The 67,981-nt window shown below is 70.8% G+C and overlaps 1 protein-coding gene across 4 annotated transcripts; it reads right to left on the bottom strand.

Annotated features, from left to right (window-relative positions):
- Positions 1–40,121: 40,121 nt before the first annotated feature.
- Positions 40,122–61,060, bottom strand: BRD1 (bromodomain containing 1). 4 transcript variants are annotated; one of them, XM_037513367.2, is made up of 13 exons: positions 61,033–61,060; positions 57,644–59,027; positions 54,314–54,470; positions 52,905–53,036; positions 52,647–52,775; positions 52,138–52,450; positions 50,751–51,011; positions 46,048–46,515; positions 42,579–42,708; positions 42,365–42,492; positions 41,675–41,784; positions 41,306–41,460; positions 40,122–40,710 (listed from the first exon to the last, which is right to left on the bottom strand). In XM_037513367.2, exons 2-13 carry the CDS (start codon positions 59,011–59,013, stop codon positions 40,527–40,529), a joined length of 3,537 nt encoding a protein of 1,178 aa, XP_037369264.1. In that variant the 5' UTR covers positions 59,014–59,027; positions 61,033–61,060; the 3' UTR covers positions 40,122–40,526. The 4 variants fall into 4 exon arrangements, with proteins under 4 accessions (XP_037369264.1, XP_037369263.1, XP_037369265.1 ...); XM_037513366.2 differs by lacking the exon at positions 61,033–61,060 and adding an exon at positions 59,997–60,170; XM_037513368.2 differs by lacking the exon at positions 61,033–61,060 and adding an exon at positions 59,997–60,169 and having other exon boundaries at positions 46,048–46,152.
- Positions 61,061–67,981: the final 6,921 nt, after the last annotated feature.

Here is a 67,981-nt window from a genome sequence, read left to right as displayed (position 1 = left end):
CCACGTTGTTTATGTGGCTGGGCGGAAGTCTGCTGTCTGGCTTATTTTTTATTTGTCCCTAGTGCTCCTTTATGCTTTTCTTGCCCATCAATCGCCCTTTGTTATTATCCCATTAACCACCTTTATTACACTTCAGCGGGGCTTAAGTGTCTTTCCTGTTCTGGAGGCTCAACGCCTGAAACACGAGGCCACGCCTAGTACCAGGACGGCCGCTTTGGCCACTCGCTGTGGACGTGCCCGGGCCCAGCAGGACCCGCTTTCCGGCTGTGCTTTCTGGTCATTATCAGCAAATATTTCATAAGCCTGGAAGCTCGCGGCCGCGCCGTGACTGCGACCGGCTAATTCATTCCGTGCTAAACCCCACACCCCGTTCGGATCATCTTCCTTTGTTGTGGAGAACTGACAGTTTCCAGTGAACGGCTCTGGGGGTGAATTCCTTCCGCCCCGGCTCCCCGCAAACCCCTCCACCTGCGCCGCGAGGGCCGGGGCGGGCGGTGCTCTCGGCGCCTCCTTCCCTGACAAGCTGCGTCTGGCCTTGCTGGATCCCCGGGTGTCAGGACCTGTCCCTCCGGGAGAGGGGCCTTCACTTTAACTCACCTTAGGGATTGGTGCCTTCCTGAACCTGTCAACCGAAGCCCCGCATTATTTGGGGACCATCTCAGAATAACATCTCTTCAAATGTTGCTCCCATCCCAGTTTCTCTCTTCTGGCCCCCCCAGTCACGCAGACGCCAGCCCCCCAGTCACGCAGACACTAGGCCCCCCAGTCACGCAGACGCCAGCCCCCCAGTCACGCAGACACTAGGCCCCCCAGTCACGCAGACGCCAGCCCCCCAGTCACGCAGACACTAGGCCCCCCAGTCACGCAGACGCCAGCCCCCCAGTCACGCAGACACTAGGCCCCCCCAGTCACGCAGACGCCAGCCCCCCAGTCACGCAGACACTAGGCCCCCCCAGTCACGCAGACGCCAGCCCCCCAGTCACGCAGACACTAGGCCCCCCAGTCACGCAGACGCCAGCCCCCCAGTCACGCAGACACTAGGCCCCCCCAGTCACGCAGACGCCAGCCCCCCAGTTACGCAGACACTAGGCCCCCCCAGTCACGCAGACGCCAGCCCCCCAGTCACGCAGACACTAGGCCCCCCCAGTCACGCAGACGCCAGCCCCCCAGTCACGAAGACACTAGGCCCCCCAGTCATGCAGACGCCAGCCCCCCAGTCGCGAAGACCCCAGCCCCCTCCCTGGCTCGCTCCCGGGCTCCCGCCACAGCCCCCCACAGGCCGCCGTGCCTCAGGGCCCTTCTGGAAGGCGCTGCACTTCTGGGCCCAAAATGTTCATTTGAGCGTTTTAAATAAATAAGCATCACGAGGGCTTCTGTGTGTCGGCGCCTTGTCCTTGAACTAATCCCCCAGACGCCTGCGAGGGCTGTGCCACGCTCACGGCCCGAGCAGCGACCACGTCTGAGGCCCTGGGCTTGAGGCACACACGGGGCCGCCGGTGCCTGGGAGAGGCGCTGGGAGGGGACAGCGGAGCGAGGCGCTGGTCGGGGCGCAGAGTGGGCCGGGGGCGCGGCGGGGGGCGGGGCCGGGGGGCCGCAGGTGCACAGCAGGACGCGGGTCCCCGCGGCTCCAGCTCACTTGGTACTTGACGTCCCACCTGTGCTTCTGCTTCCGCCAGTTCGTGTTTTTCTCACGGAGACGTCTTGGTCTTCTGGCGGGAGGCGGCGGCAGCAGCACCGCGGCCCCAGGCCAGGGCCCCGACGAGCCCAGCGCCCCCGACTCCTCACATCCCACAGGTACGTCCCGCTCCGTGTGCCCGCGCGGCTGACGGAAAGTGAGATTTCATGTGGCTCTGGAGCGACGCGGGCTCCGCGCTGCTGGCGGGCTGGGCAGCTGCAGGCCCGCCACGGTCAGCGCAGCCCGGGAGCAGAAAGGCTGGCGGGGCCTGGCAGGGGAGGCCTGAGAGGGGCGGCTTCATCTGGGGCGCCAGGGCCTGGGGGGATGGCCCACGGCGAGGAGGACTCGGGGTGAAGGAGAGGTGCCCGTGGGGGTGGTGCCCCAGCAGGCAGGGCTGGGGGAAGCCGCGGGCTGGGGCTCCTGTTGCCGCCAGGGGGTCCGCGGGTTTCTCCACGGCTTTGGCACGCGGGGCGACGAGAAGACCAGGCGGGTCTCGGGCAGCAGGAGGCCGGCAGCAGCGAGGCGCGGGGCCAGCCTGGAGCGGGGGCTGCCGAGGTGCAGACAGAGCAGGCGCCACCGACGCACAAGGGGGGTCCTGGGGTCCTGGGGCCCTGGTCCCCGGGCAGAGAGCTGGCCCCTCACAGCAGCTCCGGCTCTGGGTCTCCGCGGGACGGGGAGCGGGTGGGCGGAAGGCGGGTGTGCGGGGGGCGCAGGGAGAGAGAAGACGCCACGGACCCGCCGGCAGGCTCCGTGTAGAGCTGTCCACACAGCGCTGGCCCCTCGCTGGCTGGGCTGAGAGCCGCCCCTCTGCCACCCGGGACAGCAGCCGAGGCCGGGCTGTGGCCACCACGAGGAGCAGAAGTGTCGCTGCACCGCAGTGTCCCCCTGCCCGGGCACGGTCGCTCCCCTGTCCCTGGCCGGCCCGCTAGAGTTCCAGCACAGGAGCCACAGGGACAGGGACTCCGCGCCCAGACACCACTGGCCTGCAGCCTCCTCCTGGGCACCAGCACAGGGGTGGCAGGAGCCGGCTGGGGCCGCCAAGCCCCGGAGCACAGGGCGGAGCCTGAAGCCCGCGAGGAGGGCGGAGGGAGGAGCCTCGGAGACCCTCGTGGGGCAGCGGTCAGCTGGGGGCGGGAGGGCCAGCGCTGCCCACCCCTCGCTGCGTGCCGTCCAGGGCAGGCGCAGGGCGCCCTGCGCTCGGCTCCCCGAGGGCCCCTCCACTCGTCCTGCCAGAAGGCGCCCGACGCCGCGCAGCTTTTTAAATTCCGCCGCTAATGGCCGGCTCGTGTGAGGCAGACCTGATATTTGCCTTGTTCCAGCAACCTGGGTTACCGTGACGCGCGGCTCTGATAATCACGCGTGACCTTTGTGAGGTTTTACATAATCAATTAGCTTGTGCGCAAATAACTTTTATTTTACATTCCCATCCTCTCGCTTTGCTCTTCTCTCGCCTTCGCGAATGATCGGAAAATCTCTGGCGTTACGCTGGGCGCTGGCGGCGGGCGCCCCGGGAGCGCGCACCTGCCGGCGGGGTGGGGTGAGGGGCAGGCGTGAGCTGCGGAGGCAGCAGGTGGGCCCCGAGCCTGCGCAGCAGGTGTTGGGCGTGTAAAGAAATTCAAACGGAAAATGCGGTGGCGAGCAGAGTGGCCGCGGCCGCAGGTGAGGGCGGCAGCCCTGGGGGCGGCGAGCGGAGCAGAGGGGAGGGCAGGGGGGGGAAGGTGACGCTGCGAATCCAGGAGTCGAACTGGACATTCACCCCCCGCGTTCGAGAGCTCGCCTTGGTGGTTCTGTGGCAGAGCAGGAAGCTGGGGCGCCTGGCTGACGGGCGGAGGCGTGTCCAGCGGGAGAACAGGCCTGAGTGCCCAGCACCGGGAGCCGCTGCGCTGGCCGCCCTCACGGCCTGGCGTGCCCCATAACCCGCATCCGCTTAAAATAACCTACGACGGTGAGGCCAGTGGACCCTGGGGTGAAGGGAAGCCTCCTCCCGCCGGAGCCCGGCGTCCCGGTGCTCAGTCCAGGGAGGCCGGTGTCAGAGACTCCGGAAGGGTGGACGCACCTGCCCCCCACCCCCACCCCCACCCCCACCAGCGGGACACGGAAGTGCCGCCTTGGGGCAGGGCCACCGAGTCAAGGAAGCTCCAAGCTCCGGCGCCAGAAATGGGCCACGTTGCCCACGCCCGCCCCCAGTTCTCCCCATTCTGGGCTGCACCCCGCGGCTTCCCTTCCCCGGGGAACCCGGGCTGAAGCCAGCCTGCCGCAGGGACAGGGCCGGGCCGTGCAGGGTGCAGGGACCACGGCTCCCCAGAGCCCTCTGCGCTAGGGTGGGCGCCTCGCTGCACCTGCCAGGCCCCATCGCGGGAAGGACGCCGCAGGCCGCGGCGAGCCCAGGCGGTTCCGTCCACATCCGTGTGGGCTCGTGCGCTGGCGGTTCAGCGGTGGGGCTGTTCCGGCTGGTTCTGCCACGAGCCTCTTGGTTCCGGCAGGGGCTGGTGGAGGAGGCTGGGAAACACTGCTCCACCCTCTCGGATGCAGCGACGGCCCCTCCAAGTTGCCATGAGCGACCTATCGTAACGGACATGACGTTTGGCAGAACAAGGACTGCACAGAACCCAGGACCGCTGCGCGGGCCGTGAACCCCTGCGAGCCGGCCTGGGGGTCTCAGACCCGACCGACCACTTTGGGCCGATGGCCAGAGCTCCGGCGCCTGCGGGACAGCGCCCGGCCGCCCCCGCCCCTGTAACGGGGCTTCCCGGAGGAGTCTCCTGGCGGCGCGGCCCCAGCCCTGCAGCGCAGAGGGGGAGGCGCTGAGTCGGGCCGTGGCCCAGCCCCGCGCAGCCAAGCTCCAAGCGGGAAGAGCTCACGGAGAAACACCCGCCACCGGGAAATCTATAATGTGATTCATAGCTGGCCATTTTTTTCCCTATTTGGCCCTATAAACGCGACAGAAAATACTCGCTGTGAGAGCAACTCGGAGGTCGAGATGAACTCGGAGAAACGGTCCCCGGGGAGAATTAATCGTCCCGCGCGAGCCCCGGCTCCCCGAGTCGCACTGATCATGTAACAGGCACAACAAATAAAGCCGCCTCCAGCGCGGGGGCACCGGCCTCGCTGCAAGCCCCGCAGAGAGGGCTATGGGGCCTGGCCTGCAGGGGTGACGGCGGTCCCCAGCGGTCAGCGGTCCCCAGAGGTCAGCAGGCGCCGTCCTGCACACCCAGGAGGCCCCACCCATGAGGACTCAGCTCGGGCTCTGCCAGCTCCTGCCGACCCCGCCAGCTGAGGGGTGTCGCTGTGCTCCTGACGGGCTTGTCCTCGCCACATGGCGACACTGACGGTGACAGCAGCGTGGGGTTCAGACCCAGAGCACCTGGCGCCAACACCCCCAACCACCCTCAGGCTGAAGTGCCACGGAGTCGCCGAGGAAACGTTTTGTTCCGTCGGTCTGAAGGCCGGCGGGCACGAAGGGCTCCCTGGAGGTGGGGCTGACCGGCACGGGCCGCAGGGCTGGGAGAGGCGCCGCCCGCCCCATCCTCTGTCCTCTGTCCGCCGGCCTGCGGGCAGGTGCGTGGAGGAGTGCTTCCGGGGGGCCCTTGTGACGGGACAGAGAGAACGGGCTCCCTCTACCCGAAACCCCGCCCTGCCTCTTGTGCACGGAGGGATCAAGTCCACAGAGCCCAGCAGCGCGGGCAGGGGCACCCCCAATTTCTGGTTACAGTAATTACTGTCTGAGCCTCAAAGACTAGAAATCGTTTTTCATCTCATGCATGAGGAGTTTCCATCTGATTGATGACAGCCGGGTCGCTGCCGGCCCACGAGCTGCACTAATTTGCAAGCTAAAACAATATTAGCAAATCGCTAATGGCCCGTGAACTGCGGCAGAGCCTGCGACGGGGGCTCAGCTCCCCCACGGCTACCTGCGTCCCCACCGCAGCACCAGAGCAGGGGACCTGCCCCATGGAGCGCCCCAGCCCTCTGAGCTGGCCACAGGGCTCCCGGGAGGCTCACTGGGGTCCGAACAGCCCCAGGCCCAGCGCAGCCTCTGCCACTCGCAGCCCACAGACCCCCTGGCTCTTCTTCAAGGGGGGCTCTTGGAAGGGGGCACAGCCCTGCAGCTTCAACAGCCCCAAGGGGGGGCTGGGGGCTCTAGCTCCTTCTAGTGATTGTTGTGTCCACACCGGTGCCTCCCATGGAGGAAAAAGCCTCGAGTGCAGGCGGTGGGCTCAGCAATCACCCCACCCCTGCGGCCTGGACCTCAGGAGCTGGACACAGTCCTGCTTAGGCCCTCACTGCACCCCGAGCATCCTTAGGGGCCATCCTGCTGCTGACAGGCCATCCCTGTGAGTCTGTCCAGGAGCAGCAGCCCTGGGCCCCGCCCTCCCACCTGGCCCGGCCCACCTGGTCCCGCCCCACCCAGCTGTCCCTTGTCCCCCACTTTGTGGATCCCTGAAGACACTGACTGGTGCTTGTCGCATTGCTGGCAGCAACGGGTCGTCTCTGCGCACTTTCCAGGACACGCTGGTCACCCCGTGGCCCCGCCTGTTGCCTGGGGAAGCATGCCCCTGGCGGGGGCTCCCTGGGCTGCGGGGACGTGGTGCACACGAGGCGTCCCCGCTGACCAGCCTGACCCCGCCAGCCCCGGGCGCCTGTCAGGTCGGGGCCCACGAGGACATCCAAGGGCCTGCCCGAGTCCAGCACGCCCTCAGGGCCCTGCGCGTGCAAAGGCCAGTGTCCAGGAGGGCCGGCAGACCCATGGACCCACAGCGCTTGGGCCGCGGCTGGGGGGCGCGGGAGGAGGACAGGCGCCCCAGGCCAGGAGCCGCGCAGCCTGTTGGGGTGCCCGCGCCAGTCAAGGCCTGGCACTGCCCGCGGGGGTGGCCGTGGATGCCAGCCAAGGGTCCCACATGGTGCACAGACCTCTCCTGCCGCCTGCTGCTCCCCTCAGCAGTGTCCTTCGTCAGTCTGCCTGCTCTGCTCCCCGCTCTGGCTCTGGTGGATTCTCTCACCCTCCCACGCTTCTGACTGTACCCGGTGCTTGTATAAATAAATAAATCTTTAAAAAAAAAAAAGAAAAAAGAAAAATATATAATTACCATCACCAAATTACCTTATTAGAGGAGAATCATTTTATAATCAGCATACATATGCCAAAAATATTTCATGAAATGCAATACTGACTCATGATCTTTAACTCAGTAAATAGCAATAGAATAAAACTTTCTTAAGCCACTAAAGCATGTCTCCAGCAAGGGGCAGCAAACAGGATCCCTCGGCTAGGACGCTGGCACCGCCCGGGCATCAGACACAAAAATTAATTCTGGCTGGATTCACTGTGAGAGGCAGATCTTAAAATTCTGGGGAGGGAATAGCATAAAATCACTGCCTGTTGGAAAACAATTGCTTAAAGCAAACACACACGCAGATATAAGACGCTCACCATAAAATTAGACATTGATTAATTTAATCATATAAAATGCGAACATCTGCTCGTCAAAAGGTGCCATAAAGCTGTGGGGAAGCCACGACGGGAGCTTGCTGGTGGCACAGCCTGCAGAGTGCCGTGTGGAGGTGCACGGAGCAGAAGAACGGAGCCGAAACACGGCGGCGTGCAGACCTTCGCCTTCCAGGCTTTCCCTTCACCGTGCTCTGACCCCCCCTCCCCGGAGGGTTTCACGCGTGCGGCGTGGAGTGGACAAGCGTTTCCTCGTAAATTAAAACCCCAGGGTTCATGTGAGCTTCACTATGAGGGATCCCGCTATGAGCTCCCTGGGGCTCCCCACTGTGCCTCCCAGGGGTGGGGTCCCCGCGTCACAAAGTGTTCTCCCCGCAGGGCCAGTGAGAGGGAGGGAGCCATGTCCCAGGTCCTGGTAAGAGAGGGGGTGTCTCCCTATCTGGGTGTCCCTGGGGCAGCGACCACCACCCCGAAGCAGGCCTGCGGCCAGAGGATGGGCAAGCCCGCTGCCCAGCCAAGGGGCAGAGTAGCTTCTCCAGGAAAATGTGGATCCCCAAGTGTGGACCCAGCAAGGAGAAAGTGCAGTCTGCCTGAGTGGGGGGCGCCTGCACCCCAGTGTGTGTGTCACAGGCTTGGTGTCACAGTGGCTGGTGAGGGGTGCGGGAGGCGGGGAGAGCAGCGGCCAAGGAGCTCCCAGGAAAGGCGTTGCCGCTCACAGCACCTTCCCCTTGGGGGGCCCTCCTGGGCGCCGCAGAGACCGCATGGCATGCGCAGCGAGGCCACCGGTGAGGACAGGACACAGGATGGCGTTGGGCCCATCGGCCCGGCGGCCAAGCCCCGTGGCCCCAGAAACGAGAGCGTTCCAGGAACCGGCTCTGCCTGGAGGTGCCCGGGGCCAGCTGAGACCCTGGCCTCCGCCGGGTCCCGGAGACTGGGCTGCTCCCCGGCGCAGCCGCGCCCTACCCCACCCCAGACGTCCTCGTCCACCGCCTGCTTCAGCACGGGAGGGTGCAGCCCCAGGCGTGGCCACGGCGCGGACCCGGACCTGGGAGAAGCCCCTGCAGCCCCTCTGGTCCAGGAAGCGGGCGGCCCCGGGGGGCAGGGGGGGCGCCAGTTGGCTTTTCTGGCGCCAGGCCCTGGGCCGGGGGGCAGCTCTGCTCTGCTGGCCTGCCCCTCTCCGGCCTGTCCCGGGCCTGCGGCTCCTCAGAGTCCTCTGCGCTGCCCCTTCCAGGAAACGGGCCCGGCTGGGCTGATGGGTGCCAGCGAGTCCATGTGGCGGGAGCGTCCGTCATTTCAGGCCCATGCATCTTTCCTGCGGCCCCCACCCCCAGTTGTCCGCTCCCGCCCTGCCCGGCAAGGCCACCACGAGATGCAGATGGAAACAGCGGCAGGCAGGACCCAGGCTGCCCCTCAGGCCTCCCGCTGCTGTGGGGCCAGGCTAGCCCCGCGACTGGCCTGGGCGGGTGGAGCTCAGAGGGGGCCCGGCCACATAGGTGGGGAGGCCGCTCTGCTCTCAAGGCCGAGGGCCCTTCCGCCTCGGGAGGAGCTGACCACTGCCAGCGTCCAGCCGCCTGGCCAGGGCCCCCCTCCCAGCAGGGTGTGCCCGGTGACCGCAGCATGCACAGGGCCCCGTGTGCTGGCCTGGGCCAGTCCCAGCGGCTGCTGCCCGTGGACAAGTCGCCGCCTCACTGAGGAGTGACCAGACTCGAGGCCGGGTCTTGGACGCGGGGGCTGGCCGCCTGCCCCCTGGGGTCAGGCCTGGGGAGGCCAGGGAGCAAAGCCCGGCCTGTCCCCGGTCAGCTCCCGCCAGGCCGGGCCGGGCCTCAGGAGGACAGCAGGCTTGCCAGGGCGCTTCCCTCCTGCCTGCAAGCCCAGCTCTGCCCTCGCACCTCGGAGCCAGGCCAGACCCGACCCTCGGTCCCCACCCGGCCAAGCACCCCGACACACCCCTGGCCCCTGAGAGGCGGGCAGCGGGGCCTGCTGGGCTCTCCTCTCCTAAAGGCAGTTTTTAGACAGGCCCCCCCCCACCACGCATGCAAGCCACCCCCACACCATCGCGCCGCCGAGGGCCCGTCCAGGGCCTCTGCCAGGACTAGCTCCTTCCCTGCAGCTGGCCCAGCCCGGGCAGGCCCTCGGGATGCCCCCTTCCAGGAGCGGCAACCGACTGGCCAGCAGACGGGCCCCCTGGACGGGAGCTGGCGCCCCTCTGAGGGTCCTGGCCTAAGTCCCGTTTCCGGTGGCTGGGACTCCCCTGGCGGCGGGACGGCCGGTCCCTCCTCGTCCTCACCCGTCCGGGGCCCCGACCCACTGGCCTCCCAGGTGTCCTCTTTGTGACCTTGGGTTTCCTCACCCGTGAAATGCTCAAACAGCTCTTAGCACGCGTTGGTTTTGTGGCCGTAAGTCGCAGCGCACGGGGAGGCTTTTGTAAGCAGCAACGGGGGGCTTGGGGTGGACGCTCCGCAGGGCCGGGGGCCGCGTCAGCCGCCGAGGGAGGTGAGACGGCCGCGCGGAGTCAGACCTGGGATTTACGGCTCAGCTTTAAAAAAGCTTCTTTTACACACACAGTAAAAATGCAAATTAAGTTATAAATGAGTCAGAAGAAAGATCCTGTCTGCTCAGCCTGGCTGCTGCACCCCAGCCGGCCCGGGCCCCAGGAAAGGCGGGCCTGGGTCGGCCGCCCGGACGCCTGTGCCTGGTGGCCACAATTAAGATGGGGTCGGATTTGTACTTCACTTTAATTACTAATAGATTAATCCAAGTCTAAAAGCCAGTGTAATTAGCATTTTGTTGATTGATTTGTAGCAAAGAAGTGACCTGATTGCGCTGTCAGCAATCGGTTTGCAGCTAATTGGCTTGCTTTCACGGGAACACGGGGCGTCGGAAAGCACGGTCCAGGGGTCGCCCCCGCCCGGGCTGCCCACCGCCCGCCGCCCAAGCGGATTACCCGGAGAGGGAGGTGACCTCGGGGCGGGCGCGTGGCCGCAGCCGCTGATCCGTTGTTGACAAAGACGGAGCCTAGACGGTAATTAAGGACTCACCAAGGCCTGCCGCTGGAAAAGGCGAAATATTCAGAGCCTGCAATTAAATCCTTGGCAGTGACAATGCCTAATTAAGTGTGATCCCTCCTACTCGAGATCAAAACAAAACAAAACAATCCCCAGAGAAGCAAGAACCAGAGGCGCTGGTATTTTTAGCAAAGGTCGGGCTGACGGGCGCACATCTGCTGGGCTGTGAGTCCCCCGGGGCGGCGGCACTGCCACCCACCGGCCCCCCACGCGCTCCGTGGGGGCTGACCCGGTGCCCTCTCCTCAGGCCGGGCCTGGCGCCCTGAGGTGGCCCAGCGGGCCGGCCGGTGCTCGCTGCTGCTCCACGCCAGGGCTGGGCCCAGGAGGAGAAGCAGCGACCTCCGCCCTCGGCGCTGCTCCCCGCATGAAGGAGGGGTGAGGGCCGCCTCGCCCAGCTGCCTGCTCACATGCCCCCAGGGGCCAGTCCGCGGCCACAGGCTGGACCTGGCTGGGGGCTCCCGCTGGACCACGTGGGGCTGGGGGCGTGTGAGGGCTGGAGGGTGTCCCCGCCCTGGGGGCCAGCGGTGTGGGAGCGGAGCCTGCAGTCGCCCTGCTGTCCAGTCCCCTCTCCCTGGGTGGGGCCCCGGCCCCCCAAGGGCCCAGCACACACGTGTGAGCTGGGTCTGCCGGCTGGGGGTGCAGCGGGGGTAGAGCACCAGGTGGGAAGAGGAAACAGGGGTGGCGGCGCTGGGCTGGGGGGCCCCGGAGAGCGGGAGCCAGCACAGGGGCGCCCCCAGGGCCTGGCATCTTTGTTGAAGCAGTGATTTGAGGAGAATTAATTTATTATCGCTCCTTTATCACGCATCTCATTCACCTCCGACGCCCGCTGGTTTGCTACTGCCCGGACCCAAGGCTGGAAGCGGACGCCGGCCACCTGCGTCTCGAGGGCAGTGCGGCACACGGAGGAGCCTCCTGACCGCGAGGCCGCCGCCGGCCAGAGCCAGTGCCTGGGAGGCCCCGGGTGGCGCCTGGGACAGGCCGCTGCGGACACCCGGGGACAAGGCACGGGGAGCCCGGCCAGGGGGGCCTCGGGGCGGAGCTGCGGTCGGTGGACCGGCGGCCCTGGGGACACACCTCGCAGGAAGGGCCCCGTGGCCCCCGCAGCCCCTCCGGAGGAAGCGCCCCCCGCCAGAGCCCGACCGTGGCGGGGCAGCGAGTGAAAACCCTCAGGGAGATGCCAGGGCATCGAGCCCGGCGCACACACGAGGCCGGCCCGACGTTTACGTGGTGTTAGCCCCAGCGCCACGCCAGCTCGGCCTCCGCAGAGGCGGTCGCGCTGGAGAAGAGCAGGGCTGCTCACACCAGGGCCCGCGCGGGGGGGCTGGCCTCGGGTCCCCAGGGCCTGCGCCCGGCCTCCCCGCCTGCAAGCAAAGGCCTTCGGGGGGGCTCCCCAGACAACAGCGCACCCCCTCGCCCAGCACGTCCGTCCGCGCGGGCTTCTCCCTGGGTCCCATGGGGCTCTGGCCAAGCCCGGAGTCCTGGACGCCCCCACACAGGACCCAGGTGTGTCCTGTGTCCCTGACCCCCGGCAGCCTTGCAGGCCGCAGGCCCGGAGCCACAGCTGCAGCCAGGCCAGACTCAGCCCTCCAGTCCTCGCTAGAACTGGGGAGGCCTCGCCCGCCACGCAGAGACCACCTCAGGGGGGCACCGCCGAGGCCGGGATGGCGTGGGGGGCGGGGGGACATCCTGCCTCTCAAAGGACGCTGAGGCTGCCCCCAGGGACCTGCCTGCTGGCCGCGTGTGGACCGGACAGTGCCCCTCCCCACCCCTCCGGCGGGGACGCCCCAGCCCGCGGCCCTGCACGCTCCCGAGGGGCCAGTGAGGAGGGGCGTCAGCCCACCAGCCCTTCCCCTCGCGACCCCCACTTCCCAAGAAGGGGTCACCCCAGCCTCCCGGCGAGATCAGCTAACTCACTGCTCGATTGCAAGAGAAATTAAACGGTTTCTGAACATTAATAAGGACTCGCGAGACACAGCGCGGCCGCGGGGCCCTGATGAGAACAGGCTCCTTCTGGGGCGCGGCGCCGGGCGGAGGAGGCGGGGGGCTTCATCTGCTGAATTAAAATGAATATTGATTGCACCGCTGATAATTAATGACAGCGATTTTTGATTAAAAATGAGTTCATTTAGCAAACAAGTGGGGTGTGCAGCGCCTCGCCTCTAAAAATAGAGCCGCGGGGAGAAGACCCACCCGCCAGGCGGCCGGAGTCTCCAGCCACTGACCGGGAGGGGCGGGTGTGGGCATCCGAGCGGGGGGGGGGGGGCCTGCCAGCTGAGGCACCCCAGCAGGCCCCTGCCGCCTCGCTTCCCGCCCCACCAGCAGCTGCGCCCCGGCCCCCCTCCTGCAGGAGAAGTCCAGAGCCGCGTGCAGGCGCCCTCCCTGGGAGCACGGGGGTCTCCGCAGCCCCTGCGCAGGCAGGCCCGACAGACAGACCGCGGGCAGCCTGGGCGGGGCAGAGGGCAGGTGGGGGCGCAGTGGGCGGGCGCTTGTCCCGGGCTCAGGAAGCGCCAGCCTCTGGCCTCTCCCGGTGCCGGCAGTGCCTGCGCCCACTGAGGGGCCAGCGCCCACAGGCCTCTCCTCAGAGGCAGGGGAGAGTCAGCAGCCCCGCAGCCCGTCGCCAGCCGAGGGGCGGGAGTGGACAGCCGAGGGCTCGGGGCCTCCGCACCGGCCGCCTCCTCCAGGCCTGGCCCGTACACACCGGAGCCGCCGAGCGGGGACCCTGGGAAGGCAGCAGGTCCGGGGTGGCCTGCGCAGCCGGGGGTGACCCCCACTCCACCGCACGTGGGCAGAGCCCAGCCCTGCCCAGCACCAGCCTCTGGGTGCCCCGCCCTCCCGCGGCCCAGGCCCTCCCGCGGGCCCCTGGGCTCCCAGGCCCCCTCCGGGCCTCCGGGCTCCCAGCACTCCCGTCTGTGAGCTCGGGCAGGAGACGCAGGCTTCGTGCCGGCGCGCGGGGTCGGGCCCGGGGCCTTTTCCAAAAAGCTCCCGTCACACCTTCCTGCCTGCGGTGGGCGGACGGGCAGCCGCCGAGCGGAGGGCGGCGCTCCCAGCCTCTCCCTCTCTGCCGGGATTCCGGAAAAGCGAAGGAAGCCCCCCAAGGGCGCGCCGTGGCCCTGGTGCGGGGCTGGGGCGCACCCCTCCCCCAGTGGACCCCACCGCCTTTGCCAAAATAAGGGGACCAGGAGGGGCCAGGGAGGGGAGGGGCAGCGCGGGGAGGGGAGGGACACTGTTCGGCACCCCTGGGCCCAGGGCCCGCTCCCCACCCTTGACTGGGGCTGGGGCAGGACACGGGATGGCAGCTGCGCCCCTCGGACCCTCACAGGCAGAGGAAGCCCCCCGCGAGCTCCCTGCGCCCCCACCCTCTGCTCCCTGCGGGGAGAGGCTGCTCGTGGGCCTCATCCTGACCCGTGTTTTATTAATAAATAACTGAACGCAGGACGCCGGCGGCAGCGCCGGGCCCAACACTAAGGGCAATAAAATAAAAGATATTGCGCGGTGCATTATTCATGGGCGCCCCCTCGGCGGCCGTCTGACAAGGCCATGAATTAACCTCACGTCAGATCTTTGTTCTTCCGTTTTCAAGGTCTCTGATGGCGTCTCGGCCGCGCTTGAGCGTCTGTCACTGAGGCGTCCCGGCCTCCCCGCCGGCTGCAGCGCGCAGGGTGGGGTCCAGCACCCACTGCCCGCCCTGCCGCCTCGGGGAGGGGTAGAGGGCTGCAGGGCTCGGCCGGACTCTGTGGGCAGCCCCAGCGGACCTGCCTCTTCACTGAGAGTGACGAGCTGCCCGCGTTGCTGGCCCGTGTCTGCTGCGCCTGGGCCCGGGCGTCCTGGCCGCTGCCTGGGTGCGTGGAGCCCACAGACCTGCGGAGACCCGCGGGGTCCTGGCCAGGGAGCCCACCTTTCCCTAGGCCAACAGAATGGAGCCGGCAGGCCAGTCCGTGCTGCCTGCTCGCCCGGGGCCTCGCCGGGGGCCTCTCCCGGCATCGCTGCGGCACCACTGATGACTTGGGGTCTCCAAAGGAGAGCCACGTGGTGTACCCCCAGCCCGCGCTCCCGGAATCATCCAGGGGGCCCGCGGGATGCCAGGCGCCAGCAGTGGGCGCAGGGAACCTGGGCCCAGGGGGAGAGCGGAGGCCCTGGGCTGCCTGCAGGCCGCAGACGCGTCCACTTAGCGCGGCCTGATTAAGGTCTGGGCGAATCATGGAGACGCGGGTTGTGATTGCGGGAGCGGGGCCATTTCAGATGTGATTGCAGCTGATAAATTAGCTAAATAGGTGCGGTGATGAGCTCCTGGCTCGGAGGGACCCTCCTGACCCCGAGGATCTATCCAGAGTCTCTCCGAGAACTGGTGTGGGGACGGAGAGGTCGGGAGACCCCACTCGCCGGGTCACTCGTCCTCACGGCGTGGGCAGCCGGCGCGGCCCGGCACCTGCTGAGCGGGGCCCCTCTGGGAGCCCAGAGTGACCACAGGTGAGCGCAGGCCCCACCGCCCGCTCACTCCACACACGTGTACCAGGGCAACCCCCGCCGGGCGCCAGTGGTCACAGGGGGCCAGCCGGCCCCCAGAGCCCCTTCCTGAAGGAGAGGGCTGTGGACGCAGAGGGACAAGCCCCGTCTCAGGCAGAAGTGACCCAGGAAGTCCTCCCTCCTGCTCTCTCGTCTGTCCCTGGCGCTCCCGTTGGTCCTTTTTGGAGCCCTGGGGGAGGAACCGGCACAGCAGTGGGGGCTCCTGTGGGTGTGGGGTAGGGGGCGCTGGGGGTGCCCATCGCAGGGCTGTAGGGTTGGTGCAGCCTCCCCCAGAGGAGACAGCCTCTGGCACCCCAGGTCTCCTCTCTCCTGCACGGGTCAGCTGGGGTGGAGGCCCCCAGGCCCCGGCCCCGGGCCCCACCCTGTTAATCAGGGCTACGCGCCAAGCACTTTGCACCAGAGACTCGGTGATTGCCTGACCGGCCTGGCCAGCCCAAATGTTTGGGAATCCGGGATAAATAAAAAAGAAATAGCTTGCAAAGTGATCCCCAGCGCCCCGTTTCTGGGCGGCACTGAGCCGGCTCTTCTTTGCATGATTTAGCAAAAGGGAATCCGCACTGATATGTGGACAGCAGCGCAAGCGGCTCCTGGAAACCGCAGCAGGCACAGCCGCGGTCCCGGCCCCCCCCAGCCAGCGGGAGACAGCAGCTGCTCCGGCCTGGCCCTCCCCAGGCGCCTCCTGGTGGGGCCGTTTCTTGGGCATTTTTATAGCCCCGGGGCGTGAGGCCTGGCGTTTCAGGTGCTGTCTCGAAGAGAAGAGAGGCGTCCGCAGAGCAGGACACAGCCTTGGCCGCAGGCCGGGGGGCCGCAGGCAGCTGGGGACCCCCAGGAGGGCGTCTAGCATGGGCCTCGGAGCAGGAGGCTGAGCAGGAGCTGGCAGGGAGGGGCTTGAGGGAGAACAAAGGAGACGAAGTGGCCGCCCGACTGTAAAGTAAAGGGAGCCTCCAGGGTGTGGGCAGAGCTGAGGGCCCTGGGGCTGCCACGCCGGCCCCTTAGAGCACCCCCAGGAAGCGGCTGGAAGCTGCACTCAGGGGCCAGCGCCAAAGCGGGAAGCCAGCACAGGCACCGCCCCGCAGCAGGCAGGCCTAGCAGAGGGCACCGTCCCCAGCACCCCCAAGCCCCCCCTCAGCCGGTTCCCGCGCTCTCGGGGAGCCACAGGCAGCGGTGGGGCTGCGGGGCCAAAAGCCTTGGGAGGACACGGCTGCACCCTCTCTGAGGGGCTGGTCTCACCCCAGATGCGCTGGCAGCCGCCGGCGCTCGGGCAGGAGCTCAGGAAGAGGCCCTGGGCCCGAGGCAGAAAGGACCAGGAGCCCCGCGGCAGGAGCAGACAGGTGTGCGGCGCGAGCGTGGGCGCTCACCAGCCCCTGCATGGAGACGCACACCTGCCAGCTGGACGTGCAGACATGTGCACACGCCGCACATGTGTGCCCTGCGCGAGCGCTGTGCTATGTGTGTGCCCTGCATGTGCGCTGTGCTGCCTGTGCTGTGCTGCGTGTGTGCTGCGTGTGTGCACTGTGCTATGTGTGTGCTATGCTGCGTGTGTGCTGCATGTGCTATGCTGCGTGTGCACTGTGTGTGTGCTGCATGTGTGCAACGTGTGCACCGTGTGTGCACTGTGCTGCGTGTGCACTGTGTGTGAGCTGCGTGTCGCGCTGTGTGTCTGGAGCAACGTGCGCTGGGCACGAAAGCACGAGTGGCGTTCGAGGCTGGAGGCCCGGGAGGCGCCGTGTGGGTGAGCGGCGGGCGAGGGGCCGCCTGTCCCCCCCCCACCCCCGGGAGCTGCGTCTCGCCAGGGCAGAGGACACCCCTGGAGTCAGGCCCATACCTGCTGCCTGGACAGAGGCCCCGCCCCACGGCGGGCATGTCCGCCAAGCCCCGCCCGCCGGGCTGCAAGTGCCGGCCTGCAAATTAATTTGCAATTAAAAACTTTATCTAGGGGCCTCCCCGGTGGCGCAGCGGTTGAGCGCTGGGCTGGGAAGCTGCCCGCAGCCTCTGCAGCGCTGGTTCGATCCCCGGCCACAGGGCGAGGGTCCCACACGGCGCGCAGACCTCTCCTGCCGCCCGCTGCCCCCCTCAGCAGTGTCCTTCGGTCCTTCTGCCTGCTCTGCTCCCCGCTCTGGCTCTGGTGGATCCCCTCACCCTCCCGCGCCTCTGACTGTGCCCAGTGCTTGTATAAATAAACAAATAAATAAATCTTAAAAAAAAACAAAAACTTTATCTATAAACACACTCTGTGCTCGCCCTGTCGAAACGCGGACTCCTGCTCGTGCCGCCCGCCAGGACAGGGGCCGGCCCCGGAGCCGCGCGAGCGGCTAGGACGGGTTCAAAAACAATTTGCTGAATATTAATGAACCGAAAATGTCATTTCTGGTCCAATTACTAGAAGTAATTAGTTTTTTAAATTATGGAGGAAGTGGAATTTTAATAAGGTCAATTTTACAATTACAGTTTAAAAAATACTAATCTCATTGTCATCACATTTTGTATAATAAATGACACCAACTTGCTAACATCTGTTGATTTTAATGTAAATAAAGCAAAAATACCACAGTGGTGAGTTCTCGGGGGACAGGGGCGAGCAAGCCCATGGCCAGAGGAAGCGGGGCGCGGGGCGGGACTCGGGGTCCACCGCGGACCGTCCTGCCGGGCCCGTGGAGGCGCCCGCACCCTCGCCACGGGCGCCTCGAGCCCACTCACTGGCTGCGCGATGGCCCCCCAGAATCCAGGGCTGCAAAGTAGGAAGCTGCCCCCAGCGCCCCCCTTGCTGAGGCTGGAGACCCACACCCTCCCGGGCCCCCCGCCGCGCCCTCCACCCGTCCTCAGGGGTCCTGCTCACAGGCAGTTTCCATGCTGACCAGGCAGTGCCCGAGCCCTGTCCCTGCCCAGCCGCAGCTCCCGCATGAGGGCCGCTCCCTGTGCCACCGCTCGCCCACCTGAGGCTGCTGAGGCCCCACGCCCACCTGCCCTGCCCTCTGCGGCCCTCAGGGCTGTGGGCGCCGGGGGCAGGGACATCAGCGTGGCCTCCTCTCGCCAGGCAGGAGCCGAGGTCACCCGGCCGGACGCAGGCAAGTGAGGCAAGAAGGCGCGCGGCTCAGCCCCCTCCCTGGTGACCTTCACCCTCCTCAGTGCCCACAGAGCGGACGCTGCGTTCAGTCCTTGAATGAACAGAGGGTGGCGAGGCCTGGGGGCGGCGGGCCGGGCGGCGGGGGTCAGCCACTGTCTGGCCACACCGCGGAGGGCGAGGGTCCGGGCAGAGTCCCGCTCTCGAGAGAGGCCTCCGGGAGGCCCTGCCTGGCCCCAGGCCGCACAGCCCGCCCGCAGGCTCCGGCACAGGAACAGCTGTGTCGTTAAAATGGTTTGTGGGTGTTTGTTAGATCCTGGGAAGGTCTTGTTGAATTTTAATTACCCAGATTAAGGTCTATTGACATAATTATTGGATATATAAAAGTTTTATTTAATGTGGGCCCTGCAGGAAGGAAGCTCTGGAAAAGCTGGAGGGGTCTGCAGGCACCGGCAGGCGAGGAGTGTGGGGAAGCCCCTGGGGGCAGGCGGTCCCCTGGGCGGGGTCCCCTGGGGGTGTCCCCTGGGTGGGGCTTGCCTGGGGGAGGTGCCCACACAGCTGGGGCGCAGCCCCTCCTCACGCTTGTGGGGCTGTGGCTCCGTCCAGCCTTCTCCACGGGAGACCCACGCTGGCCCGAGTCCAGGGGCTGAGGAGCAGATCCCCTGGCACCACCTTGGGCGTTTGTGCTGCGCCCCAGCCATCCAGGCCCCGGCCCCCCACAGCGCACAGCCCGAGACAGCCCGGGTGAAGGACGGAGAGCGCGGGACAGGACAGCGCGGGACAGGACAGCGCGGGACAGGACAGCGCGGGAGCGAGGCCCCAGGAGGCTGCGGACCGACTCCCCGCGCCCCCCGCCCCCCGCAGCAGCCTGAGCTCGCGGGGAGAGGCGCCCCCCTCCGACCGAGCCCTTGGAACCGCTCCGGCAGCACCAACACAGGGGGCGCCGCGAGGACCCGAAGGCCCGAAGCCGCCGAGACAGAGACCGACGGGGCCAAGCACGTGCGGCCGGACGCCCGGGGCGCTCAGGCTTCTGGAGAGAGAAATGAGCCGCGCGGAAGAGGCGCCCCCCGAGCCCATGCGAGGGGTCGGGAACAGGCCGTCTGCCCCCCAGGCCCGCGGCCCACATGCTCACGCGCCGGCGGGGGTGCGGGGCCCCTGAGCCCGCCAGCACACAGGCCTCGAGGACCCCCTCGGCATGGACCCAAAGGGCGGGTAGCCCCGGGCCGGCGCGGCAGTGGGGTGCACCCTCCCCGCCCAACCCCTCCCCACCCACTCCCAGACCCCAGCTGAGCGGCCCCCACACCCCCGCAGGGGTCCCCAGTGCTGGGAGAGCAAGTCCAGGCCCCTCGCCAGCGGCCGCCCTAAGTGAGGAGCCCCCCCTCCAGCGCCACCGTCCCAGTGCCCAGCCCCCCAGGGCCGCAGCAGCCGAGCCTGGTGACCCCCGCTGTCCTGTCGCCCCAGCCCCCGGGTCTACCAGCCGCTGCCTTGGCTGACCAGGGCTGTTCTGCTCTTTTTATTGAAATGTAAATAATTTCCCAGCCGGTCCATCAGAGGGGAGGGGCCTGGAGTGTCCGAGAGAGACGCCGGCTGAGCCCCACTCCCCGCGCTCTCCTGGCCAAGACTCTGCCCAGGACCGGGGTCCGCTCCGCCCACGGCGTCCCTCAGGCGCCTGCAGCCGGGCCCACCCTGCCCGGCCCTGCCCACCCAGCGGCCCAGCACCAGAGCACCCGCCGGCAGGTGTGAGAGGCGGCCCAGGGCGCTCTCTGAGGCGCCCCCTCACCTCCTGTTTGGCGTGGGGAGTCAGGGGCCTTCTCCCCCTTCGGGGACAAGTCCTGCTCCCCCCCTTCCGAGCGAGGCCAGCTGGCGTGGGGGCCGCTGGTTTGGGCTGTTAAAGCGCCAGCCTTGGGGGCAGCTGCGCTGGCTCACGGGCCTGCTGGGCCGGTTCTGGGGCCGCCGGGAGGGGGGCGCGGTCTCCTGCTGTCCCCCTCCGTGCCGGGGCCCTGTCCCCGCCTGGCGGCCAGCCGCAGACCCGTCCTCACGCTGGGGGAGGCTGTGTGGCTGGACATTAGTTTTCCGTCCATCCTTGATGGAATTCTCCCGCGCGGCCACCTGGGACAGGATTTCTCTTGGTGGGTAGTTTGTGTTTATTTGAGTTTTACAAGTTCAATTTCTTTCCCTGATATGAGGCTCCTGGAATTTCCTGCTTTCTCGCAGGAGGTCAGTGCGGCAGGAACGCGGCGCAGGATGCACGCCCGCGGGGAGGGCGGCGCCCCTCCGGGCAGACCCCTCAATTTCGAGAGCGGCGCGTGGGGGGACAGGGCGCGTCGGGGGACAGGGCTGAGCTCCCGCCTCCTCATTCACTCCCCGTGCGCGGCGCCAGCCCAGAGGCCTGCCTTGGCGGCCGCACGTGCTCAGCTCCAGCGGCGCTGGGCCCTGATAGTCCAGCCTGGGGCAGAAAGTTTCTTGCTGCACTATAAAGGCTTCAAAACCGGCCGGGCCCCTGCACAGGCCGCGGGGGGCAGGGTCCAGGAGGGGCCCTCTCTAGGTCGCCATTTTCGCTCCTCTTTAAGTAACCCTTTGAGGAGAGCGCTTCGGCCAGGGCCTCTGGGGCGCCCGCGGGGCTGGGCAGCCGAGTGGCGTGAGCGCCCGGATTCCTGCACCCCATGCCCCGGCCCAAGCAAACCCGGCTGTGAGGAGCCACAGCCCCGCGTTCCCTGTCCCCGCAGAGCTGCCGGTGGACAGCCGAGTCACCGTGCCCAGCGGCCGCCCAGCAGGAGGGAGACGCTGCGCCCTGCGCTGACCAGCGCGGGCACACCCGGGCGGCCTTGTGGGAGTGAGAGACCCAGTGGCATCTGTGCGGTGGGGACATGGCGGGTCCCCCACACACGACTCGGGCCTGGCCGGCGGGAGCAGCAGGCGGGCAGCGGCTGAGCGGTGACACTCTGGGGAAGGGCCCGTCTGGGGTGTGCGCCAGGAGGCTGTGCCTGCGCGGGGGGAGTCGAGGGGCTGTTCAAGTTTGCCGGCCACCCAAGGCTGCTCGGGAGAAAATAAAACAATAATCAGAAAAGCAAGGAGGCGGCGGCTTCCGCGGGCGGGCGGCGCGGCCCCGGCTTCCCTGACCTGCTTTCCCCGCGAGAGGCGGCCGCGCACCCAGGGACATGACCGCCCGCGCCTGCGGGGCCTGGCTCGCCAGACCGCGGGGCGCGCCCTCGGGTGGCCATCCCTGGCCCTGCCCTCACCCCCGCCCGCCAGCCCACCCGGCGTGGGGTCCCCGGGGCCAGCAGAGACCCTGGGCAGCGCTCGCTAGTGCAGGTGTTCGGGGTGTGTGGACCTGGGGTCTCGAGATCTGCCCTGGAGCCATTTCCGGTCCCACTGCCCCCAAGGCCGAGTGGGGAGGACGCGCCCCTGGCCTGAGCGCGGGAGACGTGGATGAACGAGAGTCCGGACTTTCCCTGGTGGCCCTGGGCGGGGCTGAGACTCCGCACACCGGAACCCCGAGGGCCACCGGGAACCCCGAGGGCCAGGCCGCAGGGCGCCGGCGGGGGCTGAGAGGCAGCGGCTGTGGCGCGGGGCGGGCCTGGCTCCGGGCGGGGGACGGGAGGGTGACCTTGTGGGCCGCGGGGGACAGGGCCAGCCAGGGGGCTACTAAACCCCCAAACCTGCTTCCCCATTAGCGTTTCCTATTTTGGCATCTTGGAGAGAGTGGCAGTGGATTTCAGCTCAACATCCTGTGGGGAAATTAGTTCATTTTGCTAAAGTATCTTAATAATTACAGTGACATCAAGGTTAATTGCTTAATCTGGATTGCCACAGCGCGGCCGCCGTCCCCCGCACAATCTGTGCTGTAATTAGTGCCAGGGCGTCCGTATCCAGACGCTTTCCCACCGAAACAGCAGAATGGGGGTGCGGGGGACACTCGGGCGGGGTCCGGGGTCGGTGCGCCCCGGGACAGGCTCGCCAGGACGGAGGCCGGCGGGGGTTGCGGCCGCGGGCAGGAGAGGGCGGGCGGGCCGGACAGGGCCGTGGGGGCAAGAGGCCACTTGTGAAATGGAGCCCCAGCAGTGCCTCAGCACCCCCCGATAGAAGGCGCAAGACACCCCTGCACCAGGCGAAGGGGCGCCAGACATTGAGGCGCAGGAGCCCCGGGAGACCCGGTGGTGCAGCTGGGCCCAGCGCATGTGCCCAGGGGGTCGCCGCCCGGCCTGGCCAAGGGGAGACCCGCCCTGCCCGGGAGGAGCGGAGCAGCCCGTGGCTGGGGTCCCCCGGGCTCGAGGTCGGCTGTTCTGCCCCCCCCTTCCGGGGGGTGGCCTCACCCCTGACAGCCCTGCCAAGGAGGGCGTCCCGGGCTGCTGCGCGTCCACTGCAGCCCCTGCCCGCCCCGGCCAGGGCTCCCGCTGCCGGCCCGGCCCGCAGAGCCCGTCCCGCGACACCCTCCCCGTGCACGGGAGGCCCGTCCGGGGAGACACAGCTTCGCTGCCGCCTGGATGCTTCCCAGAGCCTGGAACAAGGTGAAATCGGGCCTGGGCGTACCCGCCCCCAGCCCCCGCGCCGGCCTGGCGCCCGCCTCCAGCCCTGGGCCTGCCACAGCCTGCCCGCCCGCCTGGCCGCGTGTGCCCGCAGCGAGCCGGCTATGGGTCTCCGCGCTGGCGCGGTCTGCGGGGGCTTGGCTCTGAAAAGCCCTCAAAGACCTGAAGATGCTCTGCTTCCGTCTCCGCTGGCGCATGGGCGAGGCAGGGCTCCAGCGGGTCCGGCCCCTGGTAACCGCGTCCCGCGGGCTCGCAGCGGCGGCCCAGCCTCTGCCGGTGGGGCCGTCTCGCAGCCGCCCAGGACCCGGCCTCTGGCCGGCCTCTGTCCCGGCGGGCCACGTTGCATTTTCCCAACGTGGCGACGGCTGCTGCCCTGCTCCTCACATGCCCTCACCCACTCCTTACCCGCGCCTCACCTGCCCTCACCTGTCCTCACCCGCCCCTCACCTGCTGGCCCCCTGATAACGCGCACGCTGAGCCGGGCGGAGCCCCAAGTGGCGTCTCACGGTGCCCTGAGCAGGGGACCCAGTGTGGCGAGCCCAGCGCCCCTGCCGGCAGCGCCTTCTTTGTGTTTCGCCTCTGGGTCTGTTTCTCACCCAAACCCCTGGATCTGACGCCCTTTTCCGGGTGTGGCGTCTCCACTGCCGCTGCCCCCGCCTCTCCCAGCCGGCTCCCTGTGAGGGGCTCGGGAAGGAACAGGGGCGCGGGCTTTGCTCTGACCCCAGATCGTCCCGTGCCCAGCTTTGTCTGAACTGAGACTCCCACGTGCTGGAGTGGACACTCACAGATGTGCTAGAGTGGACGCTCACACGTGTGCTGGAGTGGACGCTCACATGACCTGGAGTGGACACTCGCACGCAGAGGACCCCGCCCAACCCAGCCCAGGGACTGGGTCTCCACGAGGAGGGGCCTGCACCTCAGCCCTGCTGTCCGGGGGCACCACTGCCTGGTCTGACTTGGGTCTCCTTCCCTAGCATGCCAGAGAGATGGACACTGTGTCCAGCCCTCAGACTGCTGCTTATCAGACGCCGCATTTACTCTCACGCCGCAGCAGTAACTGACTGCGCGGAAACTGAAGCCCTGCTCTCCATCCCGCGGCCCGCAGCCGTGGGCTGTGTCCAGCCTGGGCCGGTCACAGTGTCTGTGAGGTGCTGGCCCGCGTGCCTGTGCCTGGTGCTTGCAGGGGGCAGTGCCCGGCACAGCTGCCAGCGGCCTCCGCGGCCCTGGGGTCCCCGTTCTCCCTCCAGCAGGAGAGAACGTCGGCGAGCTCCCCCCTCACGCCAGTTCCTGGGGCAGAAGCTCGGGGCCGGGAGGGGGGACAGGGCCAAGCGCCTCTGCGTGTGACTGGCCCCCCAGGACGCGGGCACCGGCCTGCTGCGCCGCCCGTCCTTGTCTTGCTCTGGCTCACTATAAAGTAAAGTGATTTTTTTCTGATTGATTTGAAAATGCTCTGGAGTGTTCTAGAAACCAGGCCTCTGTGATTTCACAGGCCGCCCTCCGCGCACTCCGGGACCTTGCCGGCCGCCCTCCCAGGCGTCCGCTGCCGGACAGAGGCCTCCCGGAGGCCAGCCGCCCTCAGCCTGTTCCTTCACGTTGGGTTTCTCGCTTGCCCTCAGGGGTCGCTTCTGTTTCCTCCTTTTCCGCCCTGAGCGCCGTCTGCCTCCCGCTCCCGGAGGGGTCGTCACACCGAGGGCGGCCGGGACCAGACGCCCCTGCCGGCGGCTCGGGCCAGGACTCCGGGTCCAGGTCGTCCAGATGCCTCCGCGCTGTCTCAGCCACGGCGTCTCGGGCTCTGGCAGCGCCGCGTGGCCCCTGCAGCCTCCCCCCGCCGCGCACGCCAGCGCCCTGGCCCTCGCCGCCCACCGCGCTGCTCAGCGCCGAGCTCTGTCCCGCGTCCAGGCACCGCCGTGATCAGCCGCCCACCCCCGCGAGACGCGGGGGTCTCCGCACGGGCAGCCCCAGTCCGAAGGCCGGGCAGGCCCGGGCAGGCCCACAGCGCTCGCCTCCCGCTTCCCGCCAGGCCGCTGCTCGCTGTGGCGACGCCCTCGCAGGCTCAGAGCGTCGGGCCGTGCCCTGGACACCGCAGGACGCTGCTCGGCCGACCCCGCGGCTTCCGGCTCGGCGTCCTCCTTCCCCGCGGCCGCGCGGGCACAGCCACCACCCGCCACGGCCCCAGGTCTCCTGCCCGCGAGTCCCGGACTGAAGGTCGTGTGGGGTTTTCTGCACGTCCCACCTGCTCCGTCCCTTGTTCCCGGGCTGAGCCGCGCTTCCCGCGCACTGTTAACCCTCGTCTCCTGCGCCTGCCACAAAGGCCAGCCGCGCCGCGTCAGCCAACCAGGCGGCGCTGCCCCCCGTGTGCCCCCCACCTGCCCCAGCCCCGCGCTTGCCTCGCGGTGTCTCCGGTCCCCGGCCCCTTCCGCTCGGCCGAGTGTCGGGGTCTGGACGGGGTCTGCATGCTGGGCGTGCCCTTCTCTCCCAGGACACGCCCAGCCCCCCCTTTCCTGGACGTGCTTTGGGGTCCTCCGCCACACGGTGCCTCTGTCCAGGTGGCCTGTCTCCGCCTCGCGGCTGCACGCTCCGGGGGGAGACGCGCGGTCAGCCTGTGGCCGCTCGCAGGGTGCCCTGCTCGGAAGCGCTGGCCCCTGCTGGCCCCTCGGGCCGGTCTCGCGTCACTCTGGCCGCTGTGGGCTTGGAGTAAACCCTGAGGACGGAGGGTCTGACGCCCCCGCGCTATTTTCTTCAGAATCGTTTTGGCTGCTGCGTCCCTGGCACGCGTGCGGCCGGTTTAGGGTCCGCTGGGCTCTGTGGGAGTTGTTTTCTCTAGAAATACGGGCCAGGGGCTGCGCCGCGCCCAGCGGGCCCTGCTGGCTGGTGCCGGGGCCTCCGCGCTGGTCTCTGCCTCTACTCCCGCGCGGTCGTGCCGGGCATCGGAGACCCCGCGTGCGCTGGCGTGCGACCCCGGCCGGGTGTGCTGCCCCCGCAGAGACCGCTGCTCTGGGAAATCCACCCGCCATTCTGCCACCTGGCGTGTTCGCGGCTGGGCTGGGCTGGGGATGGAGCTCCCCAGCCCCCTCCCGCCCTGACGGTGCTGGGGGGAGACCCCTGTGGGGTGCCGCAGACACACCCTGCTTCCGGCGTTGGAGAGGCTTCCTCTCAGGCGGCCGCGCTGACGGCCGTGTCCCAGTTGACTGTGCCCCAACCCGCAGCGCCCGCCCGCCGGGGGGGGGGGGGAATGGCGCCCTTAAGAAGATGATTAAGGTCAACGAGTCGCAGGTGGGGCCCCAGTCTGAGGGGCTGCTGCCCAAAAGATGAGGGGACCCCATAGGTCTGCCCGCCCTCCCCCCACCCCCTCCCATCCACCTGCAGGGACAGAGGCCCCAGGACCCAGCGGACAGTGGCCGCGCAGGCCGGAGGAGCCGGCGGGGGCAGCCCTGCCAGCGCCGGGGCCTCTGGCCTCTGGGCAGGCCACGCCTCGCGCCGCCCCGGCCTCGGGAGGACGCCGGGCTGGGAGTGGGCGCTGAGGCTCGGCAAGTACTTTCCCGCCGCCTCGAGAGGCCGCTGGCTTGGGGCGCGTGACCCGGTGTCGAGCCAGCCTGGGAGTCCAGGGGCGAAGCCCACCCTCAGCCCCGGCCTCGCTGCGGGAGCTCGCGCCGCCCGGCGCCGCGGGCCACACAGCCTCACCCAGAGGCGCCAGGCCCCCGCGGGAGGGGCGGCGAGGGGCGGCCCTGCCCTCCCGGCCCGCGGCCCGGCACAGGCCCAGCGGCCTCCGCCCCTTGCGCTGGCTCGGGCGCCGGGCGGGGGGGGCGGGGGGGGTCCGGGACGGTCGAGGCCCGACGGGCGGGTCCGGGGCGGTCCAGCGGCGGCAGGAGCCAGCGCTCCGGGGCAGCCGCGCCTGCGCAGAAACACCCACCGGGAATCTCCGACGCGCCTGTCCGTGGACGCGGCCGGTATCCATGGCAACCGCAGGAGCCGCGGGAAGCGGCGAGCGCAGCGCGGGCCCTCGGAACCGGCGCCGGGTCCCCGCGGTCCGGCAGCCCCGGAGCCAGAACCCCGGCCCGGCGCGCAGGCGGCCGCGCAGCGAGGAGGGGGCGGGGGGGGGGGGGGGGCGGGGGGGGCGGGGGGGCGCTGGGCCGCGGCCTGGAGACGGGAGAGGCGCCTGAGCCGGTCGGGGCCGGCGCTGCGCCTGCGGGGCGCGCGGGAGGGCTGGGGGGGGAGGGGGGCGGCGGGGCCGAGGTTGGGGGGCGGGGGGGGGGCAGCCCCCGCCCGGGCCTGGGGGGGAGCAGGGAGGGCGGCGCGGGCCGTGGGGGGACCCCGCGGCGAGGCCGCTCCCCCGCCGGCGCGCGGCGCGGGCGGGGTGCGGGCGCCGCCGCCCGCCCGCCGCCCGCCCCGCCGCCCGCCGCCCGCCGCCCCCGCCGCCCGCCGCCGCCGCCGCCGCCCGCCGGCCGCGCGGCTGCTCCGCTGGAAACAGCGACCGCTGACCCCGCGGGCCCCCCGCCCTTCAGCAAGCCCCGAGCGGCCCTTTTGGGGTACAGACGTTTAAAACGCGCGTGTCTGGCTCCGGGCGCTCGTCAGCCCCCCGGGAAGCACCGAGGCGAGAGCCAGGGCCCTGGGGCCTCACGGCCGCCCCTCAACTAGCGCCTCCCCTGCTCCGCCTCTCCCAGGACACGCGGCCCCCAGCACCCCAGCACCCCGCTCCAGCCCAGCCCCCGCGAGTCCCTGGGCCACCCCCCCAGGCGGCCAGGCCTGGCCCGCTGACCCGCCCCCCCAGGGCGCTGGTCCAGAGCCACCTTCCCGGGGCCCTCCAGGAGCCCAGCAGGACGGGGAGCAGGACGGGGAGCAGGACGGGGAGCAGGGCCCCAGGGCACACCCCGGCGGGACTTCCCCAGGGGAGGAAGTTGCTCTTCCACGTCCTGACGTGGGCGAGGGATGGCGGGCAGCTGCAGGCCACAGGCCACACCAGAGCCCAGGCACGACCAGCCAGCAGGACCGGCCAGCAAGACTGACCCAAGGGGGTGTCTTCCTGGCCTGGACACAGCCCCCAGCCCTGCAGCCCCCAGACTTCCAGCCCCGCAGCCCCCAGTCCCGCAGCCCCACAGCCCCTAGCCCCGCAGCCCCCAGACTTCCAGCCCTGCAGCCCCACAGCCCCCAGCCCCACAGCCCCCAGCCCCGCAGCCCCCAGTCCCACAGCCCCGCAGCCCCCCAGCCCCACAGCCCCACAGCCCCCAGCCCCAGCCCCAGCCCCCAGCCCCCAGCCCCACAGCCCCCAGCCCCAGCCCCACAGCCCCCAGTCCCACAGCCCCGCAGCCTCCAGCCCCACAGCCCCCAGCCCCACAGGCCCCAGCCCCGCAGCCCCCAGTCCCACAGCCCCGCAGCCCCCAGACTTCCAGCCCTGCAGCCCCACAGCCCCGCAGCCCCACAGCCCCGCAGCCCCCAGCCCCACAGCCCTGCAGCCCCCAGCCCCACAGCCCCTAGCCCTGCAGCCCCCAGACTTCCAGCCCTGCAGCCCCACAGCCCCACAGCCCCCAGCCCCACAGCCCCCAGTCCCACAGCCCCCAGTCCCACAGCCCCGCAGCCCCCAGACTTCCAGCCCCGCAGCCCCCAGTCCCGCAGCCCCACAGCCCCCAGCCCCGCAGCCCCCAGACTTCCAGCCCCACAGCCCCGCAGCCCCCAGACTCACAGCCCCCAGTCCCGCAGCCTCACAGCCCCTAACCCTGCAGCCCCGCAGCCCCGCAGCCCCCAGCCCCACAGCCCCAGCAGCCCCGCAGCCCCCAGACTCCCAGCCCCACAGCCCCCAACCCCGCAGCCCCACAGCCCCCAACCCCGCAGCCCCACAGCCCCGCAGCCCACAGCCCCGCAGCCCCCAGCCCCACAGCCCTGCAGCGCCTGCTGGGGCAGCCCTTCCTGGCAGCAGGTGGACCATCGCCCTGGTGCCGGGAGCGTGGACGGAGGAGCTGATCGCCCACCAAATGGACAATCAGTCGGCAGATGCTCGCAGGAACTGCGGGAAGCTGCGTCCCGGCACATATGTTCTGCTCTGAGGCCAGAGCGGCTTGTCCCAAACGTGTCCTTCTCCGGCTGCAGCCAGCACAGTCCTCACTGCCCAGCGAGGGGCGGCCGCTCCAGGAGGGGCCTGGGCCAGCATGGCGTCTGCGCTGGCCAGAGGGGGCGCGGGCAGCCGACCAGGCTGGAAACCCTGCTGCTGCCCCCACCCCGTGTGCCCAGCAGGGGGCCGGGGCCTTAGGTATCCCAGGGCCCGTGGCCACCCTCGGCCCTCCCCAGACCCACCGAGGCCACAGCCCAGACCTGCCTTCCGCGGGGGGCAGAGCTCAGCGGCGGAGCAGAGAGAGCGTGTCCACCAGGCTGTGGAGAGAGAAGGGCCTGCTGTGGCCTCGGGGGCAGGAGGGAGGGCTTCCCGGCAGAGGCGCCCTGCGCCCCACGGGACCCGGCTCCTGTGCAGAGCCTCCTGCTCCTGGCTGGGCCCAGGGCGCGGGAGGCTGCTCTAGGGGCGGGGTGTGAGGCAGCGCCGCCTGTGGGATCTGCCGGCCCCTCCCGTGGCCCGAGCAAGCGCTGCTGCCTGCAGCCTGCACCCCCGGGGGCGGCCGCCCCGACCCCCTCACGCCCCGGGGCCCCCCGCAGTCGCCCGGAGCCCCTCCCCCCAGCCCGTCTGCTGTCTCCTCCGCAGCCCCGGTGAATGTTTCCCAGGAAGAGAGGACACAAGCGAACGCTCACCCCACACATGCGAGTCCGGTCAGGGTTACCACGTGTCATGGAAACTCACTCAGGGATCGGCGCGTCCGTGGGGGGCGCGGCGGGCGGGCGGCCTCGGCCTCAGCGGTCACCGCGGGGACCAGCAGCCGTCGGGCAGCCGCGTGCAGCGGTTGGTTTCTGGGCCTTCCCGTGTGCTCGGTGCTGGCGGCCCCACAGCGAGCACATTTTGGCTTCAGAATAAAGCCCGGCCGGGCGGTGGGCGAGGCCCCCTGTGCCTGCCGGGCCGCTCCCGCCCAGGAGGCCGCCCCACGACCTGAGGAGCGGCCCGACCACACCCAGAGCCGCCCGGGGGCAGGCGGGCCGCTGGCAGCCTCAGGCCGGCCTCTGTCCTCCACGGTGGGCTCCAGGGCGTCCGGACACGCGGGCCTCCCTGCGGGCCGTGCCCACTCTGCCGCTGGACCAGGCCAGCCCGGCAGCCACTCGGACAACCCCCGGGCCCCTGGCCCCCCAGCCACGCGGCTGCGCCCCTGCCGGTGTCCGAGGGCGTGAGTCCGTCTCACACCACAGCCCAGCGCCCGCCCCCCGGGCCACCGGTCTCTGTGTCCGCCCCGAATCCCAAGCGCGGTCATCGGGGCTTTCATGCAGCGCTGCCTCCCCGCCCACCCGCACCCCCGGGCCCGGCCCGGGGCACACTCCTCCTGGGGTTGGGGACCCCCAAGGAGTGGGGCACGTGGTGTGGGGCGACTCTGGCTTGACTGAACCCGGGTGCAGGACAGTGGGGAGCACAGGTCGGCGCCTTGGGGAGCACCTGGTCAGAGCAGCCCAGCCGCCTGCCACGGCCCCCCACGGGGGTGCCCATGCCCCCCACCAGGGCCAGGGTGGGGTGGGGATGGCACCACAGGGGGCGCTCACAGCCCCGGCGGCCAGGGAGGGGATGACCAGTGAGCCGGGGGTGTCCCGGAGCCTCGCACCCCAGGCAGAACACGGTCCCCGGCCGCAGGACACGGTGGGGTCCGGGCTGCGGCCGCCTCCCCCAGCCGGAGGGTGACCCGCGGGTGCCGCGGCCCTGGAGGGGAAATCGCCTCCTCCCAGAAGTGGCTTCAGGAACTTTCCTGCGCCCTGAGTTCTGCAGGACCCCCCCCCGTCCCCCCTTCTCTATGTAAACAACGCGGCTGATGAGACGCTGCTGCGCCCGAGACGCCTCCTGCTTCCGAGGAGCAAGGCACGCAGTTTCAGGGTCGCAGCGTTTCCAGCGTGTCCCCGACGCCTCCAGTGTGTCCCCGACGCCTCCAGTGTGTCCCCGACGCCTCCAGGGTGTCCCCGACGCCTCCAGCGTGTCCCCGACTCCTCCAGGGTGTCCCCGACTCCTCGAGGGTGTCCCCGACTCCTCCAGGGTGTCCCCTACTCCTCCAGCGTGTCCCCGACTCCTCGAGGGTGTCCCCGACTCCTCCAGGGTGTCCCCGACGCCTCCAGCGTGTCCCCGACGCCTCCAGCGTGTCCCTGACGCCGCCGTCACACGTCTGGAAAAGTGGGTTCACATCATTTATTAACACGCCGCCTGATTCATTCATCAATAAGTGACCGCGTCTCAGCGCACACTTGATGGAGGGGGGACTGGGGGGCCCAGCCCCGCAGCGGGGGGTGGAGGGGTTGGGGGTCCCCCAGGGGCCCGCGGCCGGAGTGACCGCCAGGACGGGACTGAGCTGCCAGACAAGGTCACTCGGCCGCCAGGCCCCCCAACCCAGGCCTGCGCCCCGCCCCTCTGTGGGGCCCCCAGCCCCCCAGGACCACGCCAGCCCCGGACCGGCCCCAAGGGCCCGCCTGAGGCCCAGGGGTGGCTGCGGGGGGCGGGGCCGGCCGAGGAGGGCCTCGAGCCGGAGGAGGCGGGGGCCGGGGGCTGGGTGCCCCCCTGTTCCAGCGCATCCGCGTTTCCTCCGGGGGTGCGAGGGGCCCCCCCGCCCCCCCGCTGCCGAGGCCCGGGCAGAGCGCGGCCGCAGCCCAGCCTGGCCCAGGCCCTGCCCCGCGGGACCCCGGGGCCCGACCCGCCGCCCGGCGCCGGCCCACGACAGCGGCTCGTCCCGCCCCGGCGGGCCTGGGATCCTCGGAACCGCCCGACGGGCAGGGGCGGCCCCGAGCGCGGTCGGCAGCGCCACCTGCCGGCGGACGGGGGACCCGGCCCGCGCCGCGACCCGACCCGACCCTCGCGGCCCGACCCGGAGGCCCCACCCGGCTGGGCCCGCGCGGCGCGTCCTTCGTGTCCAGCAGCGGCGGACGCGCCCCGCCTCCCGGCCACGGGCCCGCGCCCGCCCCGGCGGCTCCCCAGGCGCCGGCAGCCCGGGCCACGCGCTCCCCGCGCCCCCGACGGCAGCGGCCCGGCCGTTCCCCGCGGCGGGAGCGGGGTCGGGGCGGGAGCGCGGGGGGCGGGAGCGGGGTCGGGGCGGGAGCGCGGGGGGCGGGAGCGGGGTCGGGGCGGGAGCGCGGGCGCCGGGAGAGGCGGTGCCTGCGGGGCTCCCAGGAGGGGCCGCGGGGGGCGGGGGCGCGCCAGAAGGGCCCGCGGGCAGCAAACGAGGCCTCGCCCAGGCCGGCGCTTGCCCGGGACCTCATCTCTGGGACGGAGGGTTGCGCGACGCTGCGCCCCTCGCGGAGGCCCGTGTCCTCCTGACCGGCGCGTCCATCGCCGGCCTCGGCGCCTGACCCGCGTGCGCCCGCCTGGCGGTGCCCGGGGCTGCTGGACCCGCCTCGGGTCTGGAGCTCCGGCCGCGGGAGCCCCCCGGCGCCTGCAGGAGGGGAGCCGGGCAGGGCTCCCGGTGGGGTGAGGGGCTCAGGGAGTGGACAGTGGGTGCCGGGCCCCGTCCCAGGCCGGCCCGCCCGGCACCCGTGGGGCGACGCCTTGGGGGGCTGGCGCCGGCCCTGTCCTGAGGAGCCTCGCGGGAAGCCGCGGCACAGCGCCTGCCTGCGACGGGACAGGCCCCGGGCGCCAGGAGGGCCCTGAGGCGCCCGCCCTGCGCAGGAGCTCGGCCCACCGCAGGCAACCGCAGGCGGGACCCGCGGCCCGCACGGCCGAGCCCCGGGAGGGCCGGAGCCACGGCCCAGGCCCCAGCCGCGCCTCTCGGTGCGGGCGGCAGCGCCTGTGGTCACCCGCAAGGCCGGGACGCAGGGACACCCTCCCTCCTGGGGTGCTGCCCCCGAGCCCCGTGGGAGCAGACACCGGCTCGCCCGCTCTGGGCTGCCCGGGCCTGCGCGCAGGAGCTGCTGCCCCCCACCCCGGCCGCCGCAGAGCCTCGCCCCGGGGACGGGGGACGGGGACGGGCTCGCCGGCAGGCCCCCCTCTTGGGACGCGGCCGCCCACTCAGGTGTTCCAGGGGCCTGAGAAACACGGCAACAAGCCACGATTTATTCTCTGTGCGGGAGCAGTTTGTCTGCCGCACGCTGCTAACATCTGCTTGATATTTATTCAATATCCAATAAAACTTGTAATTAATGTAGGTTTTCTTTAAAAAGAAAGGAAAGGTGGCGGCCCCCCGGGTGGCGCAGCGGGTGGAGCGCAGCGCTGTGGAGCTGCCCGCGGCCTCTGCAGCGCGGGGTCGTCCCGGCTGGCCAGGGAGCTGCCCACAGGGCGCGGCAGACCTCTCCGGACTCCCCGCGGCTCCCTCGGCAGTGGGTTTCGTCAGTCTGCCTGTTCTGCTCCCCGCTCTGTCTCTGGGGAGTCCTCTCACCCCCTGCGCCTCTGGCCTGCACCCCAGCTCTTGTATAAAAATAAATCAACCTTTAGAAAAAAAAAGGCAGGCAGGCAGGGTGGGAGGGAGAGCAGGGAAGTGAAGGGACTCCCGTCTCGCGGCGTCCTGCTGCCCCGGGCCTTGCTGGACAGGGCCCTCTGCCCGCGGTGCTTGCGAGGCCTGGGCTGAGGCCTCTGCTCGGTCCAGCCACCCTCCCTGCCCCGAGCGGCCGCCGAGGTGGGAGGCCCCGTGTCCATGGCCAGGGGAGGGGAGCGGAGGGCTGCACGCCGGGGCTCCCCAGCCAGCACCAGGCCAGGCGCCCCCAGGAGTCTCCTGAGAGCCAGGGCCTTGGGGCCAGGCCAGAGGCTGCTGGATGAGGCTGGAAAGAGCCCCAGACAGACAGGGGCCACAGCTGAGGGGGCTGGGGGCGCTGGGGGCGCCGAGGAGGCACGGGGGGTGCTGAGGGGGACTGGGGGGCATGAGGGCGCTGGGGTGCGGAGGGGGCCGGGGGCCCTACAGCAGGTCGGAGTCAGCCCCCCAGCGCCCTCCGTACCCCAGCCCCCGTGTCTGCGGACACGGCAGAGGAGCCGGCTTCCCAGGCCGCAAACACGGGTATTATTAATTCAGTTTCTGCCCATCAAGTGAAATTCAAAATTCAATGCGCACGTGGTCAGCGCTGTTCCGCTATGACCAGCCACTGCTTCAAAATTTATTCGGAGAACAAAGGGAAAGAGGGGCCTCAAATCTTTAGGAAACTCTAAACAAGGAACCTTTTTTGAAAACAGAGCAAATAAATATCCTCTTGATTTCGGTTAAATGCATCTGTGGAGGCGAACACGCGCCGCGCAGGCGCCGGAGGACGTGCTTTGAACACGTCACGTCTGCTTTACATTTAAGTGGTGACTTACTTCTCCTTCACTGAAGAACTTCTCCCATTTTCGAGGCAAGGAAAGATCAAGGGCAGGAAAGCGCGAGTGAAGCTGAAATAAATCAGAGGCCTCTGGCCGCCGGGCGCCGGCTGCTGGCCGGGTCCTGCCCAGGCGCGTGGCCCCAGGCCGGGAGCCCGGAGCAGGCCCAGCGCCCGCTCTCTGCCCCAGGGGGCCCCTGTCCAGCTCCACCGCTGCCCAGGCCCGGCCACCTCTGCTCCGCTCCTCCCCGCCGGCGTCCGCGGCGCCGCCTGCGCCTTCCGGCGGGCGGTCTGCTGACCGCGCGCTCCCCGGTCACCAAAGGCTGGACATGAGAACTTCCAGGGACGGTGCCTCGAGGCCGTCATGCCTGGGGCGGGCCGGCTGCCCCCGGGGCCCCAGCCAGCCGGAGCGGGTCCAGGGGACCTTTGCCCACCGCCCCTCGAGCCCGAGGGTCCCCTCCTGTGGCCCCCGCCTGCCCCCGCTCATCTTTCTCGCAGACAAAACCTGGAACCAGGAAAACTGACCCAGCCAGAGCCGGGGCAGAGCCGGGGCAGGGGAAGCCTCGGCTGGGCCGGGTGGGCGCTGGGTCCAGGCCAAGCACAGAGGACACTGCCCCAAGCCCCGCCTGCTTCTCTGAGATCCTGCTGGGGGGCCCCTGGAGCCCCCTTCTTCAGCACCCCCAGAGTCCCGCTCCTCCCCGGGGAGACAGACCACGTTCCCGACGGAGCCCCCAGGTCCTCAGGACCGACCCGAGCACACCCGGCCCCCGCCCGCACCTCTGGGCTCCCACACTCCGGGGGCGATGGGGGTGCGGGCGGGCGAGCCCCACCCAATCTCTCAGGCCTCAGAGCTGCTGGGGTCCCCGGGCTCCCTGCTTCAGGGGTCTCTGCCTCTGGTACCAGATGGCGCCTGCCCCTCGCGCCTGCTGGCCGCGTTCCCCAGAAGGCTGTGGACCCGGCTCCCGGCGGTTACCCTGCTTTCAAAAATAGGTCACCTAGATTTCTCAAATAGGACACGCTCGTTTTTTAAATTTAAGGCGATACAAAATAAAGAGAAAGAATGTCAGTTTGAAATCTCGCCATCTAACAAGTCCTGCCAGCAAGCGCAGCCCAGCCTCTCGCGGGGGAGCCCCGGGGGGAGCACTGCTGGGGAGCCCCGCGAAGAGCTGGGGGCAGCCTGTCCTCCCGCAGAAGCTTACACTTACTTGAAGTGGAGACACCTTCAAGGGAAGGTGCAGAAATGGCCGGACTCTGCCCTGTGTTCACGAACGTTCCCGTCCAACTGCCCGGGCCAGGTCGGGAAGCTCCCGAAGGCGCGGCCCGCGGGCGTCTCGCTCTGGCGCGTCTGTTCACTCGCTGGCTCCGAGTCCAAGCAGGTTCTGTGCTGCCCCCGTGCTCCCCCCACGCGGGCGAGGGCCCGAGGCCTGCCCCCCAGAGCGGAGCCGGGGCCCCAGCTGCGGCGGCCGGGGGCGGGGGCGCAGGAGGCCGCCAGGGGCCCACGAGCGGATCTCTGGAGAAAAGGACCGGCGGGGTGGGTTCCGCGGCAGGAGGCGGCTCCGGGCGCCCCCCTGGCTGCACCCGGGGGCCGGGCAGACGAAAGCCCACAGGCCGAGGGCCCGTGCCCCGCCCGCCCGCCTGCCCCGGCAGCCCCGAGAGAGAGGAGGCGCCGGCCAGGCGAGGGCAGGTCCCGGGCGGCGTCAGAGCCGGCACCAGCGGCAGCTTCGGCGGCAAAGGCTGCTTCGAGCGAAGCTCTGTTTGCTGCAACGAAGCTGCGTGTTGACCAATTTCTCCGCCGCCACTCTGGGGGGCCGCTGAAGCCCCCCACTGGGTGTTCTGCGGGTGGGCGGGCGGGTCAGGGGGAAAGCGCCTTAGGACACGCACTCCGTCCCGCTGCCTGGCCCGGCCCGGGAGAGCCACGCGCTCGCCTGGGAACAGCCAAGCGGAGGGGGCGCGCAGAGCCCGCCGGCGCCCCCCGGCCTCCCCGCCTGTCCCCACGGCCAGGCCCCAACGCTGCACGAGGACCAGCCGTGGGCTCCTTGTCCCCGGAGGACCCGCTGGCGGGTCCGTCCAGCCGCCCTCTGACAAAGGTTCTCCCTTCCACTCGGGGGGCGCCCGGGGACTCTGGGTCCCCCACACCGCCCCTCCTGCTCCGCCGCCTCCCTGCTCCCCGGCACACCCAGGTACCCGGACCGGCTCCCCTGGCCGCCTGTTCACTTGGCGAGCCGGGCGCGGTGGTGGGCCCGGGCCGCCCCACTGCCCGGAGCGCCGGCTCATCAACGCACCCGACGCGGCGACAGCCCCGGAGCCCCGGAGCCCGGCAGGGCGGCAGGAAGCCGGGTGGGGACGCGGGATGCGGCTGTCCCCGGCCGGCACAGGAGCTGGTGCATCCCTCCAGCCCACCGCACGCTCGCCGCCCCCCGCTTCCAGGCCGGCTCCGGGCTCTCCCCAAGTCCCACCCGAAGCGCACAGAAGATGTGGCCACTCGGGCCTCTGCTTCCAAGGACAAAGAGAACGGCCTCAAGGTCCCCTGAGTCCCCAGCGCGTCTTCTCTTGGTTGCTCGGGGCTCTGTTGCCACTGCGCCCTGGGGAGCAATGCTCCAGACCCCCCACAGCCCCCCACCCCACCCCACCCACCCTGCCCCTCCCCCCGCAGCCGGGGCACCGCCATCCGTCCCCTCCAGAGGGGTCCACCCGCTCCACCATCCAGGCCGCACCCCAGCCTGGCTGCCCCTGATCCAGCCAAGGGCCCCCCATGAACCCCTTCCGCGCAGCCCCTCCTGTCCCCCCCATTTCAGGGACCCTGGGAACTACACGGTTTGAGAGCCAAGGCCCAGGCTGGGGGTGCCGTGGGGCAACGGGGGAGGGGACACGCCCTGGGGCCACAGTACCCCCTCCCCTCATACCTCCCCAAGCTCTGACAAAGGGAGGGGCTTCCCAGAAGCTGTGGTGAGTGGCCCCCCAGCTGCCAGCAGCCTCCTCAGCACCCCTTTGAGGTCCCCAGACATGGAGCCAACACCCTCCAGGCCCCACACCCCGATGGGCTCCCTACAGGAGGGGGCTCCTGCCCCCCAGTGTCTCCCAGGGGTCTCAGCCGACGCTGCCTCCCCTCCCAGGAGCTGGCCTGTGCCTGGCCCAGCCCGGGCTCTCCTGAGCCCACGGCTCCCTGCCCACCTGGGGACCCCAGATCAGAAACCAGCACAGGAGCACCCCAGCCTGAGGGTGGGGTCTCACTCAGCCCCTGCACCCCCAGCCCAGAGTCCCGCACCCAGAGCTCACAGCAGCCGTGAATTAGTCATTGGCACCATTTCGAAGTCCAAGGGCAAGACTCTGCCCGAATTATTATTTGAACTTTTCTTCTATTTCATGCTTTTTGCCCAAACTCTGGCTACACAGAGTCCCAGGGCTGGGCAGGCGGCGGCCGGGAAGGTGCGCTCCTGCCCCCTGGTGGCCAGGCCGGGACAGCGCGGCTGGGTGGAGGCTGGGGCCCCAGGTGGGGGGCGGCGCGCACCTGCAGGCAGGCGCCCCGACCCGCGGGGAAGCCTGGGGACTGGAGGCCCTGCGCCTCCGACGCCCCGAGACGCTGTCCTGGGGGCAGGGCCCCCCGCCACCACCAGCCTGGGCCTTCCCCGGAGGCGCCCCAGCCAGCGGCGGTCACAGGCCTGGGCCTGGGCCAGGGAGACCCCAGGGAAAGGGCCGAAGGGGCTGTGGGAGCCACCACCGGGTGAGCCACCGCGCTCCCAGCCCCCCAAGCCCCCAGGCCGCCTCCGATTCCCCGGCCCAGCCAGGCGCCCAGCGGGACGGCTGCCCGCACTGGGCAGGGTCTCCTGCCCTCCGTCCAGCCTGCCAGCGGCACCGGGCAGCAGCCGCGGCCGGCCTGCAGGGCGTCGGCGAGGGCAGGGTCTGCACAGCCCGGCCCGCAGGAGCCCCGCCGCCCTCCCGGCCCGAGCCCGCGGCTCTGGAGTCTCCAAAGGTGCGTTTGCCGCGTGTGTCTGCGCCAGTAAGAGGCGCTGCCCGCGCATGGCGGCCAGAGCATCCTCAAGAGGAAAGAAAATCCCTTTACTTAGACCCTGAGCAGTTTCGCCCTGTTTTCGGAAGCCGGTGGGGTGGCAGGGGCCCCGCAGCTCCTGGGGGGAGGAAACGCTTCTCAGGAGCCAGAACATTCCGGCCGGTCAGGAGGCGCCCACGGGCCTCACGCTCCTGCGGCCGCTGCCCAGGCTGCCGGGCAACCTCAGGGGTCTGGGAGCAGGAGGGGAAGGTGGCTGGAGGTCAGCCACCATGGGGGTGCAAGGTCTGCCAGGCTGAGCAGTGCAGGCTGGGGCGGGAGCCCCCCAAGCTGCTGCGCCAGCCGGGCACGGTGCTCTGGGAGGCCCCTGCGGGCGGTGGGGTGGGCCAAGTGGCCCCTGGGGCTGGGGAGGAGCTCCTGAAAGCGCAGCCCTTTCGCCGCTGGCCCTGGGGGGTCGTTTGCTCCCCGGCTGGCTGGGCAGGCCCTGGTGGGACCAGGCAGGAGGAAGCCCTCCAGAGGGGGGTCCCTCCCCGCCGCTGCCTGCCAGGGCCCACCTGCAGGAGCAGGACTCCGCTGCCCGCCCAGAACAGACCCGGACCAGACCCTCAGAGGCAGCTGCTCCCGGCCTGAGAAGGGGACCCGCCACAGAAGCGCAGGACAAACACCCCAGCTCCCCAGAACCAGGCAGCCAGACCATCAGCACCCCCACTCCAGTGCAGTGGGGGCTGGGGAGGATGCTGTCCTGTGTGAGGGGACCGTCCAGACCCCCACGCGGCCCTCCTGGTGGCGATGGAAGGGGGACCCTCCCGCCCACCTGGCCCCCCCACGAAGGGCGCTGCTCCCTGACGGCAGGCCCGGCGGGGTCCCCTGCGGCCGCCACCCGGGCCCCAGAGCCTGGCCAGTGTGGAGCCTCCCGTGGAGCGCGGCCGGGACCGCAGAAGGGCCGCCTCCTGCCCGGGCCTGCGGTTCCGGTTCCGGCTCATGCCACGAACGCCGAGAGGCGCGCCTGGGCGACCCGGGCGTCCGCGCTGGGGGGCGGGGCGCGGGCGGGCCGGCCCGGGGCGCCCTCCCCACGGGCGCCCGGCTTTGCTCCCGCGCTCGGAGACGGCCAGGGGCGCCCTCGCGGGCGGCGCTCTCCGCCGGGCTCGGGGCCTTCCCTGCGCGCCCCCCCCACCACCCCCCCACCCCCGTCCCGGGTCCCCGCGCCCCGGCGCAGCGGCTGTGGGGAGCGGAGCGGGGGCGCGGCCAGCGGGGCGCCCGGCCTGTTGACCCCGGACGCCCGGGCCCCGCGTGGCCGGGCCGCGAGAACGACCCGCGGCGACGGGGCGCGCGTCCACCCGCGCCCGGGGAGGCGCGCCGGGCCCTGGGGGCCGGGGGAAGGCGGGCGGGGGCCGCGGCTCACGGCAGAGCCGACGGCGGCGAGCGGGGTGCGGGGCGGGGCGCCCCCCCCCCCCCCCGGGCAGTGCCGCCCGCCCGCTCCCGAGCCCCGCGGCCGGCCGGCGTCTCCACCCGGCGGGCTCGGGCCGCCGCCGCCGCCGGGAGGGGTGGGGGCCGGCGCCCCTCCAGCTCAGGGCGCCGGGGGCCACCCCCACGGCCCCCCGGGGCGCTGCCCGCCCGGCCCGGCCCTCCCAGGCACCGCCCTGGCCGAGGGCGCACCCCGGGACCGCGGGGCGCGGGCAGGCGGGGTCCGGCCCGGACACGCGGCCAGGCCGGGCGCAGCCGAGGTGCCCCGGCGGAGGGCAGCGGCCAGGGTGGGGGCCCCCAAGGCCGCGGGAGAAGCGCCGTCGGGGCGGTCGGGCCCCGAGGCTGCGCGGGCGGGCGGCTGGCCCGAGGACCGCCCCCTCGGAGCCTGCAGGGGCCGCGCGGGCGGGAGCCCGGGGCCGGGGCCGGGGGCGGGGCCGCGGGAGGCAGGGGGGTGGGGGGGCGCGGCAGACACTGCCGAGGCAGGAGGGAGACGCTTTATTCGCGCGTTTCCTGGGGACGTTACAAACGACTGGAAACGCCCAGAAACCCCGAGGTAAGGCCAGCGGGTGCGGTGATGAACCACCCGCGGGCCGCGGCGCGACGACGGACAGAACGGCCACACGTGCGCATCTCGACTTTATTTTCAATATAAAAAGCGGCCGCGCCCCCCGACGGGGCGCCCCCATGACGCCCCCCCCTCCACGGGGCGCCCCCCAGCACCGGGCCGGACGGCGCGCCGGCCACCGCTGCGGAGGGCGGCGGGCGGGCCCGGGGGACGGCGGCCCGCAGCCGGCGGGCGCCTGTATAAAATGCGTATCAATATACCTCTGCAAATTTATTTTCATTATAAAGCAAAGAGTACACTTTCTACAATAAATAATCCGCCGGGGGGCGGCCCGCGGGCGGGCGGGCGCGCCGGGGCCGGGGCCGGGGCCGGGGGCGGGGCGGGGGCGTGGTCGGAGGCGGGGCCGGGCCAGGGTCGGAGGCGGGGCCGGGCCGGGGGCGTGGTCGGAGGCGGGGCCGGGGGCGGGGCCGGGCCGGGCCCGCCCGCGGGAGTGTTTTTGGTGACTCGCAGGTGACCGCAGAGATCGCGTCTCCTCTCCGCCTCTTTCCACAAAGTACCATTCAAAATAATGTCATTTTCTTTCTTAAAATACACATTTGTCGTTGTAAATGTACACCCCATCTTATTAAATAAGAGGTACTCTGTGTAAAGAGGATGATTTACAAAATTATTAAACATTCAAAAGTCTTTAAAAAAAAAAGCTACAGACCACGGCGGGGGCGGCGCGGGCCGCGGGGCAGGGATGGCTTCGTAGAAAACACGGAGATAAAACCTCCCCCGTCCCGAAACGGACACGGGAGACCAGGCCGAGCCGGAATAAGTTAGGTCTGGCGATATACAGCATGTACAGCCCGCCCGCGCGGCCGTCAGTCGATGTCGCTCAGGTCGCTGGCCGGCTCCCCGTGCACGCGGCTCAGGTGGTTCATGGCGCGGTCGAAGGCGATCCTCACGGCCTTGCGGATGCTGGAGTTCCTCCCCTCCATCATCTTCAGCTTGTCTATCGTCTCGTCCACGCCGAGGGGGACCATTTTGGACTTCGGGAGCCACTGCCTATTAAAGAGGGGGAGGGGCGGTAAGCGCTGACGCTCAGGGCCGCCCCCACAGCATCTGCCTGGCCACGGGCCAGCACCCTTGGGTGTGGGGACCAGAAAGCAGCCCTATCCAGGGACTGTCTCCCCCCCCACCTCCCGGCAGCCCGCAGCCCCCGCTTCCTGGAGAGGTGCCAGGCAGGGGACAGAGGTCCCACCGACCCTTCTGAGGGGCACGGCCGCACAGGAGGGGGTGCCCTGGCCAGGACGCGGCCGTGCCAGCATGCTCCTGGAGGAGCAGGGCTGAAGCAGGGGGCGCCGGGGCAGGGAGCCGGGCAGCCCTGGCGTGCTCTGGGAGCTGCAGGTGGTGCTCTTGCTGAGCAGCAGGCCCGGCTGCAATGCAGAGACCATGGACAGCCAGCTGGGGCCAGCCAGGGCCAGTTGGGGCCTGGGGCCGAGTCCTTGTGGACCACAGCAGGGAGGAAGGCACCAGGGAACGGGCCCAGGCCTCAGGGCCAGGCACCACAGCAGGGCCAGGCCTCCAGGACCAAGGGCCACAGCCACCCCTCTCCTGCAGCCACCCAGCAGCGCCAGGCCAATGCAGGCGCCAGGCTCACCAGCTCCGTTTGTTGTCGAAGAACAGCACCAGAAAGAGCTTCTCGTCCGCCTTGGTCTGCATGTGCTCGCCGATCTTCAGCACATCCAGGGGCGGGGCGGGGATGGTCACTCCATTGTGGTGGCCAGGCACTCGCGGCATCTTGGGGTCGATGATCTACAGGAGCAGGAGGCCGGTCACACACAAGCGCCCGCTCACCGCACCCCTGGAGCCCGGCCCAACCATAGGTGGGTCTCGAGGAGCCGCTAACACCCGCCCCTCGTGCACGCTCCACATGGGCACCCCCGCACACCCAGCACCAGGCGCAGACACAGGGTCCAGGGCTAAGGGCTCGGGGCCCAGGGGCTGCTCCCGCAGACACCCCGCTCACCAGGGCTGGGTACGAGGGGTAGCCACTGCACTTGGCCCACACGACTTTCAGGGGCTCCAGGACGGAGGCCGCGGCATCAGTTGAAATCCACATGCTGTTCTGACCGACTTCTGGGGAGGGGGAGAGGGAAGCAGTGAGCAGCCAGGAGGAGCCCCGCGCTGCACATCGAGGCACATCCGCCGGGCCCACATCGTCCCCAACAACCGCTCAGGGGGCTTAAGAGGGCAGGTGGCCAAACCAGCTGCCTCGCCCCAGAGCTTCTGCACGTCGTGCCCCCACCCCCGTCCCAAACTCAAGGTCCACTCACCTCCAGGTCCCCCACATCTCACCCTCCTGAGCTCCCCAGCCAACCTCCCAGGAGAAGGCCCCTGCAGCTGACGCCCCTTGGGCCGGCTCCCCCTGCTCTGCCCCTCGACACACCTGGCCGCAGGAGCCACCCGCCAGTCCGCGGGGTCCTGCCCATCCCAACCCTCCCCACAACAGGGCATTGTCTCTCCCTGCTCAGTCGCCTCCCCGCTCTGACCTGACCCCTCACGCCAGCCACCCTGCGCGGGGGCCCTTGGCCTCCTTGAGGCGCTGAAGGTGTGAGAGGGCCCCCTGCAGCTCCCTAGAGCCGAGGGCCGCACACAGCCAGGGACGCAGCCCACCCGCCCGCCCGCCGCACCCACCTGCCTGCCCACCGTGCCCCACCTGCCGCGATCCTGGCCGCCCGGGCGTAGTCCCCGCTCTCGATGCAGGAGATCAGCTGGCTGCGGTCCTCCAGCGTGTGCCTGCGCACCAGCGCCGGCTTGCCCCGCCCACACTTGGGGGCACCGAGACTGCGGAGGAGAGCAGAGCAGGGTCAGCGGGTGCGGCCCACCGGCAGAAGGCGCGGGGCGGCCCATCCCCGGGGCAGGGCACCCACCTTGAGTCACAGAGCGGGCCACTGCTGGAGGACAGGCTAGACTCCGAGGCACAGCGCCGGCGGGGAGCGGCCTTCCTCCCTGGGGCCAGCTCCTGCTCACTTCGTGCACCCCCAAAGCCATTGGCGAGCCCTGCAACACAGGTGGCGGCCCCAGCTCAGTACCGTCGGGCCCGCCTCCCCGGCCCCTCCCGCGCAGACACGACCCGGAGCCCAAAGGAAGGCTGGCGCCGCCGAGACAAGACACGCTCAGGTTCTCGGCTCCTGGACTCGCAGCCCGAGACACCCTGCGAAACCCCCTACGGTGGCGGGTGGAGCCCCACAACAGGCCCGGCCCAAGCGACCGGCCCGCACGCCGGAGCCCAGCACAGGGCCCGCAGGCGGCCCTGTGCCCCGAACGCCAACCCTGCCACACACCTCCAGCCTGGTCGTGGCGGACCCCGGCCACGCAGCCCGGCCTGCCGTCCACAGACACACAGCGCACCTCCACCCTACCCCGGTGGCAGAGTGGGGGTGACCACCGCCCCCGGGCCACAGCGGGGGGCAGGCGGATATTTTCTTCAAAAAAGAATCCCATCCCCCATGCTTAGAAACCGATTTCTAAAAGCCCAGGCCCCACGCCTGCTCGAGTGGGTCGCCAGCCTGGCCGCTGACGAGGAGGGATCTTCCCACGAGGGCGTGGACAGGCCGTGAGGGCAGCTGGCAGAGGCCGCAGAGCCCGGGCAGCCCGGGCTCCCAGGAGAGCAGCTGCAGCGCACCAGCCGGCCCCACCCAAGCACGGCACCAGCCCCCCCACAGGTGAGGCGCAGTGGGAGGAGGCCCCGGGAGCAGAGATCCCTCAACTCCGAGCAGGGCAAGTCCACCCTGCCGGGCAGGACCCCAGAGCTGGGCGTCCCCGGGGAAGCCTGGATGTCGCCGCAGGCCAGGCTCAGATGCGCGGGGGCCGCAGTCCAGGGCCGGGGGCAGGCGGCGGTCTGGATGAGGCGGCCAACATCGCGTGGCCAGTCCAGGCCCCAAGGCCCGGCCGAGAGCCCGCCGAGGCGCGTGCAGGGCCGGCTGGGGTCGGCACTGCCCTCCCACCCCGGCCACACGGGAGACGCCCCTTCACACGCCCGGCGGCGGAGCCCCCAGGCCCAGCCACGGCACGCAGACCTGCCCGGAGAACAAGGAGACCCAGGAGCCACAGGCCGGAAGCCCACGACGCCCCCCGGGGACGGCGGCGTCCCCTGCCGGGTGGCGCGCAGGGGCCCTTGGAGGCGCCGGCGCTGAGGGACGAGAGCTCGGCAGCTCCCGCCGCCTCCGCCTCCCGCCGGGCGTCCCGGGCGCTCCCCAGGGAGGCCAGGAGCGAGCAGGGGTCCCTGGCCACCCCGGCTCCGGGCAGCGCCCCGGGCGACCCCAGGCACCCCGCCATCCTCCATCCGGACCCGGACGGCGGCACCTGCTCCCCGCAACGACGTCGGAGCAGGCGGACGCCCGAGCCCGCGAGAGGCGGACACGACGGGGAAAGGCGCCCGAGGGGCTGACGCAAAGCCAGCCCGGCCGCCCGCAGAGCCAGGGCGCAGGCGGCGCCACCACACGGGCGCCGCGAGGGCGCCCGGCAAATGCCAAAGATCGGGGCGGGGGCGGGGCGGGCCGGCGGGCCGGGAGGGGCGAGGCCGCCAACGGGCGGGGCCGGAAGGGGCGGGGCCGGGAGAGCCAGGCCCCCCCGCCGGGCTGGAGCGGACCCACGGGTGGGCCGGGGCGGGGCCGGGCCGGCTCCCCACGACGCCGGCCCGCGGCAGGGCCCGGGGCCGTGGGGGACAGCAGTGGGCAGCGGCCACGGCGAATCGTGAGGACCGGCTGTGGGGCCTGAGCGCCGGGCCAAGGCGGAGCCGGGGGCTCCCGAGGGCCGGGCCCGACGCCGAGTCCGGAAGCGGCTCCTGGACGGCAGCCCCAGCGGGAGCGAGCGGGGCGGGGGGGGACGCAGGGGCCGCCCCGCGAGCGCTGTGTTGGGGTGGGGTGGGGTGCAGTTATTTTCTTCAGACGTTTTTATTTTTACTGCTGGCAACGACGTTGCATTTCTCGCTGCAGTTTTTCAGACTTCCAACGAGCACGCGCGCAGCAAGGGCCCGGCCAGGCGCACCGCCCCGGCGGCCGCGGAGGGGCGGGGGCGGAGGCCGGCGCGGCGCCGCGGGAGGACCCGGACACCCCGCTCGAGAGGCGGCGGGAGGGCGGCCACCGGAGGGCGGCCGGGAAGCCAAGCGGGACGCGAGGCCGGGCCGGCCGCGCCGTCCACGGGGCCCGGGAGCGCGCGGTGCCCGCGGAGGGCGCGGCTCTGTCCACGGGCGGGCGGCGCGAGGCGGTGGGGCGTCAGGGCCGGCGCGGCGCGCGGGTTTGTTAGAGGATGTTAAGGCGCGTCCATCGTCATCCGCGAGATCACGAGACGCCGGGCCGGGCCGTCTGCTCTCCCAACGGCCGCCGGCCGCGCTCCGGTCCAGGTTGAGCAAAGAAAACAATTAGGGTCCAAAGAGGGAGCTACCCAGCATGTTAGTGGTTAAAATGAGAACCTGGAAAACAGCGAAAAAGCCATTTAGTGGGGCGGGGCGCGGCGGCCCCCCCTGCACCGGCCAAGACGCACCGGCCGGACCCGGCGCGGGCCTGCACGCCCGCGCACCCGCGCGCACCCGCGCGACGCCAGCGCGAGGCCCCACGAGCCGCACCGACGGCCCTGGGGGGGCGCGCGCCGCACGGGGATGCCGGTGCCGGCTCGCGGCGGGAAGCCTCGGGCTCCAGGGACCCCAAAGCCGAGAGCGCGGGCGCCGCGGGGCGATGCCAAGGCTCAGGCCGCAGGCGCGAGGCCGCCGTGGCTCGGCCACGTGGGGCAACAGGGGACCCGCGCGCAGCCCTGCAGCCGCCGCCGGCCCCGAACACTGAGCCCCACGCGCTCCTCCGAGGCGGGCGGGCGGGCCGGCGACCCCACAAGTTGGCACAGACGCGACAGGGGGCCGGAGGGGCGCAGGGTGTCCTACTAGGGGCATGGGAGGCGCACCCCGAAAGCCGCGCCAGCCAGGGGGCAAACCCCACCTGCTCCGGAGGCGCCCCAGGGACCCGGCGGGTGGGCCGAAGACCCGGCGCGCCCAGCACCGGCCTCCACGGGCCGGCGCCCCAGCCCCCCCCACCGGCAGGAGACGGCCCCCCGCCCGGCCGGCTGCGGGCCCGGGGCTGCGCGCGGAGGCGGCTCCAGGCTGCGGCCGCCCCGGGGCGCCCCGCCAGGCGGTCAGGACGCAAACCGGCCGCCCGCGGCTCCGGCCGACCGTCCCGAGCCCGAGCGCAGACGCGGCGCGGGCGGGCGCCGAGGCGGCGCGCGCGGAGAGCGAGCCCGGGACGGGCCCGGCGACCGCGACCGACCGCGGGGCGCGCAGGGCGGGCCGGGCGCGCAGGGCGGGGCGGGCGCGCGGCGGCGGCGGCGGCGGCGTTGGCGGCGCGCGGTTACCTGTGTCCAGGCGCTTCCCCGGGGAGCCCTCCTCCGCCGCGGGGTCTCCGCAGGCGCTGCGCGACCGCTTCCGTGGCTGCAGGAGCGCGTCCAACCTCGGGAGGACTACAGACAGAAAGGTTTTGGTCCCGGGCGCGCCGGGGGCGGGCCGGGCGGCGGAGGTCGTGGCAGGCGCGGGGGGGCTTACACGTTTCGCCGGGCCGCCGGGCGCCGGGGCGCGGCTCGCCGCGTCGCTCGCTGGCTCCGCCCCCGCGGGGGCCGCCGGCGCCGCGCCGCAGGCCAGGGCGGGGCCCGGAGGGCGGCCGCGCGGCGCGGGCGCGGGCGCGGGCGCGAACGAGACTCGCTTGGGCCCGCCCTGCCCGGGGCGGAGCTCTACGGGGCTCGGGGTTGGAGGCTCTGGGCGGGGCTCCGGGCGTGGAGGCGGAGCCGCTGCGTCCGGCGGCCCAAGGCTAGGGGGAGACCTAGCGCCTGAAAGAATTATAGATACAGTGATTCGTGACGCCCGTCCTGTCCTCCGCCTCGCCCTCGCCCTCGCCCTCGCCCTCGCCCTCCGCGCGGCCCGGCGGGCGCCGCCTCCGCGGGCGGCCTCGGCCCGGCCCGGCCCGGCCCGGCTCCACTTACCTGCAACGCCCGCCCCGCCCCGCCCCGCCCGGGCCCAAGACGGAGGCCCCGGCCGCCCGCCCGCCCACGGCCGCGCCGCCGCGCCACACCACACGCACCACACACCACACCACACCACACCACACCACACCACACCACACCCCACACATCACACACACCACACCACACACACACACCACACCCCACACACACACCACACAAACCCCACACACACCACACCCCACATACCACACCCCACACCACACCACACACCCCACACAAACCCCACACACACCACACCCACACACCACCCCACGCCCCACACCCCCCCACACCCCACACGCACCCCACCCCACACACCCCACACGCACCCCACCCCACACACCCCACGCACCACACACCCCTCACCCCACCCCACACACCCCACCCCACAACACACACCCCACGCACCACACCCCACACCACACCCCCACTCCCCACACACCCACCCCCCACACACCATTCACACCACACACCCCCCACACACCACACCCCACACACACCACACCCCCCACACCACACCCCCCCACCCCACAGACCCCACACACCCACACCACACACACCCCACACCACACACATACTCCCCACACCACACACACACCCCCCATACACCCCCCACACTACACCCCCCACATGCACCCCCCACACCAAACACACCACACACACCACACCACACACATCACACACACACCACACACGCACCACACGCCACACACACCACATACACCATACCCGCCACACACAAGCTCCCTGCACACCACACACACCCCCCACACACACCATACCCATCACACACACCACACTACACACACCACACACACCATACCCAGACACAACACACACCACACCAAAAACACCACACATACCACACATACACTACCCCACACCACACACACATACACACACCACACGCACCCCACACACATCCACCACACACCCCACCCCACACACACACCACACGCACCCCACACACACCACACCCACCACACACTATGCACACACTACACACACCACACACACCCCCACACACGCCACCCCACATCACACACTACACACCCCACCCCACACACACAACATACACACACCACACCCACCAGACACCACACATACCCCACACATCACACACACCACACACACACATACCCCACACACATGCACACCACACCCACGCACCCCCACACCACACCCACCACACCCACCAAACATCCCACACATACACCCCACCCCATACACATGCCACACACCACACACACACCGCACCACACACGCCACACACCACAGGCACGCCACATGCCCCACATGCCACACAACACCACACCACACACCCGCCACATACACACCACACCAACCACACACCCACCACATACCCACCCCACAAACACCACACCCCACACACACATATCCCACACACGCACGCCACACATACGCACCCCACACACACACCACACACGCCACAGAAACCACACATGCCACACACACCGCACACCCCACCCCACCCCCCACACCCCATACATACAAACACCACACACACGCACCACACACACCCACCCCACACACCACAGGCACACCACACAAACACCACACACGCCACACCCATCACACACACCACACACCCCACACACACAAAACCCCAAACACACACCACACATACATACCACACACACCACACACACCTCACACCACCCCACACATACACCATACACCACACACACTCCACACTATACCTCACACCCAACACACTCCCCACATACCACACCCCCACACCACACACATACCCCACATGCCACACACACCCCCCACACCACACCCCACACACCCCCACCACACATACACACACACCCCACACACACCACACAAACATCCCACACACCACATACCCCATACACCCACCCCACCCCTCACACCCCACCCCACCCCACCCCACCCCTCACATACCACACCCCCACATACCACACACACCCCACCTCCCCACGCCCCCCACACTCCCCCCAAATATACGCACCCCACACCCCCCTCACACCCCACCCCATACCATACCCCATACACACCCCCCACACCACACCCACACACCACACCCCACCCACACTCCATACACACCACACCCCGCACACATGCATGCCCACACACCACACTCCACACGCCCCACCACACACATACCCCCACACCTGCCACATACCCCCACACATCCCACATACACCCCACACATCCCCCACAGCCCACCTCTCACACGCCACACCACACACATACACCCCCACATACCCCCAACACCCCACCCCATACACGCCACCCCCCACACACCACGCACACCACACAGGACGCCTTGCCTGCTGCCCCCCTCCGGGCGGTGCCTCTACCCAGCTCCGCGTCTTACAGGCCTACTCAGCAACACCACCGCTTAGCGGGGGAGGCCTGAGCGCCACCCCGTCCCGTGCCCCACGGGCTCCGGCGAGGCCTTGCACAAAGCAGGCCCCCAGCTGCGGCCCGCCGACGCCCAGGCCTGACAGCCAACTCCACAGCTCTTGCCCACTGCCGAGCATACCCGCGGGCTGAGCGGTGTAGCCCCAGGCCAGCGAGAGCGCCGCTCCTGACCCTGACACCGGGGCGCCTGCCGGTGCACATGTGCCCACCCTCCCTGGCAACACAGATGCCGGCCCCAAGCGCTGGCAGCCCGCGGCCACTCTGGCCCCAGCTCGGACCTTGCAGGGAAGAGGACCGGCCGCCGCACCTCACACCTCCTCGACTCTGGCCCCCAGGACACCCATGGCGCCCCGACTCCCTGCCCAAGCTCGCCCAGAGGGAGCCACCTGGTGTCAAACTGCCACACGGGGGACCAGACGCCCTCGCAGGGCTGACGGTCCTGCTGCAGACGCCGCCTCTGCCCCGGGCGCACGCCCAGAGCCGGGCCCGCATGCACGCCACGTGGGGCGCCTCTGCCCAGCGGCCCTGCCTGGACCCTCACACCCTGGACCCAGCAGGCTGCCCCCAGCCCGCCCCGCCCCGGAAGCGGGTGCCCTGGGCACCCACTCTTCAGTGAGTGCGGTGGCGCATAAAGGGGGCCGAGGAGCCTGCCTGTAGGGAGGAGGGGCGGCCGGGGCAGCAAGCCTTCCGGGCGGGCTCCGATGGCGGTGACTCGCTCGCAGGCCCTGTCCCCAAGTCACCCTCTTCGGGTCCAATCATACCCTCAAAGCAGCGTCCCCCAAGGGAAGGGAGCGGACCGCTGGCAGGGCAGCCCCGTGGGCCCCGGGACAGCAGGGCCCCGGACACAGCGCTCCCAGGACAAACCCCACACGGGCCACAGAGGTCGGGAAAAGGGGTGCTGGTGGGAAGCACCCGGTGTCTCCCACTGTGGGACCCCAGGGAGGAGCCAGAACACGCAGCAGGCGACAGACGACGAGGGCGTCGCGGCCGTGAGCGCGGAGCAAGGCTCTAAAGGGCGGGGGGGGGGGGGGGGGGGTACGGCAGCCGCTGGAGCAGCGCCAAGCTGGCCCAGAGGGGCGGGGCATGAGGGCTCGATGGGGCGCCCGCGCAGAGCACGCAGCAGGCCGCAGCTCCTGGAGAAGCAGACCCTGATGGCCATGGCCCTGGGAGGTCTCTGCTCTCTCTGGCCACTCGGGGAACAGCCCTGATGGCGCCCCCACCGCAGCGCTGGCAGGTCCCCTCCTCCCTACCAGCTCCATCCCGTGCCCAGAAAGGAGCAGGCCCTACCATCACGGAGCAGCAGGGGTTTGCACCCGCCGGGTGCCGCACCTCAATGGGCTCGTGGGCAGCCCAGGCACACCTCCCGCTGCGAGGCCAGCACAGCTGAGTCGGGTGCACGGCCAGCACCCTGGGAAGATACGGTGAGGACCAGCGCCCCAAGACGGCGCAGCCCCACTCAACCGTCCGGGAGGCGGCCCCGGTCCTAGCCTCCCTCCTGAGCGGCTGTTCAGGCAGCCGAGTCACCTGCCGAGCTCATACCCCAGCTGTGGACGCCGAGACGCAGCCCCGGGGCTTGCGCCTTCCCTTGGGCTGAGCCCCTGAACCCCCTGGAGCCCTGGCCTTGCCCACTGCCCCCCAGTGCTTACCTTCCTCCCCTGGCTCCTGCCCCGGCCGAGCGCCTTCCTCTTCGAAGCCTCCAGTACCTGATTCCGCCGGCGGGGGCTGGCTGTGCTGCTGGCTCAGCTTGCTCCGCAACAGCGCGATCTCTTTCTTCAGCAACTTGGCACGTTTGCTCCGGGAGCCGCTGGACTTCATGGCGCAAGTGAGGTCCAGCTTGTCCAGCAGCTCTCTCAGCTGCTCCTGCAGCACCATGTGTGCCCGGTTGGCCGGGTCCAGCAACCTGTCCACTGAAGCAAAGGACACCCATCAGCCTCGCCCCCGGGGAAACCGCGTTCCTCATCCCAGCTCCGGTCCATCCCGGTCCACGCCGGCAGCCCCGGGGGACCCACGACCCACCCTCCGGACCGCCAGGGACTCAGGTGCTCCTGAGGGAGCATGAACTGCCGTGGCTGGCTAGTACACGTGGCCGAGGTGTCTGGCCCGAGCAGACCTTGCGACAGTATGGCCAGGACACCCCACAGAGGAGCCAGCTCCACCACCCAGCACCGCAGCTGGGCTGACAGGCTCGCACTAATGGGGCTGCGCCCAGCTGGCTCTAACGGGGGCCGGGTGCCCACTAACCTATCACACCCCAGATCCAGGCCACCGCGATTCACTGCCACTGGGCTACAAGGCCGGAGCACCCCCTGAAGGTCAGGGACACGCGGCGCCGAAACCCCACTGCCTCAACCCCAGCTAGTGAGCAGGGATGGGTCAGGCCGAGCGGCCTCAGTGAGAGGCGGCCGGAAACTGGGTTTCGGGGCAACCCTGACACAACTGGCGTTAAGTGGGCGCAGAAGGAAGCACCGAGTCCGAGCAGTCTGAGCTGCGAGCTGACAGGCACCCACCCCACCACCTGCCACGTGCCCTCAGCAGGAGCCCCCGCCACACGACCCCCATCGCTGGCCGGCAGCTGCCTCGCCGACAATGAGATTTAGAGCCCCTCGCCCTTAACCCCCCCGGGAGAGACCAGGCGCGGTGCTCTCGGGAGTGCGGCCGGGACAGGCTGAGGACGACAAGCTGAGGCGCCAGCACCAGCGGTGCAAGCCCGCGGCCGGCTCTCAGCTGGCAGCGCCTCGCTGGGCACCCCAGGGTAGGTCAGAGCCAAGCTCCCCCACCCTGGGCCCACGGCCGGCAACCCAGAAGCGTGCACAGCAGCTCACAGCAGCTACGCAACTGGCCTGGAGACCGTCCAGGGAGTGACCCGCGCCAGCGACCCTACGGCAGGCTGGGCCCCGCCCAACGGCCCAGCCCCTCCCGCCTGCACTGAAGTTGGACCCAGATGAGGGGAGCCCATCTGGGTCGGCCTCAAGGCTGCTGTGCTCGCGGCCCCGGGCAAGGCAGGCGAGTGCGGGCGCCCCGTCCGGTGCTTACCGTCCTCCCAGCAGAAAGGCCGCCGAGGGGCCGCGGCTGGCCGCTCAGGCAGGTGCATCCCCGTGGCCTCCTCGAAGCCAATGCTGTCCGCCTGGCGCCGGGCCTGCCTCAGGACGACACCGCCCTGGTCGCGCAGCCTCACCGCGGCCCTATAGAACACCGTGTCCTTGGCGTTGTACTTCATGCAGTTATCTACAATGAGATCAAAATCCTCCTCAAACTCAGTGAGGTTTTTATACCCTTGGGCTTCCAGCCGCTTCCTCATCGTGGCAAAGTCCATGGGGCGTTTGATGTGATCCAGATAATCTGGCACCTGGTTACGGGGAGAGAAACAGTCGTTTACCAACGGGGAAAGACCCTCGTCCCCACACCCCGCTGACAGCACCAGCACTCGGGGCTCCAGCGACTGCAACCCCACCCGGCCCCCTCGTGGGACCTGGCGACCAGCCTCCACACCCAGGCGGCGGGCAGCCACCCTCCGCCCCCACCAGGGAAGTGGGGGCACCCACCTCCTTCAGGCTCACGGGCTGGGCGAAGATGCGGGCAGGGTCCTTCTCCTGCAGCTGCTCCAGCACCGAGCGCAGCAGGGCTGTGAGCGGGGTCAGCCGCAGCTCCAGGGCCAGCTGCTCCACCTTTACCTGTGGGCAGCAGGGGTCAGCTCAGTGCCCGCACCACCCACTCCCACCCGGGCCCTGGGCGCTCGACTCGCTGCATGTGGCCGCACTGTGGGGGGGCTGGCCTGCACTGCTGGGGGGCGGGGCGCTCACCTGCTCCCGCTTGAGCTTCTCGCGCTTGCGCAGCAGCTCAGTCAGCAGGCGGGCGCGCTCCAGATCGTGGCGCAGCCGCTGCCAGAACTTCAGCTTCTCCTTGGCTGCCTGGATCTCCTCGTCATTCTCCCGCTGAGGACAGAGGGCGGCGTCAGAAGGCACCGAGACCCGGAGGAGCCCAGGCCTTCACGGGGCCAGAGGGCAGGAAGCCCCCAGGTCCCAACCCCAGGGGCGGGCACTACTGCACCCCAGGCAGGGACAGAGATCCCAAGTGCGGGCAGCCCTGATCACCGCTACACTCTCGCAGCTGCGGGCACGACCTGCAAGGCCCACCCAGGGCCCCCGCTTCAAAGGGCAGACTGGCGCCGAAGCTGCGTGGGAAGCCAAGCGCTGGGGACGGCTGGAGCCAATGGGGAGCGGGCAGCAGGGAGCCGTGAGGGAGAAGCGAGACACTTTGCAAGAGGCCCAGCACCGCCCTGCAGCCCTGCCCTGACACCGCTGGCACCCACGCGGCAGTGGGACACCCTCTGCCCCCAGCCAGACCCGCCGGAGGCTTGCAACCATGTTGCCTCGGCTCTGCCTGACCCTAGTCCAAGTCCACTGGTCTCCTGGCCCCGGGTCCCTGGCAGCCACTCAGCGTGTGCCCACACCCTCTGGACACCGGGCAGTGTCACGTGTGCCCACGCCGGCCTGCTGGGGGTGCTGTTCCCAGCCTAGACCCGGCACAGGCGGCAGCAGGGGGGCTCAGGAAACCAGACCTCCTCGCCCATGCCTCAGAAGACATCCCGGCAGCCCTTTGGGGCCAGGCCAGTGGCCCCAGTGGACCTTCCACAGCCGTGAGGACCTGCTCCTGCACCCTGGGAGCACTGAGGGCCCAACCCAGCCATTCCCTGTGCTGCCCTCAGCGCTGCCAGCAGGCGCAAGGCATCTGGGCCACCTCCTGGGCTGACCCGGCCCTGACGAGCCCTTACGTGGCCAGGCCAGGCACAGCAGGTGCGCAGCGTCCCGCGGCAGAGAGACCAGAGGCCGAACGGGGAGAGGGCAGCCTGACTGGCGTGGGGAGTGGCCCACCCGGCAGAGTGTGGGCCCCTGCCAGACCCAACCCAGGGAGGGGACCATGGCCATTCTGCAGGAGGCCGCAGGGGCGGTGCGGGCAGCCCAAAGGGCCTCAGATCCAGTCTGACACCACCCCACAGGCGCACAGGTGGAGCCAAAACCCCAGACGCCCTCTGGGCAGGCGCAGGCGACATGCCAGGAGCATGTGGGCCTCCAAGTCACTTCGGGGGCATCAAATAAAACCAGGACCAAACCCAAGCTTCCAGAACCACTTATAAACCAGGCCCAAAGCTAGACTGGAGAGCAGCTCGGATCTGCCCCTCCCTCCAGGCACTCCGCGCCCGCCCACCCACCTGCTGCGTGTGCCGCTGGGACTGCAGGCTGGACTGCAGGCGCCGCAGCAGGGGAGCCCCGTTGCGTGACAGCCTCTTCAGCAGCCAGTAGCTGTGCGCTCGCTCCACGAACTGCTTCTTCCGCTGGATGGCCACCTGGTTGGCGATCCTGTTCAGTCTGAAACACAGAACACCAGGTCAGCTCCAGGCCCGGCGGAGGCCCGGCCCCAAGCCAAGACCGGGGAAGAGCACCAGGAGGCGGCCGAGGGTGCTGACCCATCCGGGCACTGCCCACAGCCAGCCCCTGCGGAGCCCCGGTCACCGGTCGGTCTCCCCAAAGGGGTGGGAAAAGCAGGAGCGGCGCCAGCTGACGGCCAGGCTGGAGGCAGCGAGGAGCTGCCACCCACAGTGGACGCCAGCACCAAGGAGACCAAGCCCAGACCAGAACCGCCACGGTGAGGCCTCATCTCGCACTTGGGGACGCAGGCTGGTGCCGGAGTGTCGGCCATGACGACCACCCCGCCCCTGCCGACGCTCTCCCTGCTATCTGGCCTCGGGGGAAACGCTGGACTTCAATCAGAAGCGGGGAGGGACCCTGCTCCTGCCTCCCTCGGAAAGCCATTTCCAAAAAGCAGCGATGCCAGCAAGCTGAGCCCAACGGGCCAGCGGTCAGAAGGACGCGAACTAAGGGCCGAAGAGGCGACCCGGTGGCCCACCCAACCTCTGTCTGCAGAGCGACTGTGCCCACAGCCTGAGCGGCGCCCACGGGGGGACAAGGAAAAAGCCCACAACAGAGCCTCAAGGAGGCCAAAACTGGGTTCCTCGAAGATGCCAGCGAGCCGCCCTGGGTGAGGGCTGACCAAAGGGAGGCTGGCGCCAGGCAGTGCGGGGGGACACGGGCCCGGCTGAGACTGCTGGGGAAGAGGCCCCGGACGCCCCCAGGACAGCTGGCAAGAAAAGGGACGGACGCGCAGCCTGGGGAGCAGAGCAAAGCAGCCCACCACGGCCCGCACCCGAAGACCGAGGCCAGGGAGAGGGAGGCCGCGGATCTGCGCCCAGAGACAAGCGGGACCCCCAGTGCCCACGAACAGGTGGACGAGGCCCCAGGCCACACCCCGTGCGAGAGGAAGCGGCGGACGCCTGCACAAGGCAGCGGGGCCGGCGGGGACGTCAGGGCCGGGGCTCCAGCAGGAGTGACGGAACGTTCCAGGACCGAGTGGCCAACACACACCGGCGTCCGCCTCAGCGCGCGCGCGTCTTAAGCAGGCACGCGCATCGGGCAGGGTGGCCAGCTGCCCGCGGGCGCCACACCCGCACGCTGCCCGGCCCAGGGATGATGGGAGGCGAAAGGGCAGCTCCACCTGGCAGCGGCCGGAGCTTGACATGGTAGCACCCGGAGCTCTGATTTTAACCCCACGGGCACGGGGGGCACGGCCAGACTCTCCCCGCACAGCGCCCCACCACGGGCCCCGCGCACCCGCGGGCAGAGCCCAGGCCAGGAGGACGGCTCCGGAGCCAGCCCCTCCCTCGTCGGAGGGGAAGCCTGGGAAGGCGGACGCTGCCGGGGTCAGGACGCGGGGCCCCCACAGCACCGCTGAGCTCGGGAGGGGCGGCCGCGGGCTCGGCCCAGACACGCACTCACCTTGCCGGGGCCGTCCGGCCGGGGAGAGACGCCCTGGCCGCGCTGACCGCCACGCCGCAGCAGCGTCGCAGCCAAACACACGAGAGGAGCCAGGCCCACGGCGCGAGACCCGCCAGCAGCCGCACTCGCTCCGCCCGCCGCGGCCTCGCTCACGCGGGAAGGCGGCCTCGCTGTCCGCTGCTGCCGCGCCACGGCACTCGGGGGCCGAGGCCGCCGGCCAGGGCCCAGGTCAGGGCCGCCCTTGGCCCCTCGGGACCGGCCTTCTCCCGAGGGAAGCTGCAGCACCCAAAGCGCGGCCAGAGGCGGCCGCCAGGGCGGCGGCGGGGAGCAGGGGCAGAAGGGCCGCCCGAGGAAAGGCGGCGCGCTGACGGCGCAGGACGGCCGGGCCGGGCCGGCGGGAGCTCCCCCTGCCCGGTTCAGACGCGCTGACCGGATGAAACCTCCACTTTCCCCAGCAAGGGAGGGACGGCGGCAACGGACACGCCCGCAGGGCCCTGGGGCAGCAGCTCGCCGAGGGCCTGCAGTTCCCCGCAAGGAAGAAGGGAGGCCGCGCCCCCCCCCCCGGCCCCCAGCCGCACCTACTGGGCCCGCTGCTGAGTGTCCCTGCCGCACGAAAGGTAAGGGGTGCCCAGCTTCACGCCACAGTGCCTCCTGCACCCCAAGTCAGCAGCCCCTTCCTGGAAGAAAACGGACCTTCACCCCAGCCCAAGGGCTGCCCCGCACACCCCCTCCCACCCTGACCGCGACGGGAGCGTCGGGAACTGCCGACAGTGGGGGTGGAGGAGGCCGTGCGAGACCACGCTCCGGCGGAGGGGGCTCCCACCCGGGAAAGGGGGGTCGGGGGTGCCTGCCCCAAGGTCTGCAGGTGCAACCTGCGCCCTCTGCTTGCAACCTGCACCCTGCCACCCTTCAGCACCCCCGAGCGCCCCCAGCAAGGGCCCCCAGCCCGGGGCGGTCTTGTGCCCAGATCTGGTCACCTAGAACAGAAGGAAGCTGGGCGCCTGCTGGACAGAGGGGTACATGGCGACTCCAGGGGCGGGAATGCCCCGACACCCCAAGACAAACGCACACGCGGGTGCACATTCAACACCCCGACCGGCGCTCCCGCCCCACCGCATCCGCAAGTCGCACAGCCGCACTGGGAGCCACACCTGCCCCCAGGACGTCCAGCTGCAGGCTCGCATCTGCCCTGCACAGCAGCGAGGCCCCTCCTGCCCCTGAGCTCAGAGTGGGGGGACGCGCCCCAGGCTCATGGCACCACGCATGCCTAGGGCGGCCCACGAAGCCGCTCACCTCGCCAGACGGGAGAAGAAGAGCACACTGGGACCCAGAGACGGCAGCCGGGGCAGGAGGGGGTGCGGGGGTGGGGGGGTCGGGCCGGCCAGGGATCCAGCCCCGGGCACAGCTCTGCGGAGCAGCCGGGCGGGAGCAGGCGGCCTGCACACGGGCTCAGCCACGCCGCGCACGTCCCAAGAAATCTAACACTCCGGCGAGCTTCCACTTCAGCGGGAGCCACGGGGAGAAACAGTGTCTCCCCCAAGCGAGAGGTGGCGGGAACAGCTGGTGCGCCACGGGGCCGACCCCGCCAGCCCAGGGCTCCCCAGGGAGCGGCACCGAGGGGTCCGTCCAGGCCGCGCCTCCGGCGGCCTCCGCACTCCCACACAGGGTGGGGCTTGTCGAGGGCGCCGACCCCGCTCCGTGGCGCTTACCTCTGCGGGGGGATGTAGGGCGCACACAGGGGCGGCAGCGCCGCGCAGGGCTCGGCCGGCGCCTTCTTGGCCTTCTTGGCCTTCTTGCGGACCTTGGACGTGGCCCGGACAGCCTTCACCGCGCTCTCCTTGCGGCACACGCCGTTGCGCGTCTCCGCGTCCCCGTAAATGTTCAGCGGCCGGCGGGTGCAGCCCGGGGGCGTGTGGGCGTCACAGTAGGCGGTCTTCCTGACGGAGAAGGTGGCGCTGCCGCCCGCCAGCTCCTTGACGGGCTCCATCTTCATGTAGAGGCCGGCGCGCTGGGCGCAGGTCACGTGGAAGGCGGTGTAGCAGTTGGCCTTGTGGCACTGGATGCAGGCGCCCACGCCCTTCTGCTTGCAGAGGTAGCAGGTCAGCCTCCAGCGGGCGGGCGGGATGTTCCTCACGCCGTCGATGGGCTCGATGAACACGGTGTTGGCGAAGCCCACCTCGGGGATCCACAGGGCGCACACCACGTGGCCCCACCGGTCGTCATCCGTCTTCTTGAAGGCACCGCCGCGGTTGGGGCACAGCACGCAGTCGGCGGGGCGGGCGCGGGCCTGCAGGCAGTGGCGGCACAGCCACTGGCCCTCGGGGATGTAGGGCACCCCGTAGCACTCCTGGTGCACGGCCAGGTTGCACAGGTCGCAGAAGAGGATGGCGTTGCTGTTCTGGCACTCGCCGTCCATGCAGACGCAGCACACCGCGTCCTCGTCGATGAGAGACTGCGGCTCCCCCTGCTTCTGGGTCTCGCAGTGCGACTCCTTCTCGAAGCGGTCCATGAGGAACTCGAAGACGCCCTGCGACACGGCCGAGACGCAGTCGCCGCGGCGCCGCTCGTTGACGAGCTCCAGCCAGGCATAGTCCTCCTCGTCCATGTCGTACTCCACCTCGTGGTCCAGCTCCTCCGCCGACTTCTCCACGAACTTGTAGTACACGGGGGGCCGGCGCGGGGCCGACGGGGGGCTGTACTCCACCAGGCGCACCTTGGGCTCGGGCAGCGCGCTGGCAGTGGCAGCGGGGGTGCCGGGGGTGCCGGCCGGGGCCTCACCCTTCTTCCTGGCGCGGCTACTGCGGTGCCGCTTAGTCCGCAGGCAGGCGGGGGGCCGCTCGCTGTTCTCCTTGTTGCTGTTGCACTCGCTCATCTCCTGGGCCGTGAGGTCGTCCTCCAAGATGATCTCCAGCGGGTCGAAGATGCTGATCCGGTGCAGGCGCCCCTCGATCTCGATCTCCACCATCCTCTGCGCCTGCGCGTAGGTCAGGGTCTCCCGAGTGGGGGAGTGGCGGGAGCTGCGCGGGGAGGAAGGGTGCCTCGCTGCGGCGCCTCGGTGGCAGCGGCCTTTCCTCCTCATTTGGCAACGGCGACCTGACCAGAGCAGAGGCGGCGTTAGCTCCGTGCAGGGGACCGGGCGCCCGCACCTACCCCAAGGCTACCCCAAGGCGGCACTCCGCGAGTCCCAGCGGGCCTCCCTCCACCACCTCCACCGGCCCCCGAGCACGCCCCCCGGGGGAATCCCAGCACTGAGGTAGGACTGGCCCCTCCAACCCCCACCGCCATTCGACCACCACGGGGAGCTGCAACCTCCCCAGCAGGCAGGAGGCCGCCAGCGGGCAGAGCTGAGGCCACAGGGCTCGCCTGCTCCCCACTCTCCTCTTCTGTTTCCCCTCGCTGCCCCTGGAGCCCAGTGCCCCCAACCCTGCAGCTCCCGGCCACGCCACCACAGCCACACCTGTGGCGGCCCAGGGCCACCAGCCCCGCCAGGCCCCAAAGGGGTGCAAGACCACTGCCGTGGGGCCTCACCCCTGACCCCCACAGAAACCCTGAGGCCAGCCCACCTGCCCTTCAGGGCCACATCTCAGGGCTTGCTGAGAGCACGGCGCTGACCACACCCCTCTCCTCCAGTGCCCCAGACCCCAGCAGTGTGTCCAGGGCTCACCCTGGCTCAAGGGGTGCCCAGTCAGAAAGGCCCACCACCCCCACTACTACAGAGCCCCATGTTGGGGTGCCTGGAGACGGGGCTAGCGGCTAAAGACTGAGAAGAGCTTGTGCTCTGGACATACCCCACCTGACATTACGGGGCCTGTCTTCCCAGTGCCCCGGGTGAACACTCCCAACTCTGAACCCCCGCAAATCAGGGCTCACCCTAACAAGGCACCCTAAAGACCCCAGAGGACTCAGACCACACGTCCCAACAACCACGTTTCGTTGACAGCAAGGATGACTCTGAAGAGGCTGGTTTGCCTCTGCCGGCCGACAGCCCCTTCTGGGCCCCGCGCTGGCAGGCCACCGGCAATCCTGGGAGCCTGGCCCCAGCCCTGCTGCCTCGGTGCTGACCTCCGGGGAGAGCCATGAGCAGAGGCGCCCTTTGGTGCAGAAAGAAGACCCAGCAGAGCCTGAACGGGCTTCCTAGGCTGGCCCTCTGGGTCACAGGCTTCCTTTTTTTGGTGAAACCGTCACCCGTGTTCAGGCCACGCGCTGACAGGAAGGCCCGTGGACAGCCCGGCCAGCGCTGGCCGGCCCAGCCCCGTCACCTGCTGCTGGGGCGCAGCTGCCAGAGCCAGGGACTCCTGCAGAGCAGGCCCCACGGGGCGGCCCAAGGCGTCTCCCACGCCTGCCCCGGGCCGCTCGCGCCCAGCAACCTCCCCGCGAGCAGAGGCCCGGGGCAGAGCTTGCGGCCTCGGGGCGCCCCTGCTCCCCGGCCCCGCTGCGGCCCGGGCTGTCCAGGAGCCAGCAGCCCGGGGAGGGGACCCACGAGCGGCTTCCCCAGAGGCGACCCCGTCGAGGCCCCCGGACAGCCAGCGGGGCCGGGCGGCGCCCCCCGCCGGCTGGGGCTGCGGGGCGACGGGGCCGGCCGCCGGGGGCGCGCGGGGGTGTGTCCGCGCGGCGCCGCTCCAGCCGGCCGGCCTCGCGGGGGGCGCGCGGCGGCTGCTCGCGGGGAGCGCCCGTCGCGGCGGCGGCGGCGGGCGGCGCGTTACGCAACCGGCGCGCCGGGGCAGCGGCCGCTCCGCGGTCAGGCCGCCCGCCCGGCCGGGGGGACGCCCGAGAGCCGCCCGGGCCCGCCCGCCCCCCCGCGCCCGGCCGCCCCATCCGGCCTCCGCGCCGCCCGCCGCCCGCCCCGTCGGCGCGCCCGCCCGCCCCCCGGCCTCCCGCTTCCGTCTCCGCGCCGCCCCGCCCGCCCGCCGCCCGCCCGCCCCGGCCCGGCCCGGCCCGGCCCGGCCCGGCCCCCGGCCCCCGGCCCCCGGCCCCCGGCCCCCGGCCCGGCCCGGCCGCCCCCGGCCCGGCCCGCCCCGCCGCGGACAATGCGCCGCCAACATGGCGCCGGCGCCGCGGAGCGAGGCCGCGAGGCGCCGGCCCCGACCCCCCCACTCACCTCCGGGGCCGCGGCCGGGCCGGGCGGCGGGCGGGGGCGGCGGCCGAGGCGGCGCGGAGGGCGCCCGGGCGGCTCCGCCAACGGCCCGGGCCCGGGGGGCGGGCGGCGGCGCGGGCGGCGCGGGCGCGGGCCGGCGGGGGGCGCGGGTGCGGGGGCCCGGCCGGCTCGCGCGCGGCTCGTCCCAGCGAAGCAAACAATGCGGCGAGCGCTCCGCCCGGCGCCTGCGTGAGGCGCGCCCCGCCCGCCGCCGCCATGACGCCGGGGGCGGGGCGGGCGGCCGGGCGGCCGGGCGGGGCGGGGCGGGGCGGGGCGGGGCGGGGCGGGGCGGGCGGGGCGTGCGGGGCGCACCCGGAAGGGGCCGGGGCCGGGGCGCCCTCCCGGCGGGGAAGGCGGCCGGGCACCGGCGGGCGGGAGAGCCAGCGTGGGCGCCCGCGGGCCCCGCCCCGGACCAGCGTGGGCGGACGGGCGGGCCTTCGGGGCCCCTGTGCGCCCGCGGCCCGGGGGAAGAGGGGCGGGCGGGGGGCCGCGCGGCGGGCGGGGGCCCGGGCAGCCTGAGCAGCGGCGCGAGGGGCGCAAGAGGCGTGAGGGGCGCGAGAGGCGTGAGGGGCGCGAGGGCGCAAGAGGCGTGAGGGGCGCGAGAGGCGTGAGGGGCGCGAGGGGCGTGAGGGGTGCGAGGGCGCGAGGGCGCGAGAGGCGTGAGGGGCGTGAGGGCGGCGAGGGGCGCGAGAGGCGTGAGGGGCGCGAGGGCGCGAGGGGCACGAGAGGCGTGAGGGCGGCGAGAGGCGTGAGGGGCGCGAGGGGCGCGAGGGCGCGAGAGGCGTGAGGGGCGTGAGGGCGGCGAGGGGCGCGAGAGGCGCGAGGGGCGCGAGGGCGCGAGAGGCTTGAGGGGCGTGAGGGCGGCGAGGGGCGCGAGAGGCGTGAGGGGCGCGAGGGGCGCGAGGGCGCGAGAGGCGTGAGGGGCGTGAGGGCGGCGAGGGGCGCGAGAGGCGTGAGGGGCGCGAGGGGCGCGAGGGCGCGAGAGGCGTGAGGGCGCGAGGGTGTGAGGGGCGCGAGGGCGTGAGGGGCGCGAGAGGCGTGAGGGATGCGAGGGGCGCGAGGGGCGCGAGAGACGCGAGGGCGCGAGAGGCGTGAGGGGCGCGAGAGGCGTGAGGGGCGCGAGGGGCGCGAGGGGCGCGAGGGCGCGAGAGGCGTGAGGGGCGTGAGGGCGGCGAGGGGCGCGAGAGGCTTGAGGGGCGCGAGGGCGCGAGAGGCGTGAGGGGCGCGAGGGCGTGAGGGGCGCGAGAGGCGTGAGGGGCGCGAGGGGCGCGAGAGGCGTGAGGGGCGTGAGGGCGGAGAGGGGCGCGAGAGGCGTGAGGGGCGCGAGAGGCGTGAGGGGCGTGAGGGCGGAGAGGGGCGCGAGAGGCGTGAGGGGCGCGAGGGCGTGAGGGGCGCGAGGGCGGCGAGGGGCGCGAGAGGCGTGAGGGGCGCGAGGGCGCGAGGGGCACGAGAGGCGTGAGGGGCGTGAGGGCGGCGAGAGGCGTGAGGGGCGCGAGGGCGTGAGGGGCGCGAGAGGCGTGAGGGGCGCGAGGGGCGCGAGGGCGCGAGAGGCGTGAGGGGCGTGAGGGCGGCGAGGGGCGCGAGAGGCGTGAGGGCGGCGAGAGGCGTGAGGGGCGCGAGGGGCGCGAGGGGCATGAGGGGCGTGAGGGCGGCGAGGGGCGCGAGAGGCGTGAGGGGCGCGAGGGGCGCGAGGGCGCGAGAGGCGTGAGGGGCGTGAGGGCGGCGAGGGGCGCGAGAGGCTTGAGGGGCGCGAGGGCGCGAGAGGCGTGAGGGGCGCGAGGGCGTGAGGGGCGCGAGAGGCGTGAGGGGCGCGAGGGGCGCGAGAGGCGTGAGGGGCGTGAGGGCGGAGAGGGGCGCGAGAGGCGTGAGGGGCGCGAGAGGCGTGAGGGGCGTGAGGGCGGAGAGGGGCGCGAGAGGCGTGAGGGGCGCGAGGGCGTGAGGGGCGCGAGAGGCGTGAGGGGCGTGAGGGCGGCGAGGGGCGCGAGAGGCGTGAGGGGCGCGAGGGCGCGAGGGGCACGAGAGGCGTGAGGGGCGTGAGGGCGGCGAGAGGCGTGAGGGGCGCGAGGGCGTGAGGGGCGCGAGAGGCGTGAGGGGCGCGAGGGGCGCGAGGGCGCGAGGGGCGTGAGGGCGGCGAGGGGCGCGAGAGGCGTGAGGGCGGCGAGAGGCGTGAGGGGCGTGAGGGCGGCGAGGGGCGCGAGAGGCGTGAGGGGCGCGAGGGCGCGAGGGGCGCGAGAGGCGTGAGGGGCGCGAGGGGCGCGAGGGCGCGAGAGGCGTGAGGGGCGTGAGGGCGGCGAGGGGCGCGAGAGGCGTGAGGGGCGCGAGGGGCGCGAGGGCGCGAGAGGCGTGAGGGGCGCGAGGGTGTGAGGGGCGCGAGGGCGTGAGGGGCGCGAGAGGCGTGAGGGATGCGAGGGGCGCGAGGGGCGCGAGAGACGCGAGGGCGCGAGAGGCGTGAGGGGCGCGAGAGGCGTGAGGGATGCGAGGGGCGGGAGGGCCTGACCCCGCCGACGCCCAACGGCGGGGACGCAGCTCTGAGGCCGGGGACGCGGCGAGGCCCCGCGCATGGGCGGGCGCCCGGAGTCGGGGCCCAGGGGCAGCCAGAGGGAGCCGGGCCGCTGCCCCGGCCACGGTGGGCCGCCCGCTGGGCCCCGCCGAGGTCCTCGCTCTGCCGGGGCCGCCGCCTCCGGAGCCACCAGGTGGGCAGCCCTGGTGGGCAGCCGCCGCCCGGCAGGGGCGCCTGCGGCCTGGCCCGGGAGCAGCGGGACCTTCGGGGACTGGAAGGTGAAGGCCTTGGCCTCGGGGTGGCGGGTCTTCCATCACGGGAGCGAAACTGCCCATGGGTAAGGGAGCTGTTGTCAACATTCTCAGAAAATTCTAGAATCCCACCCGTGACAAGGCAGCGTTCAGGAAGAACCCAGCAGAGGAGGCGCCTCAGCCCGACCCCCCGCCAGGCCTGGCCCCAGAGGAAGGCCCCCGGCGTGGCCGGCGAGGACCCGCTGGGGCTGGCTGCGGTCACCGGGCGCCCGAGGGCCGGGTGGCTGGGGGAGGGGCAGGGCCCGGAGGAGGCCGCCTCGGGCTATCCCGGCGCCGGTGGAGGAGCAGAGTGTCCGGGAGTCCCCGCGGCGCTGGAGACTGGGGAAAGCAGAGTGAGGCGGGGGCACGGGGGACGGAGCGGCCCAGCGCAGGAGCCGCGGACGGCGAGTCCCCGGTGGGCAGGGGCGCCATCTGCGGCAGGGGCAGGCTCAGGCCTGCGCGCCTTCAGCGGCGCGGTGGGGTGAGGCTCGCCTGCGGGTCCAGAGGCCCGGGGGGAGGAGCACGGTCGCTGCGCGCTGCTCTCAGAAGCGCCCCGCACGGCGCGCGGAGAGAGGCCGGGGAGGATCCCATACCTTGATCCTTCCAAAGGCCGTGAGCGGACAGAGGGGAACATGCTGCAGCGAAGTAAGTGAAAAAGCAGTGGGAACAGAACAAAAGCAAAGGGCGCAGCACCGGGCACCAGCCCGCCTGCATCCCAGAGGCACTGCCCGTCCACAGGGCGCCAGCACCCCGCGGGCAGAGGGGCTGGTGCTGCCAGACAGCCGCCGTGGCCTCGGGGGGCAGCGGGGGTCCGGGCCCGCCAGCCCCTGCGGGGTGGGCCTGAGCAGGCGCCCGCGAGCATCAGGGAGCCTGGTGCGAGGCTCTGCGCGGCCACGGGAGGGGCTGCGGGCGCTGGCGCCTGTGCTGTCGGGGTCTCTGCCCGGGCCCGGGGCTCCTCCCAGGGTGTCCGCATGCAGCCCCCGTCCTCAGCCATGGCTCCTCAGCTGAGCTGGGCCCCCCCTGCCCCGGCACGGCCCCCTTCACAGAGCGCCAGGCGCCGGGTGTCCGCGGGGCGCCTGCGTCATGTTGGGGCACAGAAGCGAGATCAACTCCTGCTCCTCGCTGCCTCTCTAGCCTTAAACTGGGGGCGGGGTCTTCGCCGCAGGGGCCCTCAGCGTCTCCCCTCCCTCCAGGCCCAGGGAAGGTGGCTTCTGCTGACCTCGCTTTCACAGGGGTCTAAAGTTCGCATCGGTTGGCGGAAGCTGGACCTGTTTTGCAGGACGTCCCCGGCCGGTCGGTGGCACGGCTAGGGCCCGGGGCGGCCATCGCAGCTGAGCGTGCTGGCGGGAGGGGCTGCCCTGCCCACCGCGAAGCTTCAGGGCTTCCACGTGTCCAGCCCGGGCCACAGGGGGCAGCTCCCGGGAAGAGGTGCGGGGCCTGCGCGCCCCAAGCAGTGAGGAAGAGAAGGATGGGGCGTCCCCAAGAGGGAGACCCCCCACACATGGGCTGCAGGCCCCAGAGAGGCCGCCCTGCTCCTTCCTCGCCTGGCAGCAGAGGAGCAAATCGGGGAAATCAAAAGCTCGGGCAGAGGCGAGGCCCAGCCTCCAGGCAGAAGGTGATTTGCTGGCCTCGCCCCCGTGCGGGGACCGCATCCACAGCGGCTGACCGAGCGTAACCCGTGGTGGTGGTTCCTCACGCCTGGCGGGGGTTGCAAGACCTCCCCCAAAGCTGACATGCAGGCAGAAACCCGGGCCTCTGGGAGCGAGGGCTGTCTGTTGGCCGCGGGGGACTTCCCGGGCCTGTGGGGTGGGCACCTGGCCGCCCCGCCATGGGTCATGCATCTGCGTGGCTCGGGAAGGGCAGGCGTAGCTTGCAGAGAATGGGGGGCTGGCCAGGCTCTGCCGGGGCCGGCGGGCGAGTGCTGCCCGCAGGAGCGAGGGAAAGCCCTTCCATCCGGTGGGAGACTGCAGTTGGAGAAGGGCGGGTTTTATGGCCCCGTAGAACATTAACCAGTTTTCTAATCTGAACAAGCCAGCCCGCTCCAGTAAGCATTTTTCAGCCACTACAAATACTTCCCCTTCCGTCTAATCTCCTGCACCAGCTTCATGGCCTGCCGGTTCCTCATTTATGACTCAAACAAGCCCTTGGCACAGCTTGGCGTGAGAGGCGCGGAGCTCTCTTTGTTGGGGATCATGCTCAGACAACCCCTTGCCCCCGCCTCCTCCCCGGACTTCTCTGTGGTCTCCCCGTCTGCTCGGGATTAAATGATGCCCCACCCCGGGGTTGTTCATGCCCAAACCTCAGGACCTGTGAAGGGGCCCTTCTTGGAAACAGGGTCCTGACAGAGGATGGGGTTGAGGGGAGCCCATGGGGGCCCTAATCTGGACCCTGTGGTCTACACAAGCACAGGGAAATGCGGGTGCACCCAGCAGAGGCCACGTGGCACCTGTGGCAGAGGCTGGAGACTGCAGAGCCAGCCTGGACCCCAGGAGGACGCCCCCAGGCCGGCGGGCAGCCAGGACTCCTGCAGCTTCCCGAGGGGGCGGCCCTGCGCACCTGACCTCGGCCTCCGGCCCCCGCCCCGCACTGTGAGTGTCCACCCGTGACCGCGAGGCCACAGATGCTGCACGGGCGGCTGGAGGATCTTGACGTCAGAGATGCTGGCCTTCGGGGAAGGCATTAATAAACTAGGCCTCGCCGAAACCAAAACATTAAAAGGAGTTTGCTTTGCAGAAGATGCTGAGGGACGAGCCATCCACAGGCAGGACACACTCGCGGCACCGTGCTTGTCCAAGGCTGTGGCCGGCCTCGGGCACCGGCAGAAGACGGAAGGTGGGGTCAGGCCACGGGACTCCTTGTCTGAACGAGCTGCAGCCCCGCTGCCTTGTGGGGGTGGGTCCCCGGAAGTGAAGGCCAGCCAGGCCCACGTGGGCACCTTGTCTGTAGCATCTGGCCTGGGGGAGGGCCGGCTGGGCCACCAGGTGGCCCCAGCAAGGGAAGCCCCAGGAGCCCAGGCCACCCTGCTGGCGAGACGGCACAGCACCACTGGGGAGCCCACATCCTGACCACAGACCCGGAGATCGCTCGCTAACAGGGGGACTGCAGAGCAGGCCTGGGCGGGTAAGAGGGTCGTGGGAGGCGGTGGTCTCCCGGGAGCCGCGCCAGACGGGCCAGCCCGGCAGGGCCAGGCAGAGCAGCCTGCAGTAGGGCCGCAGTGTGCAGGAGGAGGGGGCTCAGCAGGGGAGTAGGGGCAGGACAGGACACAGCCAGCAGGCCTGTCCACAGGCCCGTCCACATGCAGGGCAGCATGTGTTCAGGCACCCCTCGGGCTGTTGGCTGCTCAGATCGCACAGAATGGCAGTCCTGCTTCCGGTCAGGGCAGGGCTTTAAACGCTGTGAACACATCCCCGGCACTGTGGATGTGGGTCAGCCCAATCCCCTTATGCTCCTAACCCTCAAGCTGCACCAACTTTGGGAACTTAGAGGGAACCAGCTGCCCGGGCTGGGGCTTCCTGCAAGCCAGTCACACCTGCTCCCACGGGCACGCCTCGGCCTGGCCCACTCACTCACACCATGGGCTCCCTGGGGTCTGGCTCCAGCTGGCAGTGGCAGCAATGGGCCCTGTGCAGGGCCAATGTCACAGGCTGCTTTATCTTCTTCCTTCCTCCCAAGCCAGGGCCCCATCCGAGGAGCCCCCGGCCCCTCGCTTGCCCTCCCGCACGCTGGCACAGCCTCCGCCAGGACCCCTGGCCCTGGTGCCGTGGCCTTCTCCCTCCCGGGCACCCGTACCCTGGCCAGTGCCTACCCGAGGTTCTCCCTGGCACTTCGTATAAACCTCTCCAGCCCAGAGCAGGTAGGGACGGGGCTCCCTCAGCTCTGACTGCGCCTGAGGGCCTCATGCTAGGGAGGCACCACCAGGCTTCTCCCAGGGCTTCTCCCAAGAAGCCCGTCTGTCCAGGCACCTCACGGTGCTGCCCTAGCATCGCGGGGCCGAACACGCCACCCTCAGCCGCTCCCGTGACCTCACCTTCTGGCTTCTCCCCACCTGCGCTCTAGGAAGTGGACAAGGTGGTTCCACCCTGGAGCCTTTGCCAGGGAGATCCTGGCACCCTGGAGGCGGCGC

This window comes from Talpa occidentalis, unplaced genomic scaffold (assembly GCF_014898055.3).
Source record: "Talpa occidentalis isolate TD23 unplaced genomic scaffold, MPIMG_talOcc4v2.1 talOcc4.16, whole genome shotgun sequence".
Classification (NCBI taxonomy): domain Eukaryota; kingdom Metazoa; phylum Chordata; class Mammalia; order Eulipotyphla; family Talpidae; genus Talpa; species Talpa occidentalis.
Note: the sequence above shows the minus strand (reverse complement) of the source record. Positions and strands in the feature narration are given on the sequence as shown.

Excerpts from the sequence above, each read along its gene's own strand:
- BRD1 (XM_037513366.2), bottom strand. Across the intron at positions 52,776-52,904 it reads AGAAGCTCAAGCGGGAGCAG|GTAAAGGTGGAGCAGCTGGC; the intron begins GTGAGCGCCCCG and ends TGCTGCCCACAG. Across the intron at positions 41,785-42,364 it reads GGCGGCCAGGATCGCGGCAG|AAGTCGGTCAGAACAGCATG; the intron begins GTGGGGCACGGT and ends CCCCCTCCCCAG.